The following is a 72,089-nucleotide window of genomic DNA, read 5'->3' on the forward strand; positions in this document are numbered from 1 at the left end:
AAGTGGTAGAGGGTAATACAGCGAGGGTATTAAACATACATGGGATAGACATACGGCTCCTGAATCTAAGACGGGACCAACGACTGATTAAGGCCAGCAGGTTCTGGGTTTCTATGTTTTTCTTTGATAAAAACAGCCCCTGCTTTCTTTCACATGGAGTGGTTGAGAAATAAATGCCCCCGTTCTAAAAATAGACCGATCACAGCTTAAAGCATAAATTAATTATTTTATTAAAATTACCTGTCGCTTGTTCTATTTGGTTGATAAGAAGTATAATTTTTTTTTTTGAATATTTGAATTAAAGGAGATTATTACACCGCAGGCAGCCTGTGGCAGAGCCAGCATTATCTAATCAAGGGCTCTCCCTTCTTCTTCCCCGCCCCTTACAAAGACTCCCTGAACCAATCAGCAACGACCAGCAATTTAACAACAGCGGGAGGAATAATCCCACGGATCCTGAGAACAGGAAGTTGTGACGGCCGCTCCCATTGGATAAGGGGGGGGGGGTTTCTCATACATACAGTATATATTGATATGCTTTTTAATCTGTAGACACCACGCTACAGATTTATTTTCTCGCACTTTTTCTAAGCCCTCGAGGGTATTCTTTATATTTGTGATATATTTTTTGTAGACGTTATTATGTTTTAGAGATTATTTTCCTGACCAATGACGCATGGATGAGCGTTTTCCGGTATCGCCACCACGTCTTGGGTTCTTCGTGGCGCAGCCACAGGCGTTTCGTTGGCCTCGCCGTTTAATGATTCACGCTGCTATTTTCCTTTCGAGGTCTGGGTTGCCGTCCCCGTTTCCACTGAATAAAGTCAGGTTTTTCAGTATAATTTTATGATGGTTTTATTTCCTTTTCTCTTGTTTATTTTACCATCTTCGCTGCCGCAAGAGCATGGCGTCCAACCCGAGCTTCCTAGCAGTGAATTCTTCTGGGCAGAACCCGGGCGGCGCGGCGACTCCGCGGCATCCGCTTCCTCGTCTATTCATTGGGGATAACATGGTTTAACCCTTTCAGTCCTCCGGGAACAGGGAATGGCGTTAATAAGCTGACTTTTTTCACACAAAGGGTCGGATCCACGGAATGTTGGGATAGCGAAGATTCCGCTCGTTGACAGGGAACACTCGCACTCGTTACATAATTACAACCTTTAAAACAAATACATTCTATCAATTCAGACTTCTTATAAGACGGAGGAATCACCGGCGCTTTCATCTTTTCTTATGTGGAATTTAAATATATGAGCCAATTTTGTGATATTAATAAATCATTGGAGAACGACACAAACAAGAAGCTTAACAGGCTCTGTTGCGACAGCCTATCAGGAGCCAGCGTTTGTGCCACATGACCAATAAGTGTTCCCGGCGAAAATGATTAATGAGCCAAAGTTTGACATGATGGAAGTATTATTTCTGGGAAGGGTCTGGAGATGATGTTTCCAGGTGAATGTCAACTCAAGATATCTCTGAAATAATTGGAATTTTTTTAAAAAAAATATCCATTCATTTTTTGTTTACAAAAAGATAAAATTTCGGTCGAACTAAAAGATGAAAGGCACAGATAGGAATTCAAAATATCGATCTCTTCATCGCTGCTGGCATTTTATTAGAAACATAGAAACCCAGAGCCTGCCAGCAGATCGGCCCCATCTGGCCCCCGCGGCCCGTTTCTCCTGCTGTAACGACTCAAACCTTAATCAGACGTTGGTCTCGTCTTAGATTCAGGAGCCGTATGTCTATCCCATGCGTGTTTAATCCCCTCACTGTATTACCCTCTACCACCTCTGCTGGGAGGCTGAACCACTTATCTACCACCCTCTCAGTAAAGTAAAACGTCCTTATATTCCATCTAAGCCTCTAGTTTTAGATCATGGCCATTAACCATTAATCACTTTTAATAATATAATTTACAGTTAATAATAACTATGATATTCATATAAAACCTGCCATTAACTCAGAGACCAGAGCTGCCAATGTCTCCTTTTTTAAAGGAAAGAAAAAAAAAATATTTCTCAGATCCATTAAAAAAATTTATTCCTTCATCCTCCCCACCCGAAACCCCCCAAAATTAAAGTGATTTACAATAATATAAAAAATTCTAAATTACCAAATTACAATATATTTCCTTCAGCTTTCTGAGGAAAATAAATCCTTTGTTATTCAGATATAAATCCGTAATTTTATTTATTAGTTACAATTATTATTTTTATTATTTTTTTAAACAATTCCAACTTTTTTATAATGTTTTTATCATGTCGCTTGATCAGTATATTCAACAAAATACTCTTTTCAGGCCGCTATCTGAATGCGGCTTTAACTTACATGGGAATTTCATACAGCTGATTCCTCCTATAAAGTGCATATGATGTCTGAGGAGGGTGGTGGATGAGTGGAACAGCCTCCCAGCAGAAGTGGTAGAGGGTAATACAGTGAGGGGATTAAACATGCATGGGATAGACATACGGCTCCTGAATCTATGAAGAGACCAACGACTGATTAGACGGGGGCCGAATGTGTTATCTGTGGGCAAATTCCATGTTTCTATGAGTGTCCCTTTAAAAAGAAAACACATTTTTTAAGTAAAGAAGAAAAGCTCTAATCCGTGTAGAAACGATTTCAACAAACCAAAAAAGCATGTTCTTGGGTTTAAATTACCATCAAGTGTCCTACAAGAACGCAGTAGCGCGCTCGCTAACGCCAAAATAAATATTTTTTGGACATAAATATGTGAAAAGCTCCCACCGCAAAAAACTTTCCATTCGCCGGAGAGCTATCAGTCACGTAACGCAATCCCTGCTAGATTATGCAAGGGGCTGAAAATGAAGGAAACCCGCAGGAATGGAATTAGGAACTTGGACTCGAAATTCCGCAGGAATGAAACCTTGAAAACCATTTGAAGGAAAGTTACAAGCAGAGCCGCTGGATCATTTTCGGAAACTTCAGTCTCTGGAATCTGCTTCCCGTCAACGACCAGCAGGCAAATAGCGAAACGCGTGTGGAAATATCACATTTTTCGTATTCGGTTGGATTGGGTTTATAACTGGTGGATATTGAGCACAAATACATTTCCGGGAAGGACGACCCAACTTCATGCCGCTTAAAGCATGACTGAGGCGCTTTCTCCACTGACGGCAGACACCTGTTACTGCCGAAAATAAAGCCATACCGCGTCTTCGCTCGAGGGCCATTGGATGCCATTTTTTCGGCCTCCATATTTACCAAGCGACGTTGCGCTCAACTGTCATGTACCTGGTCTGCCTAACTCACGTGGCGGATCTCCTCCTCAGCCACCGGCGAGGTCTCGGTGAGTGTCGGAGGTCACAGGCACACTCCCATTTAGTCCTTGTCTTGTGCACATCTTCAATGCCGGTCGCGGAAGAGGATAGAGAGGTCAAATTCACACGATGAACAAGCCTGGACGCCACAGCTAACGACACAACTGTAGCGGTGTGAGGTGATTGGTCGATGAAGGCATCCAATGAGCGGAGCATGTTTGGTTCGCGTATAAAACCTCTCCAAGTGCTCTCAGTAGGTTCTCAAGTGTCCTGATGCCTACAGGCTCTGTGTTGCTCCTCTTCTTGTCGTGTGATACCAGTTGATGACCTTGCGTACTCCTCTGGCCCTGACTTGGTTCTCGGATTGTTCTAGTATACACTTTTTGTTCGGTTTTGACCCTGCCTGGATCCTGATTCATCCTGCCTGACATCTAATCATCTGGCTTGACCTTGGCTTGCTCTTGACCTGGACATTTGGTTACCAATTCTGCTCACCAGCCCCCTGATCTCCTGGTTGGACCTTGGCGCAACCGTTGACTTCCCTTCTCCAAATCTAGTGTCCGTTATGTTACGGGCAACACCATTGCTACAGTCTTCCAAGCTCAAAATGGCTTCCAGGTCTTAAGGTAAAGACAGAAATGTCCCAGAGGATCATGGGTTGGCGAGTACTTGTGTTAAAGCCAAAGGCTCCTCAATAACTTAATAAATGTAACATTAGTCAAACTGCTTTTATATCGTGCTAACATTATATGGAAGGGTTCGAGTGTTTTTAAGATTTGTCCTGATGGAACCATTGACTTTATTACTTGCTCTTCTTTATATATAAATATAGGAGAGGCCGGATCGTCACCTCATATCGGTATCGTTGTTATCTGAAACAATATGGAACCTGCGGCTTCCTTGTCAGTCTGATTGATAGGATAATATTTGAAAGAATGTTGCCATGTTGATAATAGTCATTCATAATATCTCCTGCTGCTTAAAGCTCAGATATTGGCGTGAATTTTTAATATTAATAATAAATAGAGGAGTTTGTTCCCTGGAATAGGCCACGAATAACATGCCGTCGGCCGGGATTATCGGCGCCCTGACCCGCTGATGAGAGGAGTGCTACGTCTTTACTGTGAATAAAAAAAAGTGAAAACGCTTTATTTGATAAATATATTCCTTGGAACCTTCGAAGGGCCAGAATATACAATTTTTTTTATTTTTTTTTAGAACGTGACATTTGAGTCAATCGTCAATCCACTAAGAAGTTGAATTAAGGGTTAACTTGACTGACCAGGCTTGACTCCGCTCATGCACCCAGACATGCTGACACTCTCAAAGCAACTTGCAGGGTCACTAACCTGTTAATTGCTTGTGGAAGTATGTGAGTGCCTGCGGCGTTACGTTGCTCGTTTTACAGGTGAGGACATGCGACTTCACTGGGAACGCACATGCCCTCATCTAAAACTCATGAAATCATCAGCCGCTCTCCTGCCTCGTTACGTACGTATAAAATGAATAAATCTTTTTTTTCTAACTTGAATGGAAGCCCTGCCTCCCCAGCTTCGTTGTGAGTCAACTCTTTGCGAGTAACTACTCAAAATTGGAGTTGCCATTGGAGTTAGGTTTGGTAGATTAAAACACATTTGGGCTTCTATTTCCTGTAACATGGGATATCAGGGCTTTTCTTGTTGTAAGCCGGGCTGGTACAGGGCAGAAAATGAAGAATAACCCCTTAAGGGGGCAAATCGGTGAGGTTTTCCGGTACACCGGGGCAGCGAGACCTCCAGCAAAACAGCAAAACCAACAGCAAAACCAAGAAGATAATGCAGCAATTTGGGCAAAATCAACAAAACAAATATGACCTTCCTTCCTTCTTAACAAATTCATCAACTTAGACACAAAAATAGTGCAGACAAACAACACGAATCGGGAGTAAGAACCGGGAAAGACATGTGCGTCAAGTCAAAGTAGGTGTAATAATAGCCGAGGATATTTATCATTCTGAGAGTCCCTGGTGACATTCTGTAGGATTATAGAGAAGGAAACGAGACTCCATGCCAGGAATACGTTTCCCAGGGCACACAAAGCGGGATTTAAATAAAAAAAAAAATCACGCAAACATTACGAAACACACACAATAATCGAGATAAAAGTGTTTGCAGAAGTCTTTCATGTTTGGTTTCTCAAAACACTTTTGCTTGCCTTACGGCGCATGATCTCCAAACAAAGCAAAGGTTTAATGTTCCTTAAAAAATGTAAATGAGTATTACAAGAAAAAAAAAATTTAAAAGCGGCGACTTTACGCTTAAAAGCATGGAAAACACCGTTCTGGAGTCAGAGAAATCCAGTGGATTTTAATAAACTTTGGGTTCAGAAGACTTCATATTTATACATATCTCAGCGCCGCCATTATGGGAGTACAACCAGTACCGGTGTATAGGCCCAGGCAAGCAGGCGAGACCACCCTCCCTCATCCGTCCCAAGCCCCCATATTGGGAGCCCACTACCCAGGGCTGCTTCCTTGTGGCGCGCCATCTATGTTTGGGCCCTTACCGGGAACTGGCATCTAATGGCGCCTTTCTGGACTATGGGGGCCGAGGGCCGCTCTGAGAGTTTTAGGTCATGGTGGCCCCCGTTATAAGCAAGAAACAGAGCAGTGGGAGGAGCATGGAGCAGAGTAATGGGTGGAGCATAGCGTGAGATGGGGCAGAGGGGGCCCTGTCCATATTTTTGTAAAGGGCCCCAGGATTCCTAATGGCTGCCCTGTCTCAAACTAATTAACGCCACACGTGTAGTCAAGTATTTTATTCCAAAGGCAATATTAGGTTGGGCCTAGTAGCCGTTAGCGACCATTAAAGCTGCTGTTCCACCTACCCTACTGACTATGACTTTTTAACTAAAAAGCATTAGAAAGATCATTTTCTAGTTCTGTTTCATTCTTAATTTTTCCTGGGATAACTTTATTGCCGAGTGACACCAATGCAAACAATGATAGGTTGTTGCCGTAGAAACGGAAGATGCTTCTTAATGCTATGTTATGAAACCTTCAGGGGGAAAGAATAAAATGAGATCTGCTGGGCTTTATTTGCTTAACATACTAGAGAGAACAATTAATATTTACGATTCCAACGGAGCTCTAAAGATCGCGATTATGATAAAACGTTTCCCTCAGCTAATCAACCGCAGAAATGGTATTATTTTGCATACTTTGTTTTGCTGTTTTTAGGTTATTTTGCAATATCCTCTCAGACTTCTCAGCACAGGGAGATTTCACTTTTATAGCGTTTAAAAATTCCATGTAATTTAAACACGCATGGGATAGACGTACGGCGCCGGGATCTGACGCGAGACCAATCACTGGACAGCTGTAACTGTATGTAGGTAAGAGTGTATGTGTGTGTGTTAGTGTGTATTAGTGTGTATTAGAGTGTGTGTATTAATGTGAGTGTGTGTGTATTAGCATCAGTGTGTATGTGTGTTTATTAGCATCAGTGTGTTTATTAGTGTAAGTGTGTATAAGTGTGTATGTGTGTGTATTAGCATCAGTGTGTATGTGTGTGTATTAGCATCAGTGTGTATGTGTGTGTATTAGCATCAGTGTGTATAAGTGTGTATGTGTGTGTATTAGCATCAGTGTGTATGTGTGTTTATTAGTGTAAGTGTGTATGTGTGTGTATTAGTGTAAGTGTGTATGTGTGTGTATTAGCATCAGTGTGTATGTGTGTTTATTAGTGTAAGTGTGTATAAGTGTGTATGTGTGTGTATTAGCATCAGTGTGTATATGTGTGTATTAGCATCAGTGTGTATGTGTGTGTATTAGCATCAGTGTGTATAAGTGTGTATGTGTGTTTATTAGTGTAAGTGTGTATGTGTGTATTAGCATCAGTGTATATGTGTATTAGCGTGAGTGTGTATGTGTGTTTATTAGTGTAAGTGTGTATAAGTGTGTATGTGTGTGTATTAGCATCAGTGTGTATGTGCATTAGCGTGAGTGTGTATGTGTGTGTATTAGCATCAGTGTATATGTGTATTAGCGTGAGTGTGTATGTGTGTTTATTAGTGTAAGTGTGTATAAGTGTGTATGTGTGTGTATTAGCATCAGTGTGTATGTGCATTAGCGTGAGTGTGTATGTGTGTGTATTAGCATCATTGTGCATGTGTGTTTATTAGTGTAAGTGTGTATGTGTGTGTATTAGCATCAGTGTATATGTGTATTAGCGTGAGTGTGTATGTGTGTTTATTAGTGTAAGTGTGTATAAGTGTGTATGTGTGTGTATTAGCATCAGTGTATATGTGTATTAGCGTGAGTGTGTATGTGTTATGAGGTTATTGTCAAACAAGATGGCCCAGCGTCTGTCCCTTGAGTTCAGTGCCGGGCAAGAGAGGGTTAAGAGATAAATTATATTATTTATCGCAGATTTTATGAAAGTCCCAGATTTTGTGCTCATTTTTAAAAATAAATCTGTTCCAGGCAGGGCTGGCGATGACGGGGAGGCCGTGGCGCTTTAAGGCCAACAGCCGCCTGATGATGTCATTGCGGCCGCTGGCTGGATACGAGGGTCCGCACGCTCTGTGTTTTATGCTCGCGCAGCGTGCGGCTGGACATATAAAGCCGGTATTTCCCGGTGTGCCAGATGGCTGGTCCAGGCCTGGTCCTGGGGCCCCGTTGCGAGACTGGACAAACTAAACCGAGACACTCGGGAGGTTGAGTTTATGCCCAGCACAGCGCAATGTTTTTTCAATGTTCAAATACCGGCGGCCATCGATAAACGACCTCTGCTAATTAGTCGTCGGAGGCAGCGTTTTCTATTTGGTTAAGATTGGAATCGCCGTTAGCGATGCTGACCCAGCGAGTTTCTGAATGTTTTTATAACCCGCCATATTTGATGGATATCTCGTTAACCTCTGCGTTCCTCTCGTACATCGAGTCCGGAACTGCAAAGACAATAAATACCCGGCCATGTCAACAGCGAGCAGCATCGCAAGCACTCCGCCAAGAAGAGATCACTTTTTTATTTCTCTTTCCTTCAAAGATTTTAATAAAATAACATTTTTGTTAATTTCTAAAACTAAAAAAAATCAGTATAAATATATATATTTTTTGTGTTTCTGGGACGAGGGTCGGTGCGCTAATCCAATAGTTTGGGAAGACATAATGGGGGCAGTGATAGCAGCTCTTAGGGGCGGGGTGTGGGAGGGAAGTAGGTGGGGAGAAGGGAGAAGTGGGTGGGGAGCAGGCAGGGTGTGGGTGTGGCCACCTTGTTTGCACCAGTTTAGCCAGACAAAATATTCTCTTATATGGGAGAAACTGGTCACTAAACGATTTGACGTTCCGTATCAGATTTTATGTATATTTTTTTTATGCTGGGGGAAATTCTTAATTATTTCCATTCTCAGAACCTCATAAAAAAAAAATAACATTAAGAAGCCGGCAAAGGACTTGTTTTCTTTTGTAAAATTCCGGCCTCCTATTTCCAGCGCGATATTATCTGAAAGCTGCATTTAATTGCAAATTACCCAAGATTTCAACGGAGCAGAAAAAGACATTTCGCCGACTCGGCAAAATCTGAAGGCGATATTTCTGTTTCCAGTTAATCAATTATATCGAAGGACTAAAGCCGGGACACTTGGCAGGTATGGAAAGACAGTTGGCATGTATGATTTTAGGTCTGTTTAACACAATACTTTAAATAGTTAATCCAGCTATCTGTGTTTCTTGCTAATAACTCAGAATTGTTTAATTTAGCTCAATTCAAGTGCACTTACCTAGATTTCAGTATTCGTTTCTCATAATGATGATGTCAAAATATACAGAATAATGTAACTTTTACCGTTAAATACGTAAGTCTATTAGTCATATTTCGGGTAAATGTCATTATTACGCAAGGCTGTTTAATTGCCAAAAAAAAGATTAATAACAGAGGCCAGGAACGAACCCAAGTGTGGCGCGGCGTGTCTGCCCTCACGTGCCGCCGCGGCGTGTCTGCCCTCACGTACCGCCGCGACGTGTAGCAATATCAGGGAATATAGGTCAGAGGAACACGACACGTTACAACACGCCACGTTGATTTGGGCTGTCTGGGCTGTGTAAACTCATAGCACTGCAGTTACTGAAGGGTTAAACCCGAATAAAGTCCCTATTCTCTTATCTTGACAATATTACATTTAAGGGAGCAGCCTGTGGCAGAACCAGCATTACTTAGTCAATTTCCTGTTCCGCAGCTCTCTCTTCCTCCCCCCCACCCTTACAAAGGCTGTCTGAACCAATCAACAACAATCAACAACTCAACAATAGGGGGGAGAGATTACTTAATGGGGAGGAATAATCCTGCAGATCCTTAGAACAGGAAGTTAAGATGGCCGCCCCTGTGTTATACACATAAGCGTACCTGGGAACTCTCAGGGTTTCGCCTGGAGACTAAGGGGGTGGGATCAGCGTTGCGCCGTTCCCCACTTCCCCTACAACAATGGTTTCTTCCGGTAGGACCGCCTACTAACGTCAGCAGGACCACCCACCCGCATATATTGCTTATTTTATTCTATACCCAGCGTTATATATGTCCATTTAGTGTACAGAACCGTAGCGTGTAGTATTTGGGGAAGTGGGTCGTGTCATGCGTGATCCCTCCGTGTTTGATACGCGGTCGTTAACTCTTTGACGTCGGTTTGCAGCCACGCTCTGACCCTCTTCCGTTGCAGTTATTGATTAACCTGTTCCTGGCCAGAGATCGGCCGCTCTGATAGCCTCTTATCAGTCAGCTGTATTTACTAACCAAGTAATGTCAGCGAGAGGCCGGTCTCCGTCGGCAGCTTCTGATTGGTGGGTCAGGCGTGCGCCCTGTGGTTAGTTATTTTTAGTGACATCAGGTTAAAGGGATTTATAGATTTGGTACTTTAAGCTAAAAATAGGTGACTGACACTTTTTAGGAATTCCTTACAAAAAAAGAGATGGTTTTTTATTGTCATGGAAACAGAAACAGAATCTGCCGGCAGATCAGACCCATTCAGCAGGGAGAGAGATGGGATACATACACACTTACACTACCGCACACATACACACTCATGCTAACACACATTCCCTCTAACACACACTTACTCATACACATTCATGCCAACACAAATACACAACAACTCTAACATTTCATTTCGTTCTCTCTATTACCCCCTATTTAACTTACTCAATCCCTCCAACCACCAATCAGAGGCCAGGCCTTCCCTGAAAGACACTCACATAAGACCAACTAAAATCATTAACACACAGTGGTGGTTGTCTTTTGTTTAACTTGTAGGAGCCAATCTTTCACTTACCAGTGAGCTGATCCTTCCCGCCAGTAAGCTGATCCTTGCCCGCCAGTGAGCTGATCATTCCCGTCAGTGAGCTGATCTTTCCTGTCAGTAAGCTGATCCTTCCCGCCAGTGAGCTGATCCTTCCTGCCGGTGAGCTGATCCTTCCTGCCGGTGAGCTGATCCCTGCCCCAGATAGAATAAGTTCACTGCTCTGCTTCCTCTCTCTCTCTCTCTGACAAAACTCTGGTACCCAAATGTGAGGTCAAGACACTTCCAGGTTGAGGAGGCAAATGTGTTACGAGGGAGCGCAGCGCAGTGACTGCCTGAAACGTGTGTTTAAGTGCAGACGGTCTGGCGGAGAGGTGTGAGCGTCCGTCCTGTATGTGAGTTTGAGCGTGCATCACTGTGGCTGGTTCTGCTCACAGCGTCAAACGGGTCGGTATCTATGAGTTTGTGTCAATGTTGTTTAAGTGTGCATGTGAGAGCGTTAACATTCAGGTTAATGTGACGCACCTGGCCAAAGAGGAGTTACAGTAGTTGTCCCCCTTAGGCAGGGGCAAATGGGGGCAAGAACCCTGTGCTCCACACTTAGAAGGACCCCAGTGTGACGCTGCTTACCACTCCATCCGCCAGTAATCTCTAAACTATGATGTCATAGGCCACATCAGCAGCTCTTCTCCGTGGCAGTTCTCCGCTAGGACCATAGGACTGGCCCCCGCTGTGAACCACGGAATATTTGTTTGAATGGAAAAACTTCCCGGTGCCCAGTGAAATGCGATCGTCTTGTGGCCTTCAAGACGATGTGGATCATACCAACTCACAAAGGCTCCTTCAGTCCGCAGAATCCCAGTCACACCCCGTGGGGTTCCGTTCATGGAATCTCATGATTCTCTACTCGCTAGAACGTTTTTCCTCAATAAATAAAAGTTTTATGCCTCGGGGCTTCGGTTGAATCCTTGAAACGAGTCCATTGTGAGGAATAGAAGGTGCCGCGCATTATAACATGAATTTATACGTCATGAGCTACGTTACTGCTGGAAAGTAACAAATCTCGCGCGTGGCAGGGATAAAAACCGGGATTTTTCCGCTCTTGGTATCTACGTATCCATTGAAGGAAGATTAGTGACATAACGCTCGACGCAGCGGGGGCTGGGCACGGTATCTACAAATGCTTTCATTTTATTATGTTCCTATTAGAAAAATAAAGATTTATTAAGTGTTTTATTGACGTAGCCCTGAGCTGCCCTTAGTAGACTCAGATCCCAACGGCGGGGGGGGGGTCGCAGGGGGGGGGCGATGCAAACTTGTCCGAGGGAACCCTTCTGGGTCGATACATTTACCATTTACTTTGTGTCTTTTTTTTCAGTTCACACCACTAAAGCTGTTAAAGAGTTAAAATAAATATGCAGCTCACAGCGGAGTACTGGCAAGGGTGCCAGGGACTGTATTCCTCCGGGGTCTTTTTATGCCCCCTCTAGCTGAAGATTTGTTTTATGTTTTTATCTTGTGCAGTTCTACATATAACCCCCCAAGACGGAGACAACAGCAAGTGTGTTCAGACTCGATCCATTCTGTGCTCCTTTTATTTATTTTCTTTGCATTCCTTGAGTTTGGAGTAGGGGTGGAATAAGCCAAATGGCCGAGGAGTTGAAGCAATGAATACAACGGCCGAGCGTGGGGCAAACGCAGTTTAATGTTGATAAATATAAAGTAATGCACTTGGGAAGTAAAAACCCAGAGGCAAAATACAGCATTGGGGGCCCTGTAGGGTGACCCCGTCGGCCATGTTTTCCAGGACACATATTAGTTTTACGGATAGCTGATCAGTTTAGCTCAAATGCTGCCCTGCAGCATGGGGGATGTATAACTGACTAATTGGTTCCTTTCCATAGGTTTATGCATTCCACATAGTGCAGGGCCGGTCAGCAATATGTAAAAATGATCTGGGAAACATGGCCGATGCGGTCAGAGACAACAGAAGAGAGGGACTTGGGAGTAATTATTTCTGAGGAGGTGGTGGATAAGTGGAACAGCCTCCCAGCAGAGGCTATTCCAAAAAAATAAGATATATTAGTCGCAGTGATGGTTGACGGCCAAGGTGCGCCTTTAAGAAGTGGGGAGCGGGGATATGACAACAAATCGCGACATGCCATGTCTTCATGAAGTCTATTACTAAGTAACTAAAAAGAAAAGAAAGTTGAATAAAAAAACTTAAACTCAATAGAAAAAAATTCCCTTCTCGCATCAGAATAGTTTTTTCTAACTAACCATACCACCACATCCATATCCACCTGAAGAAGAGACCTCTGAGCTCCTGAAAGCTTCTGTAACTTTACGTATTTTCTGTATTGGCCTAATAGAAAAGTATCAACTTCAGATAAAGGCTCATTCTGCGCTCCGCAGCTGGAGAAGATACATTTGTGATTTCTTTCGTAGAGGACAATGTATCTTTCTTTCTGAAGTCACAGAATGCCGGAGAACGCGTTCAGTGCAAGAAAAAAAGAAAAAAAAAAACATCTTTATTAAAAAATAAAAAAGATAATAAATGAACGATACAGTCTGCAGTAAATCCTGTCTGGTTACCCGCGTCTTCACCCGGCCTCAGGCTTGGCCTCCTGTCTGAAGCCTACAAGGTTCCTCGCTGAAGAACCTTTAGAATCTTCTCCTTCCTTTCTCTCAATCTACAGAATTCCAAAGCTTTCCAACCAATTGACTTCTCTACGCGGAAAACGAGGATTCTCTTGGAGTTAATGATACGACTTCAAGGTCGCTCGATCTTATCGCTGCCGTCCTTTTTGTTCTTGAGATCTGGTTGACAGAAGACATCGTGTATGCGCAGTCTATCTCATTGAGCTCCCTCTCACGCTCCAGAGACTCTTTTTGGGGCAAGTTCTTCATTCTGAGGCCTCGGACTTGGTATCATTGGTGCCGGATGAGTCTGTGTCCTCCGCGTCTTCCTTGCCTTTAAGGACGGGCTGACCGTTCTCGTCGTGGGAAACGTCTATGAGTTCGCGGTCGGCCTTCTCCATCTCGGCCTTCTCCCTGGGACACCGGAATACCTCGCTGTGGTTCTCCAGTAGGTTTATACACAGATTAATGATCAGTGCCAGCCACGCCATGCCCAGGAGGATCCAAACCGACACCACGTTCCTGTACCAGCCGGGGTAAGTCTTGTCAGGTACTCTACCTGCAGAAGGAACAAAGACATTTATTAAACATGGTATCTCTCAGCCTTCCCCCGACTTTCCCTTTCCCAGTTATATACATCTTTGGAATAAAAAAAGTATCCAGAAGATCACCTCCACCCGGGATCAGATCCCAGCGAGAACTCATACAATATGCAGCTGCCCGATAACCCCATTTTATGGGACAAAAACTACAATCGGGGTAAAAACAGCGGAATATTTTTGAAAATGTATTTTTAATTAGATATTAGGAATAAAAAAAGAAATCGTTGGGGGCAACGGGCACATTGCTGTTTTTTTCACCCCTATAGATAAATTGTATTTTTTTTTCTACCTTTGCCCACGCACTCACCAATGACATAGTCTCCGAAGCCTATTGTGCTGAGGGTAATAAAAGAGTAGTAGAAACCTTCCTCGTACGTCCAGCCCTCAATGGCCCCGAAGAGTATTGGAGGAAGCAGGAAAAACAGCAGCAAACCGATCACAACGGCACAGAAATTTGTCGACATCTTGGTGATTTTCTAAAAAACAAACAAACAAAAAAACAGAATATTTCAGAGGATATCCAATTAGTGGGAAATACGCACAAAACGGAAGTTTACAAGTTTACAAAATAATATATGATGTCATTTTATGCTCACAGTGCGGGTCACACAGAAACAGAGAATTAGATCGGCCCCCATCCGGCCCACGTCTAGTCGCCCGTTTCTCCTGCTGTAAAGACTCAAAGACCTTAATCAGTCGTTGGTCTCGTCTTAGATTCAGGAGCCGTATGTCTATCCCATTCATGTTTAATACCCTCACTGTATTACCCTCTACCACCTCTGCTGGGAGGCTGTTCCACATATACACCACCCTCTCAGTAAAGTAAAACTTCCTTATATCACATATAAACCTCTGAGCCTCCAGTTTTCGATTATGCCCTAACATTTCTCCTCTGAAATCTGCATCATAAAGATATGATGATATGGGAGATATGCAGAAATCTCATGGATCCAAACTATTAATGAGAACAAATTTCTGTTTTAATTTAAATGCCTTCGCATTTTATTGCATGCACACACACAAAGCATTTTAAGCTTTAGGATTCGGCAAATGAGACATTTTTATTCCTCCTCTACTTCTTATCGCTTGTGCATGCGTGGCAGTGGATGCCAGCTTAACATGCAGATATTTCAGATGAGCTTCTGTTGAGGCAATAGACTCTAATGTGCATTTAGCTAGATAATGACGATACATTGTTCCTTTTATACAGTTCTTACAAACATTATAGGCAAGGAGCTTTCTAAAAATAGAAAATATATAATATAAAAGGAAACGCCGCTACCTGCCGGCGAACTTTTCTTCCAAATAATTCTCCGCACCGGTGAACAGCGGTGAGCATCCTCTGGCCGATCCGATTCAACAGGATGAGATTCAGCGGAATCCCAAACAGGGCGAAGAAGACGCAGAAGACCCGGCCGCCTACGGTGGTTGGGCTAATATTCCCGTAGCCTTTAAAGAAACGATCAAGCTGATAACTTTTGTTTTATATGTGAATTCATGAATGTTATATAGGCTGAATAACTCTCTAAGGTTTGAAGGGCACTTTAGACTGCAAGCTCTTCAGGGCAGGGACCTCTTTACCTAATGTATCTTAAGATGATATACAAATTGCAGTTGGAAATGTTTGTCTGTTCCCTAATTTAAACACTAGGGGGCAGCACCCCCCATACAACTTGTAATACTCAGTGTTACAATGTATTTACAGTATATAGAGAAGCGTTATATAGAAACCTAGACTTTGTGGCAGATAACCCTATGGCCCATATAGTTTGCCCGTTTATAAGTCCTACTGTCCGGCTTCACATCCAAACCAGGTTGTTGATGAGTCTTTAAAGCAGGAAAAATGACTAGATGGGCCAAATAGTATCTACCATCAAACTCTTTGCTTCTATTACCGCTGACGCAGATGCCAAGTATCAACCTCCAGCAGCTTCTCCTTGTAGACAAGTGCCAAGGAGTCCAACCCCTACTACCTCCAGTCAGCCGTCTAACTGCATAAATACACAAGAGCGGCCAGCTAATCCTTTGGGCAACAGAAATCAACAGGTGGCTAGGTCATTTTTCACTGGCCCCTTTTGTATGTTTTGCCATGTGATGTGTATAAAGCTGCCCTAAATAAATAAGTAGAGATTATTCACAAAGAACAGTGCAGATGGGGCAGTGGGCTCTGTTCTGCCATCAATGTTCTCTGAACTCCATACAGAATGTGCAGCACCTGTTACAGAGAAATGCTGCCACCTACTGGACATCAGAAATACTGCAACCTGAAATGTTTTTTTTCCAATTCCACCGATATTCTAGACACGCTCCAGCCATGGATCACCCATCATAAAAACAGCCCTATTGTTTTGGAGAATACCCATTTTACAGGCATTATACCTTAGCTTTTTAACACACTTAATGTAATGGGTGTAAGAGTGAGTAAGTGTGTTCAAGAAAAATGACTTCTGAGTCCCAAGAAGGAGAAAAAAACCTGAAATTAAAAATATTTTGCTATTTATGTTTTCTCTGAAAATTTTTGAATTTGAACTGCATTTGCTGCTATTAGCATTTTTACTCAGACTTCAAGAAACCCTTACAGAGAGGGCAGATGCGTGTGTGTGAGAGAAAGAGTGAGTGTGTGTTAGTGTATGGGGTTATTCTGTGAGAGTGAGTGTGTGTTAGTGTATGGGGTTATTCTGTGAGAGTGAGTGTGTGTTAGTGTATGGGGTTATTCTGTGAGAGTGAGTGTGTGTTAGTGTATGGGGTTATTCTGTGAGAGTGAGTGTGTGTTAGTGTATGGGGTTAGAGTGAGTATATGGTGTAATATGATGTGTGATAGTACTAGAATGAGTGTGTGTAAGTGCATGGTGTTAGCGTGTGTTAGTGTATGTGTTATTCTGTGAGAGTGAGTGTGTGTTAGTGTGCAGTGTGTTGGTGTTAGAACTATGTTCTAACACCAACCCTGGTGCCAGTAACCCTTGTCTCACCTCTAGTGTATAGAATGTCATATATTCTTATCTGAGACATTAAAGTCTTCAGACAGAAAGCAGTATTATTGTGTATAAGGAATTAACCCCTTCACGACAAAGCCTGTACATGTACGGGCTGACAATGCATTGCCCTTAAGGGGTTAATATGTAAATAAAGAGATACTGCAGACGCACACAAACTGTATACTAATAATATAACTAACAGTAATAATGACAGACAGGTAGGTAAAATGCAGAGCGTTACATCCTTCCTCCCCTCCCCCGAGCCGTACCTACCGATTGTTGTTATGGCCGTCACAGAGAAGAAGAAAGAACCCGCGAAACTCCAGGTCTCCAGGCTGGTATCGTTGGCCTGGATGCTGACCCCATTTTTGTAAGCTGTGATGATGCCCTTGAAGAAAGATGAAACAGATGAAATATTAATTCACATTTTAGAGCGCTGGCGACATCTGCAACACATTTACCGACCTCGTTACCAGTCAACAACGGGCACACGATGGAGACCCTTGCCAATCTCTGCTCCTGGAGAACTGGTTATCACACCGTTGGTGAGCTGCGGGGAATGAGGCATGTACTAAAAAAGCTTCTGCCAAAGAGACAGTCCCGACAAGAGACACGGGGATCGGTCGGAAGCGTTGAAGACTTCATATTCAAAATATGGATTCGCCTGCTTGAACACAGATAGGGCAATCTGTTTCAATCATTTTGAACAAAATTCCACCTGTGGTCAAGCAGGGATACCAACAAATCCTGATCTCTTTGAGACCCTCATGGCTAAATCGCTCGACCAATTGGTCAACACCCCTTGACATCAGATCTTCTACGACCGACAGGTGGCTCATCTTTACGGCTGGAGTGACCCCAAAACATCATGGGCTACATTGGCTTATGTTATTCACCTACGGGCACCCCTAGGTAACATCGCGTGACTTCTATAAGGGGCCGAGCTGGTTCCTCACGATCATCCATTCATTGATAGAGCATCAAAGGCTCAGTTAGAAAACATTGGGATTTGGGCTGACAAAGAACCACGAGGGCCGGGGGGGGGGGATTGGTTGGGTGGTCCGCCAGTGGTGTATCCAGGGATGTAAAACACTTTCAGTGACCCTTAGTACCTCCTGGTTTTAGTTCTCGTTTACAGCGATCGTAAATACATTTACTTTTATATTTTTCAGATTGAGTTTCTGTATTTATATTTATTATATATATTATATTTATTATATATTATATATAAACGTATAGATTGTGTATTTAAGACGACTAATTCTTGTTTTTTTTTTGTTTTTTTTAACATTGCTGCCCAAACTAATTGCATTTGGATTCCTACGAATTGCAATTTTACAGAATCTTGGTAAATTTGGAAACAAAGCCAGATTCCCCCCACGAGATTCGGCCGAAAATGAACCAAAAACCGAAATGGGCGGTTTGTCCCAGTTCTGAAGTAAAATGTAATTATTTCTGGGGCTGGTGGTTATTCCCAGTCCGGCCCTAGGCGCGGACTTTCATTTTTCTCCAAAGCCTACGGTCGTGATTCCAGGTAAAAACAAATAATCACTTCAGCCACAATGGCGGGTCTCACGTGCGGACCTCTCTTTAGTAATTACCCCTGAAGGGATGTTAATTACGTGTGTATTTCATGACGGGATAAAGCCTCCCGTTCCCGTGAATTTCATTTTTTCGGGCCACAAACGTAACTTTTATGAGTTTTTATGTAACAGCTGGGCTCGGAGGAACGGGTGCCCGACCAGTACCGGTGTTTGTTCTGTAATGTGTGCCATATTATACGAGGTTTTAACAAAGAAGGGTTAATTACAGTACAGTCACTCGGCATCAAATTAACTAAGGTGTCAAACTTTCATTGGGGGGAAAAAAATCATTTAAAAGCAATACCCACTGTACGGCGCTACGGAATATGATGGCGCTATATAAAACAATCAGTAATAATAATTATATTTCATACTACCCAAGCGTCCTTGTTTTGTTTGGCAAGTCACTCTCCCAAATCCACATGCTCCTTATTCCTCCCTTGATGCCCCCCCTCTGATGCCCCTCTCCCCCCCTGATGCCCCTCTTTTCTAGGAGGTCAGAATGTTTGCTGGGTATGAGGGGATCGCAGGGTTCTACAGCCCTAAAAGCCCCGATAATGTGTATAGAAACTGCAGGAAACGGCTTTATAAATTGAACGGGGTAAATAAACCCCATTATTCTTCCTCCCCACTTATATGTATCGATATATGAGCGGGAACCTGCTGTGTTTCACCCGGAGACTCTGGGGTGATGATAATAAGCCGTGGGGTGGAGCATTAACATGAAGGGGTGGAGCATAGCCAGGAAGAGGTGGGTTATTGAGGGTGACCTCAATAATATAGCCACACCTAGCTATAAAGTGGGCACCAAAATGTCCCCCCCAAGACACCATAACCATAGGCTCACCGCTGTCCAGGACAAATCCCAAATAGGACTGTTTATTGCCGTAAGCCCACCAATAGGGTTTTGGGCCCCCAGTTTTGACGCTTTAGGATTGACAGGGAGTCTCGATGTTTTAATCACCAGTCTCCCAAATAGAAAGGGTTAATTCCCTGCGTCCTGTCCCGGTAAACTGGATGCTGTGTTGCCCCTCCAGCGTGGATGCTGCTTAGTGAACATACCCCAGCGTGGGGGGGGGTCACAGTCCAGAATTACCGCTCCAAGTCTCCCGATAAGAATTGTCAGACAGCCAGAAAACATGTTTAACTCACATAGTTTACTTAATGGGGTCAGAAGTCCCCCGATCAGCAAAAAAAGAAATAAACAGTCATAAAAATGATAATTTGGACGATTTTACCTAAAGTCCCTTTATTCTCTTAAAGCAAAAAAACTTAAATGTCCAAGATATTATTATTATTTTGTTAGGTTTTAATGTTTTTGATTACTCTGACAGTAAAGGGGTTATTTTGGCCGCATCTAAGGTATCTACACGCTACTGAGTCCTGCACCAGTCGCGTTTCAAAGCATTACAGTGAGCAGCCAATCAGGAAAAACGTGTCAAAAACGTGTAAATGTCATTAGATTGATATCCTAGGGACTGTGGTTGCGAGGCTATGCAAAAGTTGAAACACGTCGGAACATTACCTTGGTTTCTATGGTGATTGCATCACTTCTAGCATTTTACGTCATTCCTGGATAGATCATTCCATACATGGAATTCCTCCATATTCTTTCTTTAAAATACCTTTTTTTTTATCTGGTTTTTTTTTTTTAGTTACATGTAGAATAAGGAACCACTTGTTACTTTGTTACTTTATAGTAAATTTACATGCGCGTGAACTCCAGCTACTGCCACTAGAGGGAGCTACATTTCATTTTTTTTTTTCATTTTTTTCTACATTAATTTACTTTTACAAAAATGAAAAAAGGAAATCATGTTATTAAATTATTTTTTTCCCAATAAACCTATACAACAGGCCTTGCAGAGGAGCTCTATATATTTATTAACTTCCGCTGTTCCGCTGTTAAGTTGCCTTTGGTGGAAACGAATGGGTTTGATCTGCCTCGGACAAGGAGGGGGGTGGTAGGCTCAGTCAGGGGGGCAGTAATTGCTCACCCAGGTTTTGTCGCCAACTGGCACGGCCCTTACCCCCGGAGGACACCTTGTGCCATTTATTGGCAGAAAAAGAAAGTACGGGAAGGCGCTGTGAAATGCCAATGCCCTGACCAGAAGTAATTCTTTAGTCGAGTGGGACTTTGCCTTATCCATTTTTACCATTTTGCCAAGAACATTTAATTGTCTCGTGACACAAAAACAAGCATTGATTCGTTATTGCCATAGAAACTGGGAGAGCTTCCCCAACCAAGAATGTCTATTAAAGTATTTTGTAAGCACTTCCTCAACCTAATAAACTTACTTTTAGGAGAAGCTGCAGCTCCAGAGAGACAGCGCAGACTCCCTCTGCGGTCCTGGTTTCACTCCGCTTATTGCGGTACCTGTCTTCAATGGGAGTGCTTTCACACGAGGGTCTTGTTAGACCACCCCTGGAAGTTTGGAGACAAAGCTGGGGCTAAATGATGGTAAATACAGCACATGGACACGGGCAGCAGGAAGGAGGGATTCTGCATGACGAAAACTCCATTCACGGCTGGAGCGTCCTTTAAAGACCCTACTGAGCTTTAATGATGTTTGTCTTGCGAAGGATGAGGCAAATTATCTGGCGTTACAGAGCATGAAGTGGCCTGAAGACGTAATGTAAATATTTGGCATCCTCTAGCAGGAAGGTCCTCCATCGTGTCATGTCTCCCCCATCGTGTCATGTCTCCCCCATCGTGTCATGTCTCCCCCATCGTGTCATGTCTCCCCCCATCGTGTCATGTCTCCCCCATCGTGTCATGTCTCCCCCATCGTGTCATGTCTCCCCCATCGTGTCATGTCTCCTCCATCGTGTCATGTCTCCCCCATCGTGTCATGTCTCCCCCGTCATGTCTCCCCCATCGTGTCATGTCTCCCCCGTCATGTCTCCGCCATCGTGTCATGTCTCCCCCATCGTGTCATGTCTCCCCCATCGTGTCATGTCTCCGCCATCGTGTCATGTCTCCCCCATCGTGTCATGTCTCCCCCATCGTGTCATGTCTCCCCCATCGTGTCATGTCTCCCCCCATCGTGTCATGTCTCCCCCATCGTGTCATGTCTCCCCCCCAGTCTTCAGCCAGATCTCCAGGTGAGAAATTCTAAAACAAGGAAGCGGCCCCAGGAAGAGCGGCTCACGGACGGAAACTCTTCACTCCAAGCGAAACGTTACGAGCTTCCTTGCATTGTTATGGTGGCTTAACCCATGGTGTCATTTCTCACATCTACGCAGGAACTAGAGGGAGCGAGTGGGGAACTCCAGAAGTAACGACCCCCAAACCATAGTCAACCGCAGCCAGGCGGCAGATCCGGGTCTCACCTACACACTGTACAAAAGTAGTAGCGCGGGACGGGGAGTTACTGAGGGTTCGGGGCAGAAGATACGCGGATAAATGAGGAATAAAGCGCACTTTGCCTGGTCCCGGCTTCCATCTTTGCTCTATTTAATGCCCCGGTCTCTTTTCTCCATCTCTCACACTTCTCACCTTTCTCCCTTTTGCAATTCTTCTCTTTTTTGTAGTACTTGATGCCCCCCCCCGGTCCATGGATTTTCCGTCCTTCTTATGGATAAAACCACCACAGAATTCTATCTTTCCTCCATTCTGACCCCATTTTCATGCTTCCGTTACCTTCGCTCTACCTTATCTTTGAGCTCCTTCACCTCCATTCCCCCCCCCCTTGTCATTACTTTGAGGTTCCTTCACCTCCATTCTGTCCTTCCACTTTGCCCTCTGCCTTTATCCTTCTCCCACCTCCATTCTGCCCCTTGCCTTTACCCATCTACCACTTTCATTCTGCCCTATCGTTGAGCTGCTTTTGATTATGCCCACCCCCCGCCCCTCCATTCTGCCTCTTGTCTTAGTCCGTCTGCCACCTTCATTCTGTCTCTTCTTCCAGTTCCATTCTGCCCCTCCATTCTGCCCCATCTTTATCCCTCTGACAAATCTTGGAGCCCCTTCCACCACCATTGTTCCCCCTGTCATTAATGTTCATTCACTCTGCCCCCTCTAATCTTTCTCCCACCTCCACTTTGCCCCACGTCCTTATCTGTCTCCCCTTCTTTTCTGCCCCTGCAGGTATATTTTACTCAACCCTACCATCAGGCCCGGTTTTAACCCATTAATCTCTTACAATTAAGACACAGGTAAGTCCGTATTCCTTTAACCTCCACTACGCCCCCCCCCCATTGGGGGTCCGATGATAAATTGTAGCTTATTTCATTTACCCCTTACTATAAATAATAGAAAATAAATGATATCATTGTTACTTTCTTTGAGTTGCTATGGAAACCGGGTCTCAGAAGTTACATAGTTACTTATTAGAATCTTTATCACTATAATAAACATTTATATCTAATAAGATTATACGGGAAACGACGGCTGGATTTCCTTAAACTTGTTTATCGAGCGGCGCAGAAAATCTTTTTATATTAAAGGAATCTGAAACCGCGTCAAACGGGGCGAGATCCGCGCTGCACCTTAACCCCGTTACTCATTTACCAGGAAATGTTATTAGGGGCAAAAAAAAACCAACAAAAACATAAGAGAGAGAGAGAGAGGGTTCCGCGGTCAAAAGACTTCTGGCCGGATTCCACCCGCGGTGGTTCATTCATTGTTATGAATCGCTGTCAATAAGGCTTTGTATCGGAATTCTGCCCGGTATTAGCCTCTACCACTTCTGCTGGGAGACCGTTCCACTCATCTACCACCCTATCGGAAAAGTTTTGTCGGTTCTGATATATTTTTAACGTTTACTGTCAACCTGCCTGCTACGGAATCCATTGCTCTTGCGGTACCCGTGCCCCGCTTCTCAATAGCTTGCCTGCTTACGCCGAAGGCAAACATTTTCCCGAGTCCTCCACCGGTCATAGAATAAATGACGTTTAAAAATAAAGCCAACTGCGAAAGGTCAGGGGAATATTTTGAAGCGGGATAGTGACGTAAGACAGGCTGTAAGTGAAAGGGTTAATTAACCCCTCCTCTGCTAGGGGCCAGCGGCACATGCCATTGCGGTGAGGGCTGAGAGGGAAGGGCCGGGTGGAGAGGCGACGATTCCCTGAAATATTTGAATGCTGGAGCTGTGGGCGCAGCCCTTTGTCAGACGCGTCTCCCTAACCAAACACCGGCTGATTCTGTACACAGAAACTCCGCGGCCCTTTATTAAAAGAACACGCATCGCGTGACTCGCTACCCCCGCACGACAAATCCCTAAACGGCGACACAAAGTAACGCGACATTCGGCTGCCGACGGAGCGAAGCGCTGGGCGCGGGAAAAAGGCTGCGTCGGAAGCGATAAAAAGATGCGGTTTGATAGATTGTAAGCTCCTCTGAGCAGGGCTCTCACCTTTTATTTGTTTGTGATGCACTCCTTGTTATGTCCAGATTAACCATTTGTATGCATTATATCTGACATTATATCACTCTTTAGACGTCTAAACCAAATATTGACATTTATATATGTATATATAAAACATTAAATATTACTATTATTATACTACTAATAATATTAATAAAAATAATAATATTAATAATAATAACAATAATAATAATAATAACAATAATAATGATAAAAATAATAATAATAATAACAACAATAATAATGCTAAAAATAATAATAATAATAATAATGATAAAAATAATAATAATAACAATAATAATGCTAAAAATAATAATAATAATAATAAAATAATAATAATAACAATAATAATGCTAAAAATAATAATAATAATAAAAATAATAATGATAAAAATAATAATAATAATATAGACCTTCCCACTTTAATAAAACAAAATATAACACAGATTGGCATATTATATATATAAAACATTAAACATTATTATTATACTTCCACTACTGCTGCTAATAATAATAATTATAATCCAATAACAAGAAATGGATATTATTACTATTAATTGAAAGTGGATAGAACGTGTCCCCATTAGCGATGTCACTTTTGATTTCTGAAAGTACTCGTAATTAATCGTAAGTGAATCTCAAGCTGATAGCGGAGAAGGTGGGCGAGCGGAGTCTGCGCGGGGAGATGAGACAGAGGATCTCTTATCTGATTAGGAAACGCTTCTAACAGGAGCCGGCTACTCGTCTTACAGACCCGGCTTCTTGGAAAAAGAAAGTCAAGAATTCGAACATTGTTCCAGATCCTCGATTTTCTGCCCAGATTCCTGCTGCCTGGGAAAGACGGGAATGCGAATGGGGGGGGGGGGGCTTCTGCTGAATCCTTCCAATCATTTACAACGGGGACCACATCAAAAATTCAAAGGAACCTCTGAGCTTTGCATTAAAGTGTATACAATGCCTGGAGTGTGCCTTTAAAATAATGGGGAGGAAAAAAAAACGTGCAAATCATGTCACTCACAACACACACGTTATGGCTCCTGAATCTAAGACGAGACCAACGACTGATTAAGGTTTGAGTCGTTACAGCAGGAGAAACGGGCGACTAGACGGGGGCCGAATGGGGCCGATCTGCCGGCAGGTTCTTGGTGGCGATGTTTGTTTTGGCCGAGCTTTGCCCGTTTAGCGCCAAACAGCTGTCAGGAAGCTGGGGACGGGTACTATTTGTTTTGGTTCATTGAGGCCAATTAGAGAAAAGCCATTTAATTAAAGACAATAAAAGAAATAAACAAATGCTCCGTGTTGTCTGTTTTAATAAAACGAATCCATATATAAGATCAGGATCGCCGGGAGGGAATCGGCCCCATGTAATAATTCTAATAATGATAACATCAAATAATATCTCACTTCTGACTTTTTGAGTGTAGGGACTGTAAGAAGTGCTGCGGGGATTGTGGGAGCTTTATACATACAAGATATTATTATTAATAATAATAACAATAACAAGAAACTTTCATATTCTTATTTGGTTTTCCTTTTTAAAACTTGAATTCTTCATCTTTAACAAATTAGTGCAGAAAACAGGAAATCTGCTCTGGTGCCCAAAGAGCCCGAAGCAGAAGAAGCTCCGAATAATATTAATTATATTCACTTAATTCATGAGAAAAAGGAATAAAACGCTGGATGTAAGAATTTTCCAGAACTGTAACTTTTTGTTGCAGATCTCATTCTGGGGGCAGAAACAGCCGAGGGGCATCAAGATCAGGTGGGGCCCTGGAGCGAGACTGCTAGAATATAACTCAATATACCCCACAGAGCTGGTGCTTTAACCAGCCCTTGGGTGCGCAGCAGGGCAACAACATTGTGATGGGAGTGATAAAGGGCCGTTGGAACCCAGGAGTGATGGGAGTGATAAAGGGCCGTTGGAACCCAGGAGTGATGGGAGTGATAAAGGGCCGTTGGAACCCAGGAGTGATGGGAGTGATAAAGAGCCATTGGAACACAGGAGTGACGGGAGTGATAAAGGGCCATTGGAACATAGGAGTGATGGGAGTGATAAAGGGCCATTGGAACACAGGAGTGATGGGAGTGATAAAGGGCCGTTGGAACACAGGAGTGATGGGAGTGATAAAAGCCATTGGAACCCAGGAGTGATGGGAGTGATAAAGGGCCATTGGAACACAGGAGTGATGGGAGTGATAAAGGGCCATTGGAACACAGGAGTGATGGGAGTGATAAAGGGCCATTGGAACACAGGAGTGATGAGAGTGATAAAGGGCTATTGGAACACAGGAGTGATGGGAGTGATAAAGGGCTATTGGAATACAGGAGTGATGGGAGTGACAAAGGGCCATTGGAACACAGGAGTGATGGGAGTGATAAAGGGCCATTGGAACACAGGAGTGATGGGAGTGATAAAAGGCCATTGGAACACAGGAGTGATGGGAGTGATAAAGGGCCATTGGAACACAGGAGTGATGGGAGTGATAAAGGGCCATTGGAACCCAGGAGTGACGGGAGTGATAAAGGGCCATTGGAGCACAGGAGTGATGGGAGTGATAAAGGGCCATTGGAACACAGGAGTGATGGGAGTGATAAAGGGCCATTGGAACACAGGAGTGATGGGAGTGATAAAGGGCCATTGGAACACAGGAGTGATGGGAGTGATAAAGGGCCATTGGAACACAGGAGTGATGGGAGTGATAAAGGGCCATTGGAACACAGGAGTGATGGGAGTGATAATGGGCCTCTGTACGCCTATGAAGAGATTCCATTAAAAATCAGCCATTTCCAGCTAATAGTCATTTGCAACATTAACCCCGTCTGCGCTGGATTTCTGATCCATTTTATGTAATTTTAATTGACAGAATGTGCTTTTCTTTCAAAAACAAGGAGATTTCTAAGTGACCCCAAACTTCTGAACGGTCGTGTCTGGAGTATTATATCCATGAATCGCAGCAGAGTATTTCTGCTCCGGGGGGGCTCCAGGAAAAGGGACCCCATGGACTGAACGGACGGCCCAAACTAATCCCCAAATCAAAGGCGCCCTGGGTCCCCCTCATTAGGAACCACGTTTGTACCTGAGAGAGCGAGAGAGAGAGAGAGAGAGTGTATGCATAGAGGCTTGATTGTCCCACTGAGACCACACCCATGTTCAGGCCACACCCCCTGCCCCATAATTATAAACTTTGACCTCTTTTGCACCGTGTTGGCCCCCCCGGTCTGGCCCCCCAATTAGCCCTGGAATGCTATGTTCCTGCTGGCAAACATATACACGGCACAGTAGTACACTGGGCCCCTTGCCAGCAGGGGCTGATGCCCCATTTGACCCACCCCGGTGCATGCAGCACCCCGCGAGTTCTAGGCTTTAAGCAGCCGGACCTGTTTGGTGAGTCTCCGTTCCCCGGAGCGGCTGCTCTCTTATTCCGAGAAGTCGGGTATAATAAAGGATTATTTTACTGCTTTATTGCCCCGCCGCACATAATCCCCGGCGAGGTCCTTGACCAGATGGATTTTGAGGAATGGAGAGCCGGAAGCTAATAAAACTTCCAGAAAACGAAGACCCCGCGGCCTCTGACCTCGGCCGGCCCTCGCTCGCTAAAGCAACGCACCCTACCAGCTTACTTTGGAGGAATGGGGGGCAATTAAATATATAAAGGGTTAATAAAGGACAGGAGGAAATTTATTTCAAAAGAAGGAGAAAAGTTACAAGAGACCCGAATCTAACACTAGAGAGTCAGAGACTGAGATGGAAAGGAGTGTGATAGGTAAATGGAACAGCCTCCCAGCAGAGGTGGTAGAGGGTAATACAGTGAGGGATTAAACATGCATGGGATAGACATACGGCTCCTGAATCTAAGACGAGACCAACGACTGATTAAGGTTTGAGTCTTTACAGCAGGGGAAACGGGCGACTAGACGGGGGCCGGATGGGGGCCGATCAGCCGGTGGGTTCTGGGTTATGTTTTTAGTGCATTATGTGATAACGTGGCGTGTGGGATATAAATTCTCAGAGCTAAAAGCAGAAGATTTCACACAAAAGTAACGATTCTCAGGGTTTTTGTTCTCGCGAATCGAGGTGACGGCGCGGCAGCAAACCAGACGGGACTTTCCAGGAACCGCTTCACACTTCTACAAATCAACGCCCCCCCCCCGAAAGAAACTCACCGACCCCTAAAATAACGGGGTCCTCTCTGATTTATCTATACATTATACAGGGGCCGGTCACTGATTTATCTATACATTATACAGGGGCCGGTCACTGATTTATCTATACATTATACATTATACAGGGGCCGGTCACTGATTTATCTATACATTATACAGGGGCCGGTCACTGATTTATCTATACATTATACAGGGGCCGGTCACTGATTTATCTATACATTATACAGGGGCCGGTCACTGATTTATCTATACATTATACAGGGGCCGGTCACTGATTTATCTATACATTATACAGGCAGCCGGCTCACTGATTTATCTATACATTATACAGGGGGCCGGTCACTGATTTATCTATACATTATACAGGGGCCGGTCACTGATTTATCTATACAATATACAGGGGGCCGGCTTACTGATTTATCTATACATTATACAGGGGGCCGGTCACTGATTTATCTATACATTATACAGGGCCGGTCACTGATTTATCTATACATTATACAGGGCCGGTCACTGATTTATCTATACATTATACAGGGGCCGGTCACTGATTTATCTATACATTATACAGGGGCCGGTCACTGATTTATCTATACATTATACAGGGGCCGGCCACTGATTTAACTATACATTATACAGGGAGCCGTCCACTGATTTATCTATACATTATACAGGGGCCGGTCACTGATTTATCTATACATTATACAGGGGGCCGGTCACTGATTTATCTATACATTATACAGGGGGCCGGTCACTGATTTATCTATACATTATACAGGGGGGCCGGTCACTGATTTATCTATACATTATACAGGGGGGCCGGTCACTGATTTATCTATACATTATACAGGGGGCCGGTCACTGATTTATCTATACATTATACAGGGGCCGGGGCGCTGATTTATCTATACATTATACAGGGGGCCGGTCACTGATTTATCTATACATTATACAGGGGGCCGGTCACTGATTTATCTATACATTATACAGGGGCCGGTCGCTGATTTATCTATACATTATACAGGGGGCCGGTCACTGATTTATCTATACATTATACAGGGGCCGGTCACTGATTTATCTATACATTATACAGGGGGCCGGTCACTGATTTATCTATACATTATACAGGGCCGGTCACTGATTTATCTATACATTATACAGGGCCGGTCACTGATTTATCTATACATTATACAGGGGCCGGTCACTGATTTATCTATACATTATACAGGGGCCGGTCACTGATTTATCTATACATTATACAGGGGCCGGCCACTGATTTAACTATACATTATACAGGGAGCCGTCCACTGATTTATCTATACATTATACAGGGGCCGGTCACTGATTTATCTATACATTATACAGGGGGCCGGTCACTGATTTATCTATACATTATACAGGGGGCCGGTCACTGATTTATCTATACATTATACAGGGGGCCGGTCACTGATTTATCTATACATTATACAGGGGGGCCGGTCACTGATTTATCTATACATTATACAGGGGGCCGGTCACTGATTTATCTATACATTATACAGGGGCCGGGGCGCTGATTTATCTATACATTATACAGGGGGCCGGTCACTGATTTATCTATACATTATACAGGGGGCCGGTCACTGATTTATCTATACATTATACAGGGGCCGGTCGCTGATTTATCTATACATTATACAGGGGGCCGGTCACTGATTTATCTATACATTATACAGGGGCCGGTCACTGATTTATCTATACATTATACAGGGGGCCGGTCACTGATTTATCTATACATTATACAGGGGCCGGTCACTGATTTATCTATACATTATACAGGGGGCCGGTCACTGATTTATCTATACATTATACAGGGGCCGGTCACTGATTTATCTATACATTATACAGGGGGCCGGTCACTGATTTATCTATACATTATACAGGGGCCGGTCACTGATTTATCTATACATTATACAGGGGCCGGTCACTGATTTATCTATACATTATACAGGGGGCCGGTCACTGATTTATCTATACATTATACAGGGTCAGCCCTCAGGTCCACCCTGCACAATGCACAGTAAAGTTAAAGACATGAGATGATAAGCAAATAAAATAAGTGATAACCTGCAAAAAAAATTAATCCTGAAATAACCCGGGCGCCTTTAAGAAAAACTAAAACCGGCCAGTTTTGGGGATGTTGTCTTTTTAAAGCTCTCTGGCCAACCATCCACCGCTAGTAGACTGTAAGCTCTTGGGAACAGCGCTGTTGGTTACCATACAGTTTGCATCTCAGTACTTTGGCAACATAAATCCTCCAGGACACCATTTCCCATCCCCCACTGTGCCCCCAGGGCAATTATTCTGTGCCCCCCCATAAAGGTGGGGTAATCTATGGGGGTCTCTTACCCTGATCAGCTGCTCCAGGGTCTCATTGTCCATGCAGGTGTGGTTCTTCAGGAGCTGCCACTTCTCCTGCTGGAAGCTGAGGGACAGGTCCACCTCCGCCTTACTCTCCAGAGCCCAGAAGATTGTGGCCCCCAGCAGGAGGTAGCAGAAATAAAGAATCAGCAAGATGAGGGTAACTGGCACCTCACAGCCCCTGGGTGGGGGGCAGCAAGGCATTGTGGACCTTCTGGCACCAGGAATGAAGCTGGGGCTGCAAGAGGAGGTGGGGGGGCTGTCATCACAGGAGAGAAACAGGACTGGCTGCAGGACACAGGGGCTGGTGAGTGACAGAGAGAAGCAGGACTGACACACTGGAGTTGGGGAGGTTGTGTGGAACAGATCTCAAGAATCTGGGCGGAGCTTCAAGCAGGAGGAGAGAGAGAGAGAGAGACAGAAAGAGAGAGACAGAGAGAGACAGAGAGAGAGAATGAGAGAGAGAGAGACAGAGAGAGAGAATGAGCAAGAGAGAGAGAGACAGAGAGAGACAGAGAGAGAGAGAAAGAGAGAGAGAGAGCGAGAAAGACAGAGAGAGAGAGAGAGGAGAGAGAATCCAGAAACTGGGAGAGAGAGGAGAAATACATGAAAGAAATTTAGGTGGGTGAGGAAAGGGATGCTGTTGAGATGGTTAGAACCTGGAGTATTACCGTATTTGCTCGATTATAAGACAAGCTTTTAATAACGTCAAATAGAGCTCTGACTACAAGACTAAGATCCAGATCCCCCGCAGCGCTGCAGGGACCCGGATCCACCTCTCTGGCAGCCGGAGGAGGTCTGTGCGATGCAGACAACCTCCGCTGCTGCCGGGGCTTCTATGACGGAGCACCGGCATCACGTGACTTTCCGGTGCTCATTCATAGAAGACCTGGTGGAACTAACAAAAAAACTAAGAACTAACTGAAAAAAAAAAAAGCCCCCCCAACAAAATAATAATTATAATATATATATATAATATTTTTATGAGCAAGTCCTAAAATTAGCGATTTATCTTAAAGCAATTCTCGCGTGGAAAGAGTTAAAATACCGGCATGTTAAATACACATGGGGTGGCTACTTTTGATGGGGTAAACATTAAGCGGTGTAACGAAACCATTCGGGGTGTAACACGGAAATAGTGCGGGGGGGGTACGTCTGCTGGTGTCAGAGGGGAAAAGAGGTAAGCTTCATCTCCTGCCCCCAATTTAACCCTTACAACTGCAACAACGTTACCGCTACCCACCAATGACAGGAGAGCTGTGGACGCGCCAGCGCTCATCACCCCCTTCCTATTGGTCCAGGGGGCCCCTTTATTACATGCATGTTTCTAATTCTGAAATCTAATAAACATTGAATAAAAAAAAGAATCTCTTTAGTTTTTGTAGACTTTTTAGAAGTCAGATATATATATCGTAAATCAGATGAGACGATCCAAATAATGACATCTAAAGAAAGCCCTTCTTGTCCTGCAAAAACCAACATCCCGTATAACTTGTGTTCAGTAAGCGGGAAAGAAGAAAAATGTCACAACGGTCGCTGTCAGGAAGGGGTTAAAGGGGCTCTGACAGACTGAGACAAACCGATCCCTTAGGTGGACAGAGCTCGGCTCGCAAGCTGACAGTCTAGCCAGAGAGAGACAGACGGCCGGACACGGGACAGGCAGCGCCGGACAAAAACGTTTTCAGACTGGACGCTATCATCCTGTCAGGACCTGCTTTTGTGTCACACGGCGTTTAAGTGTTCCCGGCAAAAACAAAAATACGAATAAAGCGAAGTAATTCTGGGGAAGGTTTGGGATTCCGCGATTCGGTTCTAAAAGTGTCAAATTGGTGGAGCAGGTGGAACGGCAGCTTTAATACAGTATGCTGGGTGTTTTCTCTTCCATTTCCTCGACTTTGTTTATTCCGGAAAATTCTCCCCTTTTATGATTTATCACTTCCCAAAATATTTCATACTGAAGGAGTTAACCCCTTCTCTGCCAAAGAACAACAGCACATGCCTCTGCATCGAGAGTTCACAGGGAAGGGCTGGGTGGATTTGTGTCGCTGTCAGAGTAGTAGGTACCGTGATGGAGTGTCTGGCTTTGTGTGTTGTCACCTGTCGCTGTTTCCAGGAACCCCTATCACCCCCCCCCGTCAGTGACGCGCGACTCCTTCACACAAAGACGCAGCTATTTCTGCAAATTTACCTTATTCTAAGAATATGCAACAGTAATAACCCCCACCACTGTATACAGTAATATAACCCCCCAGCGCTGTATACAGTAATATAACCCCCAGCGCTGTATACAGTAATATAACCCCCAGCACTGTATACAGTAATATAACCCCCAGCGCTGCATACAATAATATAACCCCCAGCACTGTATACAGTAATATAACCCCCAGCGCTGTATACAGTAATAACCCCCAGCGCTGTATACAGTAATATACCCCCCAGCGCTGTATACAGTAATATACCCCCCAGCGCTGTATACAGTAATATAACCCCCACCACTGTATACAGTAATATAACCCCCCAGCGCTGTATACAGTAATATAACCCCCAGCGCTGTATACAGTAATATAACCCCCCAGCGCTGTATACAGTAATATAACCCCCCAGCGCTGTATACAGTAATATAACCCCCAGCACTGTATACAGTAATATAACCCCCCCAGTGCTGTATACAGTAATATAACCCCCAGCGCTGTATACAGTAATATAACCCCCAGCGCTGTATACAGTAATATAACCCCCAGCGCTGTATACAGTAATATAACCCCCAGCGCTGTATACAGTAATATAACCCCCAGCGCTGTATACAGTAATATAACCCCCAATGAGCTGATGCTTTACGGCAATGCTAATGAAGTCCGTCCCTCCATAGACTTCCATTAATCAGATAGTCCGCCTGGGTGATTAGACTGGGCCATTCCCACAGGCATATTATAAGCATTCCTGGGAGCTTCTCTGGGTCAGCACCTGAATCCTCCCCGGCCATTTCCTCTTTAAATGGGGGGGTTACCCGCAGAGTCAGCAGGAACGCTAACAAGTTCTCAAACAGTATGATAAGGAGTCGGGGGGTTTAGTAGATCGGGGCTCAGATAACAGAGCGAGAATCATACAAACGGCTGATATGCAGCTGCCTGAAAACTTTATATTATGGGGCGAAAACTACAACCGGGGTAAATAAGAAAACAGAGCGACATTTTTGGAAACATATTTTCGATGGGATTCTAGGAATTAACAAAAAGCTGGAAGTGCCTTTATTTTTTTTTTACATTTTATTATTCCTTCGCACATTCCTGGCATATTTTCTTGGAGATTCCAGGAATATTTCTCCGGAAAAAACATGTTTTTGTTTTGTTTTTTTTTTTAATATGAGAAATATTTCTACTGGGTTTTGAAGATCTGGTTGAGTTTATTCGTTTTTACTGAACTTAGTCGAGTTTCGTCATGCTTGTCCCAATCGTCTGGTACCCGATGGGTTAACGTTAGCGAAGACTTCTGCGAAAACGACGCCATTTGCAAAGCGTATCCACGGCGCCCGGACTGAAACCGCATTCAAGCTATTTGTACAGATTTTAGAGGCTCCGTGGGAATGAGAGGGCGCCGCGCGGAGGCTGTTGTGTTGACTTGAGGTGTGTACAAAGTGTGTGTACAAAGTGTGTGTACAAAGTGTGTGTACGAAGTGTGTGACGCGCTGACTGTGCTCAGCTTGCGATGTAATGTTTGTGTAATCATATATCAGTAGCACGTGGTGCAGTAAGATAAAGCCCTGGTAGGTTTCATTAGCCATGCCGTAAGAGCTGGGTTATCGTTACGGCGGATTCTAAATAACTGAAACATTTTGCATTAAAAAAGATGAGTTTCGCCGGCTCTCGGAAAGCTCATTGGCTGCTTTTTTAATTCATTTTTATTGTGTATTTTTTTGCACAAAACGTGGTTTTCAGCCGATGAGGAACAGGTTGTGGGAACTGAAGCAAAACCACAATTAACTGAAACAGTTGCAACTTTGTCTATCGCCGACACAACGCCGGGTTTTACTGTTTAACGAAGTGTGACTTCTTATAGCTGAGTATATATAATATAATATATATAATATAAAATATAAGATATAATATAAAATATAAGATATAATATAAAATATAAGATATAATATAAGAAGATAAGACAACCCGCCAAAATGTAAAAATGAATTTAGGAAAATAAGTATAAGAATATAAGACGACCCTATAGGAAAAAAAGTTTTACAAGTAAATATTAATTCACATGTAAACTATTTTTCATATTTAATAAAAACTGATTTTTAAGAAAAATAATTTAAGATAATTTTATTTCCTTTTATTTGCCAACCTACCCCCCGCTTATGCTCATCTGCCCCACAGCTTGCTATTCTGCCCCCCAGATATGCCTTATCCACCACTATATGCCACTCTGCCCCCCCCCCCAGTTACCAATACTTCCCCAGACTCATTTGCTCTGAAAAAAAACTTGTCTTATAATCGAGCAAATAGGGTATATCAAATATAATATAAAATATAAGACACTGGTATATAAAATATATAATATAAAATATAATATATATATATATATAAATGCAGCGTAAATTGTTGGCGCTATATAAATAAAAGATAATAATATATAAAATATAAGATATATATAAGATATAATATATGATATATATAAAATATAATATAAGATATATATAAAATATAGGATATATAAGCGCTGCGTAAATCGTTGGCGCTATATAAATACATTTTATACTATACAATTTTATATGATTTTTTCTGGCCTCTTGCTCTGACATTTGTGCGCCTTTGCGTCATTGTAATTCTTTGCGTCATTGTAATTCTTTGCGTCATTGTAATTCTTTGCGTCATTGCAATCCTTTCGTCCTGGGATTGGGGATTGGGGTTCTTTACAGTAATTGCCCCTCTACAAGAAGCTTAAGAATCTGGTATTTCCTGGAAAATAGTTTAGAAAAAAAAACTTGAAAATAGTTCAAGGGGGAATGAATAGTTTTGCATCCCCCTTATTCCTCCCCGATGTTTATAATATTTCCAGCTAAGTTCTGTGATATTCCGCATCTTCTTTATATAAATATTTTGCGGGAGTCTAAACATAAATTGAACGCCAAGAATCAATTCCAGCCACAGCTGCCCCTGCGCGCTGTTAACCTTTTCGGCGCCAGCGAAGCATAATGGGAATTACAGTTCAAAACCACACGAGATTTCTAACTGGTTTAGGAGTCCATATGCAGCTGACTACAATTCCTATTATCCATATGAAGGTAGCGGTAGTCAAGAAAACAGGCAGCTGCTGCTGTAATGTGATTCTGTCTTTAAGATGGCTGAGAATCATGGGAGTTGTGTATTTGTACCTTCTATGAAAATATCAGAATGGATACAAAGATAGCAGAAAATCCGAGACCCTGTATGGAAGCCACAGGAAAAGTAAAGGTTTTGTGTTATTTACTCTGTTCCAATCTTCTTAGGGCCACCTAAGGGCCCCCAATTTAGGCAAGGAACAGCAGAATTACAGGGAAATACACAGGGACCCTAAAGACAACTATCTGCCCCTTTATAGGAATAGCCTCAACGAACACAGCCCACTGTAGCCACAGAGACTGCTTGGGAAAGTGGCTTTACTGTGCGAAACGCGTCGGCTGCTGAGTGCGGACCTGGTGATTAGATTCACTGACCGCAGTGCTCAGCAACTGCTAACGTTGGGGGTGACTCGAGGGGGCGCACTTAGGAAATAAAGCATTTGCCGACCATCTTTCGGCTCCTTGGGCCAGCACAGAATTCTTGCAATATGTACAACTCTCTTGTCTAAGTAGCCACTTTGCTCTTGCTTTTAGTCGACGCTGCTCTGTCGGCCCCTTACGCTCTGTGCCCTTCCCTATTTCCTCAACACTGACAAGAACGCTTAAGAAAAGCTGCAGCTTCCTAAAGATCTTATAAATAATCGTAACATAGGAAGGCTGTAGATATTGGGATAGAAATGAACAATTCCCTAAAACTTCCACTAGAGGGCAGTAAAAATCACCTCCAACCCTTTACATCCCAAAGTAATGCTAGGGTGCTGAGTTACCCTCTTTAACTTTAAATAGTTATGGAATTATTCATAAGGCAGGGCCCTAGGTGCCCCCAGAAGGCTTCTTGATGCACAAGTGGATCCTAATAAGGGGGGGTTCAGATGTAAAAACAGCAAGTCTGGGAAAAAAAACCTCCCAAAAAACATAAATGCTTTAATACGGCACATGCAATGCCCCCTCGAGTATTTTTGATCCACACAGGCAGCCTTATCTTTAAAGGCAAGGGGTTAATTTTTTTGAGGGGGGGCGCACAGTTTTGGCCATCAAATTTGTTTGTTACAAAAAGAAATCCCAGAAATCTAGTGTTTCCTTTTATTTTAACAAATTTAAGCAAATATATTAACACGGTGCCCAGATATTATGATTATTATTATTATTAGACGTTTTGTTTTAAGACAACTCCGAACCTGGGAAACTAGCGCCATATTTTTCATAAGACCCACCCGGTTTTTAGAATTTGGCTTCCTGGTCGTATTCGCAAACAATTTCTGCGACATATTTAAAAAAAAAAAACAAAAAAAAAAAAACAAGTAATTTTCCAAGTTATGTAGCTGAAATAAGTAAAATCAGTTAAAATGAGGTTATTGAAGTATGTGGCAGTAGCTATTTTTTATTTCAAACGATTCATTCTAAAAAGATGACTGAGGTGATGCGTTACTTTTGAAGATCAAAGCGAGCGAGTAGCAAAACCAAAAAAGTAGCGCATGATCAGAGAGACAGCAGGGGGAGGACAGAGAACAGACGGGGAGCTCGGACGTCAGGGGACCGTTTCCATTGTATGGATGTAGTTACTTATTGGAACCACAAGGGGCACAATTTCATTTTCTTTGAATAATGTTCCACCAAAAGAACGTTTCCAGCCTTCAGTTTGTGGACCAAGACCCCCCCCTTTGCTCAATGTTTTACCCCCCCAGGCTAGTTATTAGCATTGTTACATTGTTTATATATTCTCAGTTTAGTAACAAATTATCCAGACAGAACTCTCAATCCGTGGCTTATGGTTTTCCACAAACGTGTCCGTTCTAAATGTGTCTTTAGATGTGCTTTCGTTCAGATTTGTCTCGCCGGTTTCTTCACTCACGTGAGTAAAAGATCACGGCACATTTACTAAGATAATTCTCTCCGTAGAGTCTTTTTTTTCCAGTTATTTACGTGAATTTTACATCGGGATTCTGCTCTGAGACGGGTGGTCCTCGGACTTGCGGACCGCGTTCTCCTCTATCGTCGTCTGGGTCCGGTGCATCCTGAAATGGACTAATTTCTCCACCAGGTCTGCGGCGAGTTTAAACACCAGGGCCAGCCAGGCCAGGCCAAAAATAATCCAAAGTGCCGCTAGGCTCCTGTAGATAGAGATGTAGTGCTTGTTGGGGTCGGTCCCTGAATAAATGGAAACACAAGGATGTGTAAGAACAGCTTCCTCTCCAAACCATCACTAATATAATGGAGAATTGGACACATTTTACTTAATAAGGTCTGTAGTTTGTAAAATTAGCTTCTTAGGTTGTATCGATTATATGGGTGGGATCTGAGACTGGTCTCTACGGTCCAGTGGGTCTGACCACTGTGTCTTCCCGTCGTGTCTGGTGGCATCGCACCTTGATGATGAAGATTATTGGCTGCCGTGCTTACATTTTTAATCATTCTCTCATAACAATAATATATTTTTCAGGGTGATAATCAATAAAATAAATGTTCTTATCTGCCTTACCCAGCACGTAGTCTCCGAATCCGATGGTGCTGAGGGTGATGAAGGCAAAATAAAAGCCCTCTCCGTAGCTCCAACCTTCCACGTAGCTGAAGATCATCGGAGGGAAGACCAGGAAGAGCAGGGAGCCCGTGGTGAGAAAAACCGCCATCACCACGACCTTCATCACCTGCAAAACCACAGCCAAGAAGAAAAGGCCTTGAGTATTAGTTCATTGATTAGTAGTAACGCTTTCTGTGCAGAGACGGGGGGTAGAGAAGAGAAAGAGGAGATGGGAGAGAGACGGGGAGAAAAGATAGGACAGGAGGAAAGTTTATTTCAAAGGAGGAGAAAAGTTACCAGAATCTAAAACTAGAGGGTCAGAGACTGAGATGGAATGGAAGGAAGTTTTACTTTACTGAGAGGGTGGTAGATACGTGGAACAGCCTCCCAGCATAAGCAGTAGAGGGCAATACAGTGAGGGGATTTAAACATTCTTCAGTAAAAATGGGCAGACAAGGTTCTTCTGTCAAATTCTATGTTTGCTTTAGGACCTCGAAGGTCTCTTCTCCGTTGTGTCTGAAGAAGAGACTTCATAGGTTTATATAACTTGACATCTCTTTCCACGGTGGCCAAATATAAGGTTTCCATTTTGACTAAAGATTCTTCTGAGGAAAGAAAAATATGAGCAACATAAATAGAAGATAATTTTAGGACAGGTACCCCTGAGCCTCCCGGTTCCTGCGCACATCGGCCTAGCGCTAGGAGATGGGAATTCAGCCCTTTTCCGATCAGGTTTAGAAAGGCCAGGTTGAGTGGGATCCCAAACAACGCATAAAAGACGCAGAACACTTGTCCGGCGACAGTGCTGGGGTACAAATTCCCATAACCTGCAAAAAGACAAAAACGTACAGTTACTTTAAGCTCTATGTATCGCTCAATAAACGGACAGTTACACTTGGATTATAGGAATAAAAAAAGATAATAAATAGTCTTTTAGGACACCCTCTTGGACGAACAGGCTTTCCGGTTACAGACAAGATCTTTAATCTCACCAACCGGCCCATTTCCACTATGAAGACGGGATTAGTTATACAGCCGGAGAGTATATAATATATAATATGAGGCATATACAGGATATAACGGGTTATAAGGACGGGATTAGTTATACGGGGGGAGAGTATATAATATATAATATGAGGAATATACAGGGATATAACGGGTTATAAGGACGGGATCAGTTATACGGCCGGAGAGTATATAATATATAATATGAGGAATATACAGGGATATAACGGGTTATAAGGACGGGATTAGTTATACGGCCGGAGAGTATATAATATATAATATGAGGAATATACAGGATATAACGGGTTATAAGGACGGGATTAGTTATACGGCCGGAGAGTATATAATATATAATATGAGGAATATACAGGATATAACGGGTTATAAGGATGGGATTAGTTATACGGCCGGAGAGTATATAATATATAATATGAGGAATATACAGGGATATAACGGGTTATAAGGATGGGATTAGTTATACGGGGGGAGAGTATATAATATATAATATGAGGAATATACAGGATATAACGGGTTATAAGGACGGGATTAGTTATACGGGGGAGAGTATATAATATATAATATGAGGAATATACAGGATATACCGGGTTATAAGGACGGGATTAGTTATACGGCCGGAGAGTATATAATATATAATATGAGGAATATACAGGATATAACGGGTTATAAGGGCGGGATTAGTTATACGGGGGGAGAGTATATAATATATAATATGAGGAATATACAGGATATAACGGGTTATAAGGACAGGATTAGTTATACGGGGGGAGTATATAATATATAATATGAGGAATATACAGGGATATAACGGGTTATAAAGACGGGATTAGTTATACGGCCGGAGAGTATATAATATATAATATGAGGAATATACAGGATATAACGGGTTATAAGGACGGGATTAGTTATACGGGGGAGAGTATATAATATATAATATGAGGAATATACAGGGATATAACGGGTTATAAGGACGGGATTAGTTATACGGGGGAGAGTATATAATATATAATATGAGGAATATACAGGATATAACGGGTTATAAGGATGGGATTAGTTATACGGCCGGAGAGTATATAATATATAATATGAGGAATATACAGGGTATAACGGGTTATAAGGACGGGATTAGTTATACGGGGGAGGAGAGTATATAATATATAATATGAGGAATATACAGGATATAACGGGTTATAAGGATGGGATTAGTTATACGGCCGGAGAGTATATAATATATAATATGAGGAATATACAGGGTATAACGGGTTATAAGGACGGGATTAGTTATACGGCCGGAGATTATATAATATATAATATGAGGAATATACAGGGATATAACGGGTTATAAGGACGGGATTAGTTATACGGGCCGGAGAGTATATAACATATAATATGAGGAATATGCAGGATATAACGGGTTATAAGGACGGGATTAGTTATACGGCCGGAGAGTATATAATATATAATATGAGGAATATACAGGGATATAACGGGTTATAAGGACGGGATTAGTTATACGGCCGGAGAGTATATAATATATAATATGAGGAATATACAGGATATAACGGGTTATAAGGACGGGATTAGTTATACGGGGGGAGAGTATATAATATATAATATGAGGAATATACAGGATATAACGGGTTATAAGGACGGGATTAGTTATACGGCCGGAGAGTATATAATATATAATATGAGGAATATACAGGATATAACGGGTTATAAGGACGGGATTAGTTATACGGCCGGAGAGTATATAATATATAATATGAGGAATATACAGGATATAACGGGTTATAAGGACGGGGTTAGTTATACGGTCAGAGAGTATATAATATGAGGAATATACAGGGATATAACGGGTTATAAGCACGGGATTGGTTATACGGCTGGAGAGTATATAATATATAATATGAGGAATATACAGGATATAACGGGTTATAAGGACGGGATTAGTTATACGGCCGGAGAGTATATAATATATAATATGAGGAATATACAGGGATATAACGGGTTATAAGGACGGGATTAGTTATACGGCCGGAGAGTATATAATATGAGAAATATACAGGATATAACGGGTTATAAGGACGGGATTAGTTATACGGCCGGAGAGTGATGGGAGTGATAAAGGGCTATTGGAGCACAGGAGTGATGGGAGTGATAAAGGGCTATTGGAGCACAGGAGTGATGGGAGTGATAAAGGGCCTCTGTACGTCTATAAAGAGATTCCATTAAAAATCAGCTGTTACCGGCTACGATAGTCATTTACAAAATTAACCCCGTCTGCGCTGGATTTCTGATCCATTTTATAGACGTTTTAAGTTTTTAAGATCCGTTTTAGAAGTGCCTGTAGACACAAATTACCTATAGTCGTGATGACGGTGCCAGCAAAAAAGAATGAATTGCTGAAGTCCCAGTTGCTGGGGTTCGTGGAGTTCCCTTTGGGGTTCAGTCCCTTATCCCAGGCTTCCATTATAATCTAGGGGAGAATAATGGCGTTAGAGCGCGGAGCAGTGGGACAGACAGACATAGATATAGTAACACATATGACGTGGAGGAGGACGGGAAAAAAAACTTCCTATGTTTCCATGCTAGTGCTTCCGTGATGTCATTTGACCACTTTTGATGTCATGACATACATCATGTTTTAGGAACTGTCATCCGGGGAGTAGAAGAAGCCGGTGAAGGAGGCAGTTACGTCTGTGAATATATTATTTAATCTACATGAATATAACCCGAAGACACTGAATTCGTTTGCATGACCCCAACGCTTCTTAAAGGGGCAACATCACAATATGTCTTTAAACAAGGATTTGATATATGCTGCCATAGCGTCAGGGGTTAACGCAGCTGCACAGGAGGAGATCATTCTTATTGGAATATAAGGAAATTGCGATTTATTTGGCGCAGGGAGATCAGATGTTCCAGATTGCAAGGAACAGTCTCTGGGTAATAAAGGAAAATGATATATATCAGAGGTAAATCGGTCTTTATAATGACATATAGTAATATGGCCCTTCTATATTGAATAAGTAATATTTAATTGTTTAAGACAATTTAAAGGGAAAAACAAGAATCCAACCTTTGTTGCCCCTTGCTTTTGTAGCCTACAACTCCCATCATCATCATCAGTCTGGCTGATTTTTTTTTAAATATATATATATATATAAATTATCAGTTACATTTTTATCAATGGATACGGCTCACAGGGTATGAGAGCGGGCAAAAGACGGGGACTTGAGGTTGGTTGGGGGATATTAAATATAAAAGAAGTAAGGAAGAGGCACATTAGTTATTTCTATATTATATTATTTATATTAGTTATTTTTTTTCTTTCCCCTACATATTCTCATGATCTCATTCTGATGATCTCTCCCTACGCCATGGCAGGATCTTCTACGATCCTTGTTAATTTCTTTTGTTTTATAAAAATATATTTATTGTGTTTTTTTTTCATTTTTATTTCTTTTGTTACGTAACAAAAAATTACATAAAAAGTGTCGATGATTATCTCTCTTTAAACGAGTATTGATTTAGTTTAGGGGCCACGAGAGTCCGGTGGATGTGGCAGCCCCCCACTTCCAAAGTACATGCCCTTTATATTAATTATATTCTGAATGTGGCATCAGGTGGCATTAATTCACACCCTAAATATTTAGTTAAATTGGGCCAAATCTCCATTTTTTTTAAAGAAATTCTGAAAAGTGAAAAACTCTTTAACCTGATCGTCCTCAGATCGAGTGATCTGGATGAATGTTTTTATATAAATAATACTAAATATTATTTAATATTATTATTTAATTATTATTATTTAATATAAATAATATATTTTTAATTTTAATAAGAATATAAATAGTTTAATCAGAGAGAGTTTATTATAATATTACAACAGAATCCCTATATTTTTCATTTAAAAAGCAATAAATGCATGGTGTTTTTTTTTTTAATTTAATTTTTTCGTATATAACCTGTATCATGATGTCATAACTGTTATCACGATGTATACATTCATTTTCGAGATTTGGATGTTAGACATGAGCCATGGCAGTGAAACATTTAAATCTGGGATCTCCAACCTTCATGACGGCCTCCTTATAATTAATAAGCGATAAAATAAAAATAAAAAACTATTGAAAAGTGATTTTTTATGGATAAAGGAAATATTTGAAGAAAAAAAAAAGATTATAATGTATTGTTAAGGTTAGGTTGAGCTACAATATAAACAAAATTAATTAACTTTCTTTAAGTTTCATTAACCTCGATTTCTAATTAAAAAAGGTCCCTGTATTTTGGAAGCCAACATTCAGAACGATTCAGTAGGAGATGAACTATGAGGAGCAGCCAAGGACACACAACGTAGGTGAACTCGTACCTGAACAAACTGCTCAAGGGCCCTCACGTCCAAGCAGGTGTAGTTCTGCAAGAACCGGAGCTTTGCCATTTGGAACTGATCCCTCGAGTTGGCCTCGGCTTGTTTCTCCAGGATCTGGAACATCATCGCTCCCATGAACAGGTACATGAAGTAGCCCAACGATAGGGCGATGGCCAGCATGGTCTGCCGACGGCATAGAAAGTCTTGGGTCATTGCGCCTGCTTATACTCTTTCTTTGTGTCACCTCTTAAACTATTCAGAACCAACCAAGAGGAACATCTCCATGGGGAAAGTGGCCTGAGAGGTCTTCTGCTCAGCTTCTAGTATGTCCATAAGAGATTTACTCTGTTACCTGCTCATCCTCCTGAGAAAAAGCGTTGGTTCTTTGGGAACTGAAATATATCTGTAATAATTACCCTCCATTTCTCAAAAGAAGAAGATCTCTGTGTCTTTTTTTTTAAGATTCTCAATAGGCCAACGAGAAAAGGCCAGCGGGACCCGGTGTCAATCCATACAGCTAGGTCACCTTATAGAAAATGACCTCTCTCCCTTCGTCTTTCCTCTCGCATCGGCCGACCGACCGCCCGACCGCCCGACCGTGCTCTGATTCTCTTGCCTGGCTTCACAATTGAGAAAACTCTTTGTGTACGTGATAACGGAGACGATCATGTGCCCCAAAAAAGATAACACTTAGTCTTCCTACATCATCTGAATAATCAGAAGGAAGGAAGTCGGTTAATGTTTAGCTGGTAAAAGAAATGGCTTATAGATAATCACCAGGCAGGGATCTGCCATTAGACGAGGAAAGTCAGTAGATCATTTTAGAAATCTAACAAAATATTCATGCATTTTTTTTTTCACAAACAAAGCAATTTGTCAAAAATGTGTCAAAAGATAATATATCGAGAACAAGGAGATTGTGTGCTGTTGTTGGGCGCACTCGTCAGTACTAAATTAATAATAATAATCACTAGATTACAGGGCTAGACTGGGCTACCGGTTACCGGAAAGTTCCAGGTAGGCCGCCTCCCCCTGGGGCCAGTCTTGAGGCCAGGCATGCGATTTTGCGCGTAGCCGAGGCCGCGGGCGTAAAAGAGATCTACTGATTGAGGCGCGGATCTCCTATTCAAACTCTCCCTGGCCGTCTGCCAATCAGAGCCGCACCGGATGTGACATCATATCCCAAGCGGCTGCTGCCTGGCAGACATGCAGCGGAAGATCACAGAAAAGCAGGGTCAGACTGCCCTCAGAATCAGGCGCGGAGGATGGGGGGTTGAGGAGAGAGATATGTTTGCATGACTGTCATGGCGGTATGAAGGTGATTGGGAAATAATGCTGGGTGGTTATAAAGGGTATGCATATGGAGGAGAATGATTGAGGTGCAATATGGAGTGATAACGGTAAGGGATGGAGATAATTCTTGTGATAAATACGATGATGATGGTGGTTGGGGAGAATGATTGTGGTGAGGGATGGGAAAGTATTATGATGTGGGTATGATGATGGTCAAGGGCAGATCTACACTTACACATACATACACATAGCCCCTCTAACACCATACACAGGGCCGGACTGGCCCACCGGGATACCGGGAAATTTCCCGGTGGGCCGGAAGGTCCGTGGGCTGGGCGGCCGGCAGACTAACCATGAAGACAGCCGCTGAGCGGCTGCAAATGGCATTGAACGCCTCCCTCGGTGCCAGGGGCGGGCTGGGCAGGGGGACAATTGCCCCCCAGGCTGCCCGAAATCTAATTAAAGCGGCCGCTGGGTGCTGATGCGGCCGGCCGGCATCAGCACCCAGCAACAGTGCACGATGGCCGTCCAGTGATGGGAGCAGCGTGAGGGGTGAAAGCTCCGCCCCCTCGCACTGACCTTTCACCCCTCACGCTGCTCCCATCACTATGCAGCCATCAGACTGCCGAGAATGTAATCTAAACGGCCGGTGCGTGCTGATGCCGCCGGCCGCCTCTGCTTTAATACTTTTTTTTTACTTTATATGGCGAGCCGATCCAGTTTACCATATAAATAAAAAAAAAAAGTGTTAAAGTAGCTCCGGCCGGGGGCATCAGCACGCACCGGCCGTTTAGATTACATTCCCAGCAGTCTGATGGCTGCATAGTGATGGGAGCAGCGTGAGGTGGAAGCTCCGCCCCCTCGCACTCAGACTGCGGCAGCACCGGATGTCGGGTCAGTGGCATCCTGTCAGCATAGAGGAGAACAGTGTGCGGCTACCAGGAAGTCAAGAGAAGTAGAAGATGAGTAAAATAATGTATTTTTTGTACTGTATAATGTTTTTTTGTATTTGTTAAAAACATAAAAAATCGGCATGTGTGTGTATGTAAGTGTGTCCCCCTATATGCCACTCTGCCTCCAGAAATGCCTTATACCCCCCTATATGCCACTCTGTCCCATGATATGCCTTTTAACCCCCTACATGCCAGAGTTGCATATAGGGGTATAAGGCATTTCTGGATGCAGAGTGACATATAGGGGGTCAAAAGGCATATCTGGAGGCAGAGTGGCATAAAGGGAGTTAAAAGGGATGTCATGGGGCAGAGGGGCATATAGGAGGGTATAAAGCATATTAGGGAGGCAGAGTGGCATATAGGGGGGCATAAGGCTTTTCTGGAGGCAGAGTGCCCCATGATATGCCTTTTAACCCCCTTCATGCCACTCTGCCTCCAGGAATGCCTTATACCCACTATATGCCACTCTGTCCCATGATATACCTTTTAACCCCCTATATTGCAGAGTGGCATATAGGGGGTTAGAAGGCATATCATGGGACAGAGTGGCATATAGGGGGTATAAGGCATTTCTGGAGGCAGAGTGGTATATAGGGGGTTAGAAGGCATATCAGGGGGCAGAGTGGCAAGCCTGGGGGCAGAGGTGCATAACTCGGGGGTAGGTTGTCAAATGAAAGGAAATAAAAACCAAACATGTCTCAATCATAGCTTTTATTAAATATGGAAAAAAATTGTCTACATGAATTAATAAAGAAATAAAAGTTTCTTACCAGAATATCGTGAAGAATAATGTGATCAGTGTTTTGTTCCACTGAATAAAATGGAACTCTTTCATCTAAAAATGTTCGCCGTAGTAAATGTTTTGATCCCATTATGTGTAATGCATTTCATTTATTAGGGCCTTTTAACACTTTTGGTTTCTGGCATTTTAATACAAATAATGAGATAAAAAGAATGGCACATAGTGTGACTCAGGTGTGTATAAGGGGTGCGTGTGGGGCTTCACCGTGAGATAAACTATATGGGGCTGGTCTCCAAATTTTTCCAGAGCTGCTTTTCAGTCCCAGTCCGGCCCTGACCATACACTTACATACATATGCACCGACACTAACACTTTCAACATTCTAACATCATACACTTGCACGTATATACACACACACACTCTAACACCATAGACTCTCTCTCACAATGCATGCGGCTCACACACTTCCTCCCTCTTACATTTATAGCGCTAAACCTTTTTAGAAGCGCTACAAATTAATTGGCCTGCTTATTACATTTTGTGAAAATGTTTTAAGTAACTTTGTAGAAATAACTTTTATATAAATAAACTTGAAAATGGTAAATTTCATGCTTAATATTTTGTTTTTCTCATTATTCGAACTATATTGGTGCTCTCCCAGTTGGTTCCAACCCGTTACGCCATGTCACGGGCCTTAGCGATATTAGAACCACGTGCTTGCCCCTAGAAGAAATATTGGGACTGGAAACAAATATACGTGCACAATAATGGCACCATGAGAAATAGGGCCGGTATTTTGCATCTCATCCTCAGTCTTGTAAAATACTCAGACCCAGTGTTGAATTTATATGGGGGTTTGATAAGAAGGGCACATGGATGGAGGTGAACCAAGAGTAGGCAGTGACCCGTGTGCTACACCTGCTTAGAGCTCTTGGCAACTCCCTGGAAACTTTATCTTAAGCTTAAAAGCTCCTGGATCACATTTTATACAAGGCTGTCAGATCATGGTGTGTATAAGGATAAAGAAGATGCTGCTAGATTATGGTGCGTGCAAAAAGAAGAGGGGCTGCCTGATCATGTTGTTTGGAGGAAGAGAAAATGGGTTGCAGGATCATGTTGTGCGCAAGGAGAAGAGATGGGTTGCTGGATCATGTTGTGTGCAGGTAGGAAAGAGGGGTTGCTGGTTCATGTTGTGTGCAAGGTAGGACAGAGGGGTTGCTGGATCATGTTGTGTGCAGGTAGGAAAGCGGGGTTGCTGGATCATGTTGTGTGCAGGAAGGAAAGAGGGGTTGCTGGATCATGTTGTGTGCAGGTAGGACAGAGGGGTTGCTGGATCATGTTGTATGCAGGTAGGACAGAGGGGTTGCTGGATCATGTTGTGTGCAGGAAGGAAAGAGGGGTTGCTGGATCATGTTGTGTGCAGGTAGGACAGAGGGGTTGCTGGATCATGTTGTGTGCAGGTAGGACAGGGGGGTTGCTGGATCATGTTGTGTGCAGGAAGGAAAGAGGGGTTGCTGGATCATGTTGTGTGCAGGTAGGACAGAGGGGTTGCTGGATCATGTTGTGTGCAGGAAGGAAAGAGGAATTGCTGGATCATGTTGTGTGCAGGTAGGAAAGAGGGGTTGCTGGATCATGTTGTGCTCAATTCACAATTTATCTAAAGTTGCTCCACGCAATGAAATACCTGTATTTTTAACATATTATACACAACTGCGCGAGAGCAGAGCATGATAGGCATTGCGTTCTAAAGCCAATAAAAGACAAATGAGAGAACTAAAAAGACATACTTCAGAAATGAGCGATAAATCAATGAATTTATTAACATTTGAAAATGGATTTTCAGCTAATAAACAACACAAATTTCCCAGATGGAAAGATTTATTTTAAGTAACGTGTTTGACTAAAAAAAACTGTCAGGAACCACTTTTTGCTGCCTGAACCATGGCTTTTTCATACCTGTGCCATTTACATCTGCTACCACTAGTGGCCACCCTCCGCCCTCTGGAGCACTCAGAACTCAGGTGTGCCTTGTTACCTGGGTTTAGCCCTAGTGAATACATCCAGCTGGGCCTTGTTACCTGGATTGCCCTGCCTTTATGAACCTGCCCTGCCCTTCACTCAGGGCCTTTGTATTGAAGTCTATGGACATTCCTGCTGTGGCTCTGCACCTGTACTGTTCCTGGTTCCCTGCTTTTGTGTCCTTCCAAGTGGACTCCCTGCTATTGTGTCCTTCCAAGTGGACTCCCTGCTATTGTGTCCTTCCAAGTGGACTCCCTGCTATTGTGTCCTTCCAAGTGGACTCCCTGCTATTGTGGACTCCCTGCTATTGTGTCCTTCCAAGTGGGCTGTGTGCCTTTCGTACCCTTCCAAGCGGGCTGTGTGCCTTTCGTACCCTTCCAAGCGGGCTGTGTGCCTTTCGTACCCTTCCAAGCGGGCTGTGTGCCTTTTGTGCCCTTCCAAGCGGGCTCTCTGTCTGTCGTGCCCTTCCAAGTGGGCTCCCTGCCAAAAGACTTATTACCTGTATTTTATTTTGCCATACGTCCGGTTACTTGCTTAGACTATATTACCCTTATTTGCTGGTTCTGTTATATACATAAAATACACTGGATTACCTGGATTTCTGTTGGTGCTGTCTTTGTTTGCATAATCATGCACCCTGGGTTACATACTGAACCCCAAGTAACCCCTGCGCATGGGCTCCTACCCGACCTGATCACCCGAGTCCTGACAAAAACTGTTTTCCCAATATTGCCATATTGTATATTTACAGAACCTTATCGGTGCAGGAAGCTGGGAGCCGTGTTACTCGGTATCAACAACTCGCAAAATTCATTGATTTTTTTTTCTCTGTTTGAGACAAAAAAGCTCACAGTATCGCTTGTAATTGTAACTTATCTCAGTCAGAGGTTCATTAGTTTGGACGACTAGGTTTCCATTAATTGATTGTATCAGGGACTTCATGTTAAATGCCTTGCCCTGCACCCTGTGTGGGCCACGTGGAACCCAAGACCAGGGATGATCCACGGCTCTTAATAATAATTTAAGAGATTCTGTCCAGGACAGAAGGTTCACCGTTATCGCATCTTTGAAATCATACCTCAGATGGCCAACTCCTGCACTGACGCCGGACCCCGAGAGACCCCCTGCCATACCAAGAACAAAACAAGGGAGGGCTGGCGGAAACGTCGCTCCGTATAATTTTCTAAAAGTTATGGAGATCCCCCCCGGGAGAAATACCCCTTGGGTGGGCTAACAGCAAACATTAGCATAATGCCTTAACAGAGGGTCGCCATTGGGCTAACGCACAGAAAGAGATACATTGGGTAATTTACAGCACCAGTCACGGGGTGACATCACACACGCTATACCTGGGACATCAGTGACATCACATGCATGCCACACCTGGGACATCAGTGACAACACACACATCACGCCTGGGACATCAGTGACATCACATGCATGTAAGGTGACCACATTTTATTTCTGCCATTCAAGGACATGATATAAAAGAATACGGGATTGCCATTTAATCACTTTACTGAGTAGGTGGTAGATAAGTGGAACAGACTCCCAGCAGAAGTGGTAGAGGGTAACATAGTGAGGGATGACTAGCCGGCAAATTCCATGTTTACAGCTCAATGCAACAATGATAACGATGCCACAATGTCTTAACCGGCATCACAAGGTCCTAATCTGATAACTCAGTGGATAACGAGATTAGTTTAATGACCTGAAAACGCAACGATCAGTCATTCCCAGACGGCTTTTACCTCGGGGCGTCTAAATATATATATATAGCGGGCTTCTGCAACACCTCCTGCTTCTCCCCAGCGCTATATACAGTAATATAACCCCCAGCGCTGTATACAGTAATATAACCCCCAGCGCTGTATATAGTAATAAACCCCAGCGCTGTATACAGTAATATAACCACCCCAACGCTGTATACAGTAATATAACCCCCAGCGCTGTATACAGTAATAAACCCCCAGCGCTGTATACAGTAATATAACCCCCAGCACTGTATACAGTAATATAACCCCCAGCGCTGTATACAGTAATATAACCCCCAGCGCTGTATACAGTAATATAACCCCCAGCGCTGTATATAGTAATATAACCCCCAGCGCTGTATACAGTAATAAACCCCAGCGCTGTATATACAGTCATATATAACCCCCTGCGCTGTATACAGTAATATAACCCCCCCATTGCTGTATACAGTAATATAACCCCCAGCGCTGTATACAGTAATATAACCCCCCAGCGCTGTATACAGTAATATAACCCCCCAGCGCTGTATACAGTAATATAACCCCCAGCACTGTATACACTAATATAACCCCCAGTGCTGTATACAGTAATATAACCCCCAGAGCTGTATACAGTAATATAACCCCCAGTGCTGTATACAGTAATATAACCCCCAGCGCTGTTTACAGTAATATAACCCCCAGCACTGTATACAGTAATATAACCCCCCAGTGCTGTATACAGTAATATAACCCCCCAGTGCTGTATACATTAATATAACCCCCAGCGCTGTATACAGTAATATAACCCCCAGTGCTGTATACAGTAATATACCCCCCAGCGCTGTATACAGTAATATAACCCCCCAGCGCTGTATACAGTAATATAACCCCCAGCGCTGTATACAGTAATATAACCCCCAGCGCTGTATACAGTAATATAACCCCAGCGCTGTATACAGTAATATAACCCCTAGTGCTGTATACAGTAATATAACCCCCAGAGCTGTATACAGTAATATACCCCCCAGCGCTGTATACAGTAATATAACCCCCCAGCGCTGTATACAGTAATATAACCCCCAGTGCTGTATACAGTAATATAACCCCCAGAGCTGTATACAGTAATATAACCCCAGTGCTGTATACAGTAATATAACCCCCAGCGCTGTATACAGTAATATAACCCCAGCGCTGTATACAGTAATATAACCCCCCAGCGCTGTATACAGTAATATAACCCCCACTGCTGTATACAGTAATATAACCCCCCAGCGCTGTATACAGTAATATAACCCCAGCGCTGTATACAGTAATATAACCCCTAGTGCTGTATACAGTAATATAACCCCCAGCGCTGTATACAGTAATATAACCCCCAGCGCTGTATACAGTAATATAACCCCCCAGCGTTGTATACAGTAATATAACCCCCAGTGCTGTATACAGTAATATAACCCCCAGAGCTGTATACAGTAATATAACCCCAGTGCTGTATACAGTAATATAACCCCCAGCGCTGTATACAGTAATATAACCCCAGCGCTGTATACAGTAATATAACCCCCCAGGTCTGTATACAGTAATATAACCCCCACTGCTGTATACAGTAATATAACCCCCCAGCGCTGTATACAGTAATATAACCCCAGCGCTGTATACAGTAATATAACCCCCCAGCACTGTATACAGTAATAACCCCCAGCGCTGCATACAATAATATAACCCCCAGCGCTGTATACAGTAATATACCCCCAGCGCTGTATACAGTAATATAACCCCCCAGCACTGTATACAGTAATGACCCCCAGCGCTGCATACAGTAATATAACCCCCAGCGCTGTATACAGTAATATAACCCCCCCAGCGCTGTATACAGTAATATAACCCCCAGCGCTGTATACAGTAATATAACCCCCAGCGCTGTATACAGTAATATAACCCCCAGCACTGTATACAGTAATATAACCCCCAGCGCTGTATACAGTAATAACCCCCAGCACTGTATACAGTAATATAACCCCCAGCACTGTATACAGTAATATAACCCCAGCGCTGTATACAGTAATATAACCCCCAGCGCTGTATACAGTAATATAACCCCCCAGCGCTGTATACAGTAATATAACCCCCAGTGCTGTATACAGTAATATAACCCCCAGCGCTGTATACAGTAATATAACCCCCAGCGCTGTATACAGTAATATAACCCCCAGCACTGTATACAGTAATATAACCCCCAGCGCTGTATACAGTAATATAACCCCCAGCGCTGTATACAGTAATATAACCCCCAGCACTGTATACAGTAATATAACTTCCCAGCACTGTATACAGCAATATAACCCCCAGCGCTGTATACAGTAATATAACCCCCAGTGCTGTATACAGTAATATAACCCCCAGCGCTGTATACAGTAATAACCCCCCAGCGCTGTATACAGTAATATAACCCCCAGCACTGTATACAGTAATATAACCCCCAGCACTGTATACAGTAATATAACCCCCAGCGCTGTATACAGTAATATAACCCCCAGCGCTGTATACAGTGATAACCCCCAGCGCTGTATACAGTAATATAACCCCCAGCGCTGTATACAGTAATGTCACGGAGCTGGCTAGTCCGACCGACTACCTCCGCTGTCTTGTGCTCCCTTAGCCTGGGACAACACACTTTCCCCGGTTCCCCAGTCACTAGCCGAGACTCAGTGTAGGGTAAAACCAAATGAAGACTGATTTATTTCTCACACACAGAGCTGGATATATCCAGAAAACACACATTAACATAAAACAAGATATTGGGACACAAACAACCCCCTTAATCTGCCTCCCAGAGACAACAGGGGCAGTAACGGGATTAACAATACAATAGGTGGGGGAGACTGATTTATACATTAAACATCAAACAATGGTGGTCACTCCCTGGTAGCAGACCCTGGCTGTCTGCTGGAGATAATCCCCTCAGCCAGTGATGAGAAGATACTGCTGGGGGTAGCCACAGAAGTCTCTACAAACCCAGGGCCCATAGTCAATAGGGAGGAGGCTGGCAGTCAGGCTTCTCCAGTGGCCCCAGTGATGGAGGCTTCCGTCACAATTCTTCCCCCTTCGAATTGGACTGACATAGGATGAGACCCCAAACGGGTTGACTCCGTAGTCAGTCAGTTTATTTGGCCCATTAATGCCCTCCCAAAATTGGTGCTCCTGCTGGGGAGATGGGCCGGCTGCGCCATCTCCCGGGTACCGCTGGGGAGTGATGCCTCCTGCATCCCCTCCCTGGTGCTCCTGCTGCCATTGAGGAGGGAGTTCAGGTTGATCCGGTCCTGGAATTAGGTTCTGCCGCTGGGGAGATGGACCGGCTGTTCCACCTCCCTGCTTCAGCTGGGGATGCGGGTCGGCTGCTGGATCTCCCTGAATTCCTGCGGCTTTGGTAGATGCTGGGCAGAGGCCAGCGATGCTCTGCCCGGTTGCCAGCACTTCAGCTGGGGTTAGGGCATCTTGTGGGTCGGCCTGCCGCTGGGGAGGGAGGACCGGTTCCTCCGCTCCCGGACATGTGAGCTGCCGCTGGGGAGATGGGCCGGGTGCCGCATCTCCCTGGATCCCTGTAGCCACTGAAGGTGTGGGGCAGAAGCCAGCAGCGCTCTGCCCTGTTGCTAGCTCTTCAGCTGGGTGGGTGCTAGTGGAGACCGCAGTCCCATCCACTACACCCAGAAAACTTTCTTCCTTTCCCTGGGAAGGAAAGCCAATTGCAAGCCCTCCCGGACCAACATCTTCAGATGTTACATCAGTTAGATCCACAATCTCTGGATCCGGTTGTGGAGCACAGTCGCACAGCTCCAGTATCGGATCTGGATTAGCTGCCCAGTATCCCTCTGACTCAGGGGTGGAGACCGCAGTCCCATCCACCCCGCCTGGGTCAACATCCTCAGCTGACCACTCAATCACATCCACAAAATCCACACAATCCCTGGACACTGGGGCATTCTGTTGAACGCGTTCGAACAGTTTTTTATACGCCTTCTCCAGTTCCCACTCCTGTGTAATTAAAAAGTCTAAATCACCTCTGAGTCCTAGTGCATCTGGGAGGTCCCACTCCCTGAAATCCCGGATGTCCTCGATCCGCCACTCCGCTGTACTGCCGAAGTCCGGATCCTCCTGCAGACTATCCCATAATAATCCAGGGCCACCGCAGTCATAGTCCTCTGGAGAACAATCTTTCGCAGTTCCCCAATATGCTTGCTCTGTATACCACTGCAGATCCCTATAGTGATCTTCTAGCTCTACCTCCTGTTGAACCAGCTTGTCCAATTTGGATACCCATTGCTCCTGGGGTTGCTGTCCCAGGAATGGCATCCGTAGTTCCCGCTGGTCTCTAATCTTTTGTTCGGAGCTTGGAAGAGACTGACCCCGGCGTATAACAGCCCTCTGCCAAACTGACCGTCGAACCACTTGCCTCAGGTTCTGGTGTTGTTCTGTAGGCAGGGCAGTGGTGTAGCAGGAGAGGATGACCCGCAGCAGCCCCTGGAATTCTGATACTACATCCATGTCCTCGTCAAGGCGACCGAAGTCTGCCGTCCTGTCGGTCAATCCCGGTAGAAAGTAAGTGTCTCTCAGACTAAGACGAAATCCCGCCGCTTGCCACCAATGTCACGGAGCTGGCTAGTCCGACCGACTACCTCCGCTGTCTTGTGCTCCCTTAGCCTGGGACAACACACTTTCCCCGGTTCCCCAGTCACTAGCCGAGACTCAGTGTAGGGTAAAACCAAATGAAGACTGATTTATTTCTCACACACAGAGCTGGATATATCCAGAAAACACACATTAACATAAAACAAGATATTGGGACACAAACAACCCCCTTAATCTGCCTCCCAGAGACAACAGGGGCAGTAACGGGATTAACAATACAATAGGTGGGGGAGACTGATTTATACATTAAACATCAAACAATGGTGGTCACTCCCTGGTGGCAGACCCTGGCTGTCTGCTGGAGATAATCCCCTCAGCCAGTGATGAGAAGATACTGCTGGGGGTAGCCACAGAAGTCTCTACAAACCCAGGGCCCATAGTCAATAGGGAGGAGGCTGGCAGTCAGGCTTCTCCAGTGGCCCCAGTGATGGAGGCTTCCGTCACAAGTAATATAACCCCCAGCGCTGTATACAGTAATATAACCCCAGTGCTGTATACAGTAATATAACCCCCAGCACTGTATACAGTAATATAACCCCCAGCGCTGTATACAGTAATATAACCCCCAATGAGCTGATGCTTTATGGCAATGCTAATGAAGTCCGTCCCTCCATAGACTTCCATTAATCAGATAGTCCGTCTGGGTGATTCTATCGTTTCCCACAGGCATATTATAAGCATTCCTGGGAGCTTCTCTGGGTCAGCACATGAATCATCCCTGGCCATTTCCTCTTTAAATTAGTCTATTAGTCAGAGTCCAGCTGGGTGATTAAGACTGAGTCCTTCTCTTGTTCCCCACAGGCAGTATGATGAGGAGTCGGGGTGTTTAGTAGATCGGGGGTGAGATAGAGCGAAAACTACAAGTGGGGTAAAAAAAGAAAAAAACAGAGTGAAATGTTTCTCCTTCTGTGAGCGGCCATGTTTTGGGCACCGGCTGTGAGTGTTTAGATTGTGGGCTGCTTGGCTCGTATTTCTGGTCTCGTGCTGTGATGATGGTCCGAGGAAAAGCCATCAGGAGCTCCATGGAATTAAGATAAAGGAGAAAGGCGGCCTAAGTGTCTCGGTGTTTGCTTTGGCCCGTGAAAGGTGGCTGTCTGCCGGTGCGTGCGTGTTTACTCGACAGCAATTTCTGATAAGCGGGGAGATAATAAGGTCCCTCTTAGGACAATACTAACACCATATGCCGAGGGCCGGAGCCGTCCGACCCACCCACGGGAAGCCATTACGGCACAAATAGACAGGCTGATAGTTCCCTATCTGTAGCTCCCTGTTAACCCATCACATGCCAAGCACCAGCCCAGCAACACAGCAGATCAGACAAACATTTGTGATACGACAAAAACGTAGTAGAGAGGGATCATAATAGAAGCCGAGAAAGGATCCAGACATGCTGTAAATACTGCATTAAAGCCTTTGGTAATCCAGACACTCTTGCGTTGAATCTTCAAATGAGAGCCCCACAGGGGGGCAATTACCCCTTTGTCCCCTTTTTTTAGCCCCTCCGCATGCAGACAGACGCACAGCCGTCTATACTGTATTTTACATATCCCTGCTGGTTTACTGAGCATGATGGGAGTTGCACTCCACAGCAGCGCTGCTGCTCCGCGTTCTTATTAGAAAGCCAGGGGATGTGAAGGAAAAATAGTTTGCTTTATTTTTTTTTATTATTATTTTATTTCCCATATTTAAATAGTTTGTGACATTAAAATCAGGCGTCCCTTTTCTCTGCAGGAGATTCTGACGGCTCTCACGAAAGCCAGAATGTCGGCATCTGTGTGACCGGCCCCTGTGAGTGGAATCGGGGTCTCTGCTGTCTGGGGGGGGTCTGAAAGAGATATATACAAGGTAATATCTAAAAATATAGCAAATATAGCCTAGGCGGGAAATGTCTCTACAGGTTTAATGATAAAAAGCTGCATTTTGTGACTTTTGATGAAGAAATAATGTAAATAATACTTTCTGATGAATTCAGATCCATAAATGACTTAATAAACCACTCGGCAGCTTGGTGAACGTAATGCTGGATTCAAACATAGAAAAGAAATGAAGCAGAAAATGAGAGCCGGGGGAAAGCGGTATTATATAATATTTGTTATCGCATAAAGCTGAGCGCATCGATATGGCCATAGCTGGAAGTTTTCCCTGTTTGCCCTGCGTCTCAGGGTCTCGGGGTGAATGGGCAGACTTTTAGGGGTTTTTTTTACCCCAGTCTCAGGGTGTCGGAGTGAATGGAGCAGATTCTCGGGCCACACGGTCTGGAGCCTCCTCTGATTTAATGATCTCTGAGCATCCTGATTGGTGCTTTTCTCCCGCTATATCACAGCTGGAATCCCTGCTTAACTACAGGTGACTCTATTTAGAATATCTTTACCTCCTGGCCAGTCACCATCAGTCTCGGGTAGGTGCGTTGCAATCTAACGCAGGCAATGGTGTGATTGGGGTAAATCCTGTCCGTTAGGGAAGTGGCCTCCCCCTCGCCGAGTTACTCTCGGTTTGCCGGGATTGGGACTAACCTGCGCCGGGCGGCCGAATCATCCACGCTGCTTGCGAAGCTTCTCGCTGCCGGGTCCACTGAGTCTCAGTATTCAGGATTTGCCCCCTGCTTTACCCCTTCCCACTCCCGTATTCAGGATTTGCCCCGCGCCGCATCCCTTCTCTGGAATTCCCGTCCCGTCAGACATTCTCCCTTGCACTCACATTTCAAAAACTCGCTGAAAACCGACCTCTTTCGAGACGCGTCCAACCTTTCCTCCTATCACTCTCAGCCACCCTCCTAATCCAGCCATCTGAACGACCATCAACCTCTACAGATCATCCTGACCGATCAGCTCGTCCCCATCCCAGCCGTCCTCCCCTACTGCTTCACCTCCCCCTCACCCACCCACTAGATTGTAAGCTCCTAGGAGCAGGGCCCTCTTCTGCTATTGTGTGTGAATTTAAATTATTTTACTGGCCCTGTTGTAACAGCGCTATGGCATATGCTGGCGCCATATAAATAAATGTCATGTAATGTAACATTTTAAGGAATTTAGTGAGTTTCTGATTCATATTTTTAAAAAAAAAAAAACAGTTTGTTGCAAATAAATACATTTTACTCTTTATTGGGGGGGATTCAACTCCATAGCAACAACGTACACCTCAACGACATAAAATGCTTTGTTTGTGGAGAAAGTTAATTTATTTACCTTATGGTTTTGTAAGAACTGTGCTAACACATTGTGTCACACACTGTGGTCTGACTCTTTATGGTTTCTTATTTTCTCTTATTTTATTCTGTTTGCACCCAATTTACACAAAAATGGTAACTTTCAGAAAAGTATCACATGAATGTCTTCATTATAATTACAGTATTACAATTAGATGTCCCGTGCGCCCGGAAGCAACAATACCCATATTCACTAAGTGTAATTCTCAACTTGCTCACTAGGTGGCAGTGATGTCATGCAGTGAGTAAACAGCGCAAACAATGGAAAGTCTGTCGTTTCAAATAACTTTATTAGAAACTGCATTGAAGGAATGCATGTTTTAGATTGCGAGCTCCATTGCGCAGGGCCCTAATTAACTTTTCTTTCTATTAATCAACATTTTTATGCACTACTTGTTAGGTCCTTTTTGCTCATAGTGCAGCGCTGGGGAATATGATGCTGCTATATCTATGAATGGAAAATAATTATACAAAATGACTCCAGGAACATCAGCTTCTGTCTCTGTCAGTCGTTATAAGCATCATTCATATGAACCATAAGGTTGGGAGTAATAACTTTAAGGAAGATCTGAGAAATCCAGTCATTTAATGCTGCCAATCATCATTTAAAGGGCAAATGGGCGGGGAGTAGGCACTGTCAAGACCCCGCTCCCGCGACCCGGAGGATTCCTGGGTATGCTGCTGACACTCAGATCTACCTCTCCTCTCCCGTTCTCTCATCTGTCTCTACCTGGATGTCTGCACGATTCCCAAAACTCAATCTCTCCAAAACCCAACTCCTCATCTTCCCTCCAACGCTAAGATTCCTTCATCAGATTCCCTCAATGTTACTGGTGCTTTCATCTCCCCGTCTCCTCACGCTCACTTGGTGTCTGACCTCCCATTCACCCCCCACATTCAGTCTTTCGCTAAAAACCGCCGTCTCCCTGTCAAAAACATTCCCTGCATCCATCACCAGCTCAGATAAAATGCAACAAATATCTGAACCTCCATACTTTTCAACTTAGTTTCCTTGGGACAGAATCAGGAACTTGATATTCTGTGTCTGTTTCCTTGGAAACAGAATCACTTTTATAATATACAGAAAATCAAATGGATTCGCAGAATCATTTCTAAACTGCAAAAATATCAAGAAAAACTCAAAAAGGGGAATTTTATCGGCTAAACTGTAAATCATAGCAAGCGGCTCAACTACATTAATGGCAACAATTTAGATAAACGAAGGAGGTTGTTGGTGATCCGGTTCGTGAAGATCAGGGGAAGGCAGACATTCTAAATATTTTTTCTTGGTATTTACCAATAATTCACTCACGGCTGCAGGTTTGCTAATTCATTCTACAGAAAAGCTGGCAGCAAACATATGATTGGCTGAAAGAGGACAAAGTGCCAGATCTGCTAAATAAATAAAGTAGAAGAGATAATGCCCCGGGGCCGGATGGTATATACCCTCTGGTACTTAACCACTTGGCGTAAAGCAGAAGCGTTAACAATACAGACCAAAATCTCAGCCAGGTGGTTATAGACCCAGCAGTAGCGGGGACATTTTGGAAGCCGGTTAAGGGATAATATTCGGAAAAAAAAAACTATTTATTATAATTTAACTCAGGTTTATGAAGCAGAGATCGTGCCGGACGAAATTAATTGCTTTCTATGAAGTGTTGAGTAAAACCCAGAACAGAGAGTTTCAGTGGATGTGATTTATTCAGATTGTGTGAAAGCAGGCGATCCGGATCCACATACAAGATTATCGAGCGAATGGAAGGAGGTCGGCTTAGGGAGCGCTGCTGGGATAGAAAACTCTCCAAATGATAGCAGTCCGAGAGTTCATGGAGAATTATCCAACCGGAGAAAGGGGGTGAATCCAGTGAAATGAAGAGTTCATGGAGAATTATCCAACCGGAGAAATGGGGTAAATCAAGTGAAATGAAGAGTTCATGGAGAATTATCCAACTGGAGAAATGGGGTAAATCAAGTGAAATGGAGAGTTCATGGAGAATTATCCACCTGGAGAAAGGGGGTAAATGAAGTGAAATGAAGAGTTGGCATGTGGGCCGGGCATCATTAAAACGAGATTCTGGCTTCCTTGATGATTAGGAAACCATAGTCAAGTTTAGAGTCTGTTTGCTTTGCCCTCCATGACTTTCATTTCCTAAATTTTTTCAGTTTTTTTGCGATGTTCAATTTAGGTTTCTTCATTTTCTTCATTTTCTTCATTTTCATTTTTGCCTTTGACTTCAATTTCCGCTTTTCGCGTTGAAGTTTGGCTTTGGCTTTCTTAGATTCTGCTTTCACCTTCTTTCGCATCTTTTTCATCTCTTTGATGCTTTTTTCTTTAAGCTCTTTTTTCCTTTTTTCCATTCGCTCCTTTCTCTCCTTTTTCTCCCTTTTTTCCTTTTCCTTCATTGTATGTTTTTTCTCCCTTTTCTCTTTTTCCTTCACTACCTTCTTTTTCTCCATTTGCTCCTTTCTCTCCTTTTTCTCCTTTTCCTTCTTTTCCTTCATTTTCTTCTTTTTCTCCCTTCTCTCTTTTTCCTTCATTTCCTTCTTTTTGTCCTTTCCCTCCCTTTTCTCCTTTTTTTCCTTTTCCTTCTTCTCCTCCTTTTTATCCCTTCTCTCCTTTTTCTCCTTTTCCTTCTTTTCCTCCTTCTTATCCTTTCTCTCCCATTTCTCCTTTTCCTTCTTTTCCTCCTTTTCATCTTTTCTCTCCCTTTTCTCCCTTTTCCTCCCGTACTTCTTTTCCTCCTTTTCATCTTTTCTCTTCCATTTTTCCCTTTCCTTCCTGTCCTCCTTTTCCTCTTTTCTCTCCCTTTTCTCCCTTTTCTTCCTCTCCTTTTCTGTCTCCATTGTCTCACATTCCTCCTTTTCTTTATAGTCCTCCTTTTCCTTATAGGACTTCTTTCTCTTCATTCTCTCCCATTCCTCCTCTTCACTCTCCTCTCCACCCTTCTCTTCATCATAAATCTTCTTTTTCCTTCTGTCAGTGTGCTCTTTTCCTGACAATGCCATCAAGTTCTGAAAGAAACTGCTGGATGTTTTAGGTTTCCTTTCAATGCTTTCTTCACTCTCCTGTTCTTGGAGACTGGAAATTGATGGACTTACTAAAAAAAAACAAAAAATAAAAGAAAGCAAATCGGTTAATATGTTATAGATAGTCCCATGACAACGTGTACATAAAAAAACGTAAAAACCCTATGATTCCCAAGTTTCAAAGAAATCTTTCCTATAATGTGACTTTCAACCTTATTTTTCATTTTTTTTAACAGTAGCAAATAATTGATATTCTATTTATATTGTGAAATCATTTCTTTTTAAGACGGGTGAGTTAAGTTCCAGCAATGAATTTTAAAAGTCCAAGTTTGATGACATCATACGGTCAAAATAAACTTATACTCTTTCTATTATTCATTATTGTTGATATATGTTACCCAAGGAAGTTAAGAAGCGGAGGGACTCTTCATCCGGTGGTCTCAGTCCAGTTTCTCCTGCATACCGTTCAGAAATGTTTTTTTGTTGTCTACAACGGCGAAACCTAAAATAAGAATAATAAACCCCGTTAAGGAAGAAATGGATTCCAGCAGCATCGGGGTGTTTCTCCCCGTGTATAGTATACATGCTGTTTGGTCATTTTTTATATAGTGCGTTGCGTTGGATGTCTCTCCGCAGCATTTGAATTTCCAACAATTTGTATAACTTACTTTACGTAGAAATAGACCACCAGTCCGGCGACCATCGCGCATGTAACACAGAAGAATGCGTTCTGCACGATCCTCAACACCGGTCGTGAATAAACTGTAGAGAGAGCAAAAATATTTCTTAGCATGAGAAGAATTTGGAGATAAATACATATTTATATAACACACAGACAGATTTCTATATTAAAGCTTAAAGAAAAATAGGATCTGCTACTAAACGAGATCGGAGAAAATGGTCATTTCTGTCCTCTTCTGAAAGTAGGACACATTGTCGCTTCCAGACCTTCCTCTCCCCGAAGGCATTAATAGAACGTCTTTTATCTCTAACGCTGCGCTTCTATCTTAGTGTAGAGGAGTTAGAAATGACGCGTTTCTTTTTCCGGGTCCAGTTACTCCACTATGAGGGCATTTTCTATTATTGTGTAGTTTGCTATTCCATACGGTTATCATTAATGTTAAAAGAAAACACATAGCGTACCTGATTGCGCCATTCGTGTAATCAGTGAACGGAATCCTCCGATCGCCAGAGATCCTTTGTGACAAAAACAGGAAAAAGGAGCGTTAGCTGCATGTTCTCTATACAATATCTTTCTATTATCCCCGAGTTACAGATAAAGCCAGCCCCAAATGACAGTTACATGAGGAGCGGATACTGTAACCGCTCTTATCTAATATTCCACATTTCATCTTTCTTACGGGTAATTAAATCACGCGTGTGCATCGTACACATACACACATAACACGGATCACACGCTTCTGAAGCACGGATGCCCATCTGAGAGGCGTCTGTATCTTACCATTAGATGTTGGCTTGGATTCTCGTGGCTGGAAATTCCCGTCGGTCCCTGCAAAAAAAAAACAACACCGGGGTCATCAACGGCCAACGAACTTCTTCATTCATAGGAACCTCGGGAAGAGACGCGCAATTCCTCTGTGTCCCAAAAACATTTCTAAATATCATATGCTGTCCGGTGTAAGGTGGAGAGCCCGGTTTTCATTGGATTTCTAACGGATTTAACTGATATTTTTTCTACCAAACCGCCTCGAGTGCAGCTGCAGGGCAGCGATTCCGGCAGCTACTGATACAAAGAGAATTATACCGCTGTTTGTACTCAACAATATAACCGCTAGCAAGAAATAGTTCATGGAAACATTTGCCGCTGATCTGCTGCGGTCACCGGGAGCCCAGAACCCAGAAAGCCGATATTCCCCAGTTTTATCCGGATCTCGAGTTATTCGGATTCTTTACCTTTCGGGCGCGGAACAGGAAAAGTCTCAGAAGTCAAACAGCAAATAGCAAATAGCAAAGCTACTACGATCCGCATCTTCTCTGTTAGGAGTCTACAGTAGAAGTGTCCTTCTGCTCTGTGATGTGCTGTATCTGTGTACTGCACCTGTGATGTCACAATGAAGACATGACATCATCGTGTTCCGTGATCTCAAGGTAATGAAACAATTTTGTACGTTTGCAATGCTACAAAAACACTTCTGATACAAAATAAAAATCTAGTAAAGATAGAAGAAACCTTTAAGGTGTTTTCCGGCCGGATCAGAGTCTATTGCTGGGCGCTGTGAGCAGTATATATTCATTATAATAACACCAAACTGAGAATGAAGGGAAGGATGTGTGATATTATTGATTGATATATACTGATTGATATGGCGCCATCATATGCTGCAGCGCTGTACAATGTGTTCCTATTAATTTAAATAGCGCCATTATATGCTGCAGCGCTGTACAATGTCTGATGTTACTGATTTATATAGCGCCATCAAATGCTACGGCACTGTACAATTTGTGATATTACAGATTGATATATACTGATTGATATAGCGCTGCTATATGCTGTTGCGCAGTACAATGTGTGATATTACTGATTGATATATACTGATTGATATAGCGCCATCAAATGCTACGGCACTGTACAATGTGTGATGTTACTGATTTATATAGCGCCATCATATACTATAGCCCTGTACAATTTGTGATATTACAGATTGATATATACTGATTGATATAGCGCTGCTATATGCTGTTGCGCAGTACAATGTGTGATATTACTGATTGATATATACTGATTGATATAGCGCCATCATATACTGCAGCGCTGTACAATGTGTGATATTACTGATTTATATAGCACCATCATATGCTACAGCGCTGTACAATGTGTTGCTTTTCATTTAAATAGCGCCATCATATGCTGCAGCGCTGTACAAGGTGTGATGTTACTGATTTATATAGCGCCATCAAATGCTACGGCACTGTACAATGTCTGATGTTAGTTATATATATATATAGCAACATCATATGCTGCAGCGCTGTACAATGTGTGATATTACTGAGTGATATATATATATAGCACCATCATATACTATAGCCCTGTACAATTTGTGATATTACAGATTGATATATACTGATTGATATAGCGCTGCTATATGCTGTGGCGCAGTACAATGTGTGATATTATTGATTGATATATACTGATTGATATAGCGCCATCATATACTGCAGCGCTGTACAATGTGTGATATTACTGATTTATATAGCACCATCATATGCTACAGCGCTGTACAATGTGTGCTGTTACTGATTTATATGGCACCATCATATGCTACAGCGCTGTACAATGTGTGATGTTACTGATTTATATAGCGCCATCATATGCTGCAGCGCTGTACAATGTGTGATATTACTGATTTATATAGCACCATCATATGCTACAGCGCTGTACAATGTGTGCTGTTACTGATTTATATGGCACCATCATATGCTACAGCGCTGTACAATGTGTGATATTACTGATTTATATAGCGCCATCATATGCTGCAGCGCTGTACAATGTGTGATATTACTGAGTGATATATATATATATAGCGCCATCATATGCTGCAGCGCTGTAAAATGTCTGATGTTACTGATTGATATAGCGCCGTTATATGGTGCAGTGCTGTACAACGTGTGATATTACTGAGTGATATATATATATATATATAGCGCCATCATATGCTGCAGCGCTGTACAAGGTGTGATATTACTGATTTATATGGCACCATCATATGCTGTGGCGCAGTACAATGTGTGATATTACTGATTGATATATACTGATTGATATAGCGCCATCATATACTACAGCGCTGTGCAATGTGCAATGTTACTGATTTATATAGCACCATCATATACTACAGCGCAGTACAATGTTTTCTTATTAATTTAAATAGCGCCATCATATATTGCAGCGCAGTACAATGTTTTCTTATTAATTTAAATAGCTACATCATATACTACAGCGCAGTACAATGTGTGATATTACTGATTGATATATACTGATTGATATAGCGCCATCATATACTGCAGCGCAGTACAATGTGATCTTATTAATTTAAATAGCGCCATCATATGGTGCAGCGCTGTACAATATGTGATATTACTGAGTGATATATATATATATAGTGCCATCAAATGCTACGGCGCTGTACAATGTGTGATATTACTGAGTGATATATATATATAGCGCCATCATATACTGCAGCGCTGTACAATGTGTTCTTTTTCATGTAAATATCGCCATCATATGCTGCAGCGCTGTAAAATGTCTGATGTTACTGATTGATATAGCGCCGTTATATGGTGCAGTGCTGTACAATGTGTGATATTACTGAGTGATATATATCTATAGCGCCATCATATGCTGCAGCGCTGTACAATGTGTGATATTACTGATTGATATATACTGATTGATATAGCGCCATCATATGCTCCAGGGCTGGACAATGTGTGCTGTTACTGATTTATATAGCGCCATCATATACTGCAGCGCAGTACAATGTGATCTTATTAATTTAAATAGCGCCATCATATGGTGCAGCGCTGTACAATATGTGATATTACTGAGTGATATATATATATATATATATATATATATATAGCACCATCAAATGCTGCAGCGCTGTACAATGTGTGATATTACTGATTTATATAGCGCCATCATATACTGCGACGCAGTACAATGTGTGATATTACTGAGTGATATATATATATATAGCGCCATCATATGCTGCAGCGCTGTACAATGTGCGATGTTACTGATTTATATAGCGCCATCATATACTGCGGGATCATGCAGACAAACAGCAGTCTGGAACGTGTTTGTAGACAGAGCGACAAATCCTGTATTTGCAGGCATACAATAATAATGTATAGAAACAGAGCATCGCAGGTAAAGAGCAACAGAATAACACGCAAACCCAGCAATGCAGGTATAGATCCCCCCCTCTCTCCAGCTACCCCCTCCCTCCCTTCTCACTTTCTACACCCTCTCCCCCACTTCTAACTATTTACCCCACTATATACCCCTCTCCCTCCCTTCTCACTATCTACACCCTCTCCCATTGTTCCCTCTAATTTTTCTTAGGTGGTGTGCGCAAAAAATTTCTCTTGTGCAAAAAATTTTCCAGAGCCAAAGTTTTGTGCGCACAATATGCTTCTGCAAATGTTCAATTTAAATTGTTATTCTATATTTTTGGAACAGCTCGCTCATGGTTAATAACACTACATTATAGTGTGATAATGTAGTATTAGTTACACAACAGTATTACTTACTGTAATGTTTTTTTAAAGGGGAAATTCTCACTGCATAAGTAAATTATGAGCGGATCACGAGCGGAGACTCTAGGCCGCATAAAGGATAAAAAAAAAATTGGGAAAACTGTTGTGCGCACCTGGGGCACCTGGGGCGGATCCTGTAAGTGGGACCCCCACACACACTTTGAAACTGCATAGTTTCTATCGTTAAGCAAACATTGACAGGGGTACAGCATAACTGTTATAATTATTTACTAAGGCAGACATTGAAGGTGGTACAGCATAACTGCTATCACTATATACTGAGGCAAACATTGACGGTGGTACAGCATAACTGCTATCATTATATACTGAGGCAAACACTGACGGTGGTACAGCAGAACATCTATCACTATATACTGAGGCATGCACTGACGGTGGTACAGCATAACACCTATCACTATATACTGAGGCAAACATTGACGGTGGTACAGCATAACTGCTATCATTATATACTGAGGCAAACATTGACGATGGTACAGCATAATTGCTAACATTATATAGTGAGGCAAACATCGACAGTGGTACAGCATAACTGCTATCACTATATACTGAGGCAAACATTGACGGTGGTACAGCATAACTGCTATCATTATATACTGAGGCAAACATTGACGGTGGTACAGCAGAACATCTATCACTATATACTGAGGCACGCACTGACGGTGGTACAGCATAACACCTATCACTATATAGAGAGGCACACATTGACCGTGGTACAACATAACACCTATCACTATACATTGAGCCAGACATTGACAATAATGCAGCATATACATATATATATATATATATATATATATGGATGCACCGAAATGAAAATTCTGGACCTGAAAATTTAGCATTCATTTGACTGAAACCGAAAATGACCCCCCACACCTTTAAAAACAAAAATAAAAAAAGCAATTTTATTAACCCCTGAAGGGTTAATATAAGTGATTTTCTTCTTTCTCATTTCGTGCTCCCACACATATTATTTATTGTTTTTTTCAGGACAAACAAGGATTGCTTTAGATACCACTAATTTTATCATATCATCTAATTTACTATAAAAAAATGATAAAATATGGGGATTTTTTGTTAAAAAATTACTTTTTCTCACTTTTTAAACAAAAAACTTTTACTCATCTGCAAAAACGAATGAAAAAACCTGCTAAATAGATTCTACTATTTGTCCTGAGTTTAGAAATACCCAATGTTTTTATGGTTTTTTTTTGCTTTTTTCTGCACGTTATGGGGCAATAAGTACAGGTAGCGTTTTGCTATTTCAAAACCTTTTTTTCCAAATCTGGTAATTCTTCCCCCCATGTGCCATTTCGGGTATCTTTGAAGCCGGCCAATGCAATTTACCCCATCAAATGATATATTTTTAAAAACTAGACACCCCAAGGTATTTCAAATACTGGTAATTTAACCCTTTCCATGCACTAATTTTACCACCAGCCTTTGTGAAACTTTATGGTACGTTGTACTTCAGGTATAAATTTATCATTCCTGGTATATGTCCCTGTCAAACAACACCCCAATATGTGTCCGATCGCTTCCTAAGCTGTTTTAGCCGATCTTTGATGATCGGTGCGGCGGCGGCAATTTTTTTCATTTTAAGCCAGTTGGAGGGAGATCCTTGATCTCCCCAACCGAGCTTGCTTCTCTAGCGGCGGACATTACTGTGCACACAACTGGTAGCGGACCGCCCCCCTTCGGTACGCTACTGGTTGTGCGCACAATTTTTGTTCGTGTGCGCTCCCTCTGAAAGCTATGTGCGCGCGCACAAGCGCACAGCTTAGTGGGAACACTGCCCTCTCCCCCACTTCTCACTATCTACCCCACTATATACCCCTCTCCCTCCCTTCTCACTATCTACACCCTCTCCCCCACTTCTCACTAGCTACCCCACTATCTACCCCTCTCCCTCCCCTTTCACTATCTACACCCTCTCCCCCACTTCTCACTATCTACCCCCGCTCCCCCAGTTCTTGAAAATTGAAGTACCCGCCTGCAAAGATGTCCCAAATAGGACATGGGGACAGGATGGCCACATTTGGAAAATAGACTTTTGAAATAGCAATGTGCTATTGCTAAAAAAACAAAAACAAAACATTAGCTATTTCTAAACTAAGGACAGACATTGGAATCTATAAGTGATGGTCAGTACAGAGGGAGTGTAGGTGACCTGCAGAGACTTGGAAATCTTGCCCCAGCAGAGAAGGCCGGGACGAATGGTAGGGTGAGTTGAACACACAGTATGCTTGGTCTATTGTGTTTAGTGATCCAAGTAACATTATTGATTGGAGAATCTACAAGAAAAGATTATAAGACAAGGTTTTGTCAGAGCAAATGCACTAAAAAATAACCATCGTCTTATATTCGAGGTGGTCTTTTAATTAGACCTCACACAGAGGTCTGACTACAAGACTAAGATCCAGATCCCCCGCAGTGCTGCAGGAGAACCGGATCCATCTCTCCGGCAGCCGGTGGAGGTCTGTGCGATGACACCAAAGAATCTGAAGCACGGGGGACAAGTCGAGGGATGCACTGGTAAGGTGGGGGAGGGTAAGCCTGGCATATGGGGGGTATAGGGGCTTGCTGGAGGCAGAGTGGCATATAGGGGTTAAAAGGAATAACAGGGACACGGAGTGGCATATAGGGGGTTTAAAAGGCATACTTGGGTGGCAGAGTGGCAAATAGGGGGTCAAGAGGCATATATTTAATATATTTACCCATCGCATCCATATATTGATTGAATATTGCAGAAGCTGTACATTGACTGACACGCAATAGAAGACTGAAGATAAGGACCCTGGATACATTATAGTCTCTGCTTGATTACCTTTGTTACTTTTTACAAGAAAGAAAACCCACCCGGTATCCATTAACCTTTCAGTTGCTGGAAGTGTTTAAGTTATTCATATTATTGGTTCAGCTGTATTGTTACCGGAGTATAGGGCATGTACTATTGATATTGATTTTGCGCACGGAGCTTTAGATATATATAGGGAGATATAAGGCATATCTGGGGGGCAGGTTGGCAAATAAAAGGAACAAAAAAAACACGTTCGGTCTCTTTGGTCACTCGCAGGAATGGAAGAGATTAAGATGCATTAAACTGACGTGATGACGCTGACGCTCTAGGAGGTGGAGTTCAGGGGGTCTCGCATGGCGGGGGAACACTGAGAGGACTTGGGCGTGAGACCGTGAGAGCTCGGCGAGCGGGGTTTATCCGGCGGCTTGGCGGTTCGGTGGCTTCCCCTGGATTAAGTGCGGGGCTGTGCCGAAGTGCCGAAGATATGCATGCCTGAGCTGACGAGTGCCGGGATTAACACCCGCTTTATTGATTAACTTGGTCCGGCTTTTAGCGCCATTGAAGTGAACATATAGAAAGAAAAAAAAAAAAAAGGAGAGAGTTAGAAGAGAAAAGAAAGAAGGAAAAAAGAAAAAAGAAAAAAGGGAAGGAGAAAAGAAAAAAAAGAAAGAAGGGAACGAACAGGAGCAAACAAAGGGGAGAGAGGAAAAGGCGTTTGTTTTACAGGCGTTTGAGAGGGGAGAAAAGAGGAGAACGCCTAGAAGAGAAAAGAGGCTGTGTTTCCTTCCTCCTTCCGGGTCTATGAGACGGACTGGACAAACAGATAAGAGTTTGCTCTACTTTTTCCTTTTTTTCTTTGTATATATACGTTTTTTTGTTGTTGTTGTTGTTTTACTATCTATCTAAAGATACCAATGCAATCTATATGAACCTTGAGCGTTTTTATACATTATACGCAGGAGTATACTTTATACTGTATACTTTAAATATAAAAGCTCAGTGAAATTGGTTAAACTCTTGGAACGAATCACTGCAACTTTCAAAGGAAAACCTGACTGATTAACTTTTTTTTTTTTTATACAAAATTGGCTTCTTACACTATGCCTCCTAAATATCAAAATACTAAAAACAAAGAAAAAGAAAAAAAAGATCCGAAACAAGACAAAGGAGCAATTTCCTTTTTCTCGCCTAAACTAACTAAAGAGGTTTTGGATTATTCACATATAGACTCATTTTCTTCAATGGAGGAGTCACGGTCTACCCCCACTAAAACAAATAATGAAACTATAACTCCTGATATGCTAAGAAATTCGTTGGATGATTTAATGAAAAATATAAAGGTAGAAATTCACAACAGTTTTGAAGACCTCAAAATAGAGATCACTACATTGACTAAGAAACTAACAGGAATAGAAGCTAAATTGGTGAACTTGGAAAATCAACAGATAATGACTGCGGAAAGAGTTAAAAATTTAGAAAAAAACCATGAAGAACTACAAAATAAGATTTCAGATCTTGAGGACCGCTCACGCAGAAATAACTTACGTTTCAGAAATATCCCAGAGTCATTCTCTAATGAAAAATTGCAAACATTTCTAATGGAATTGTTTCAGCATATACAAACAGTGGCGTACCTACCGGGGTCGCAGGGGTCGCGACTGCGACCGGGCCCCGGCGGCAGGGGGGCCCAAGCCAAGGGGCCGCACGAAATCGGGCCCCGGCGGCAGGGGGGCCCAAGCCAAGGGGCCGCCCGAAATCGGGACCCGGTGGAAGGGGGGCCCAAGCCAAGGGGCCGCCCGAAACCTTTTTACGTTTTTTTTTTTTTTAATAAGGCAAGCCGTGCCACGGAGCTGGCAACGGCCACCTAGTGATTAGAGCAGTGTGAGGGGTGAAAGCTCCGCCCCCTCATGCTCAGACTGCAGGAGCACCGTAATGAGAGCAGCATGAGGGGTGAAAGCTCCGCCCCCTCACACAGACTGCTGGAGCTGGAGCACCAGATGTTGTCACTCACTGACATTCTGTTTAAAAATAATACAGCAGTCTGCATCTATCAGGGCCCCAAAGTAGAAGTAGGTAGGTCAGTAAAATAATGTATTTAAAAAAAATAAAAAATTGTATGTGTGTATATGTCATTAAATTATTATTCAATTATTAATTAAATTATAAATATAAAAAGAAATCTATCTGTGTGTCTGTGGAGGGGGACAAACTGCATAGTTTTTTTTTAATTATTTTAAAAAATGGAGATTACTAGACTTCTTTTTATATAGATATATTTGTCTAGACACATATATAAACACATCCAGGCACAGGATGGGCTGTTTGGGGACAAAGATGGCAAACCCTACGTGTGTTATCTGGGTGCTGGTCAGGTTCTATGTGGGCAGTATGGACGCCAGGGCTGGCTTTGGGGTGTGCGACCTGTGATCTATGCCTATAATTTAGCGGGTTTTAAATATACCTTTAATGCAGAGTTTTTATGTGAATTCTATTTGATCTATATCTGCAATGCTGGGTTTGTGTGTTATTCTGTTGATCTATATCCGCTATGCTATGCTTCCATACATTATTTATGTATTCAAAGAAAAAGAGGCGCATGTACAAAAGGGGCCCTATGTACATGCGCCCCTTTTTCTTTGATTACACCCTATGTACATGCGCCCCTTTTTCTTTGATTATGCCCTATGTACATGCGCTCCTTTTTCTTTGATTATGCCCTATGTATATGCGTCCCTTTTTCTTTGATTACGTCTGGTCTTGAACATCCTGAGGAGTGTTTTGTCGGGTTGCTGCAGTGCATTGCTAGGGGAGTCTTGTTTATTATTTT

At 43.0% G+C, this 72,089-nt stretch overlaps 2 protein-coding genes across 2 annotated transcripts; both read right to left on the reverse strand.

Moving 5' to 3' along the window:
- Nucleotides 1-13,354: 13,354 nt before the first annotated feature.
- Nucleotides 13,355-30,651, reverse strand: KCNK17 (potassium two pore domain channel subfamily K member 17). Its single transcript, XM_053459443.1, has 5 exons — nucleotides 30,271-30,651; nucleotides 17,041-17,155; nucleotides 15,075-15,241; nucleotides 14,100-14,268; nucleotides 13,355-13,749 (listed from the first exon to the last, which is right to left on the reverse strand). The coding sequence occupies exons 1-5, from the start codon at nucleotides 30,484-30,486 to the stop codon at nucleotides 13,457-13,459; spliced, it is 960 nt and encodes a 319-aa protein (XP_053315418.1). The 5' UTR covers nucleotides 30,487-30,651; the 3' UTR covers nucleotides 13,355-13,456.
- Nucleotides 30,652-37,526: 6,875 nt separating this feature from the next.
- Nucleotides 37,527-43,722, reverse strand: LOC128483297 (potassium channel subfamily K member 16-like). Its single transcript, XM_053459444.1, has 5 exons — nucleotides 43,510-43,722; nucleotides 41,502-41,616; nucleotides 38,775-38,941; nucleotides 38,076-38,241; nucleotides 37,527-37,744 (listed from the first exon to the last, which is right to left on the reverse strand). Exons 1-5 carry the CDS (start codon nucleotides 43,720-43,722, stop codon nucleotides 37,527-37,529), a joined length of 879 nt encoding a protein of 292 aa, XP_053315419.1.
- Between the last annotated feature and the right edge of the window lie 28,367 nt (nucleotides 43,723-72,089).

The sequence above is a fragment of the Spea bombifrons genome, chromosome 3 (genome assembly GCF_027358695.1).
Source record: "Spea bombifrons isolate aSpeBom1 chromosome 3, aSpeBom1.2.pri, whole genome shotgun sequence".
Lineage (NCBI taxonomy): Eukaryota > Metazoa > Chordata > Amphibia > Anura > Pelobatidae > Spea > Spea bombifrons.

Excerpts from the sequence above, each read along its gene's own strand:
- KCNK17 (XM_053459443.1), bottom strand. The coding sequence starts at position 30,486 with ATGCCTTGCTGCCCCCCACCCAGGGGCTGTGAGGTGCCAGTTACCCTC. Across the intron at positions 15,242-17,040 it reads GACGGCCATAACAACAATCG|GCTACGGGAATATTAGCCCA; the intron begins GTAGGTACGGCT and ends GTTTCTTTAAAG. Across the intron at positions 13,750-14,099 it reads CTTCGGAGACTATGTCATTG|GTAGAGTACCTGACAAGACT; the intron begins GTGAGTGCGTGG and ends TTCCTTCTGCAG.
- LOC128483297 (XM_053459444.1), bottom strand. The coding sequence starts at position 43,722 with ATGACCCAAGACTTTCTATGCCGTCGGCAGACCATGCTGGCCATCGCC. Across the intron at positions 41,617-43,509 it reads CCCTTGAGCAGTTTGTTCAG|ATTATAATGGAAGCCTGGGA; the intron begins GTACGAGTTCAC and ends ATTCTCCCCTAG. Across the intron at positions 38,942-41,501 it reads CACCGTCATCACGACTATAG|GTTATGGGAATTTGTACCCC; the intron begins GTAATTTGTGTC and ends GTCTTTTTGCAG.